The sequence below is a fragment of the Triticum urartu genome, chromosome 3A (assembly GCF_056163025.1).
Source record: "Triticum urartu cultivar PI428250 chromosome 3A, HENAU_Tu73, whole genome shotgun sequence".
NCBI lineage: Eukaryota > Viridiplantae > Streptophyta > Magnoliopsida > Poales > Poaceae > Triticum > Triticum urartu.
Genome location: NC_141875.1, coordinates 140107252 through 140179340, shown reverse-complemented (window position 1 = coordinate 140179340; position 72089 = coordinate 140107252).

The window sequence follows — 72089 nt, the reverse complement described above, 5'->3', positions numbered from 1 at the left end:
TCCCCACAAGACTCGATCGCCTTCGTTGAATTTTCTCGTACTACATGATGTTTGAGAAACGGATGACCGAGACACAGTCTTTCAGAAACATTAACTCTCTACTCCGGGCAGACCATACCAAACCTACAACCCACTACCTGCTGATCCACCTCTTCAAGAGCTTCACGTAACTTACTCAACTATGCTAGAGCCCATAATAGCTTGTGGCTACACACGGAAGTTTCTAGCATGAATCATCTCAGTTCCCTTTGAGCCTGGGTGGCGTTCCATAGGAAGATCACACGAGTACTCCGGGATTTCCAAAAATACAGGAAACACTGGGTACTCCAGGTGCCTCAATCCACCTATGTGTGTATTTAAGTTGCCACCTTAAGTTGAACCATTAATTAAACATCTCACATCTATCATGGATTTCACTCACCCACACCACGTCTACGAGCATAGCATAGCAATATAAGCAACGTGTAGAAGTAACTCCCAAGGGTTTGAATGTAACAGGGCAATAGGTTCTACCTCATCAACTACTTCCCAACCCACATGTTAATGACATCCTAACCATGCAATGTTTGAGGATTGGAACTAATGCATAAAAACTAGGTGATAAAGGGGTATGATCAAAGTGTTACTTGCCTTGCAGACGATCAGCGAAACCTAGAGACTCCAAAGAACATGCTTCGCACTCCGGGAATTCTATCGCAAACAAACAATAGCATGCATAAGCAATCAAGCAAGGAAACACGGGTAAAACTCAAATAAAAGAAGATCTAACCAGAAAGTTCAACTTAAGAACTCCGGTTTGCAAAAGGAATCAAATCGAATGGAGCAACGAAACTCAACGACGAAGAAAACAAGATCTGTTTACTAATCTGGACCTATGTCAAATTTTACAGTAGCAAAAGCTTGTTCAAGTTGGTTAAGCAGAAAGAGGGTCTCGAGACGAAGATATAGGCACTTGAATCGCCTGATTCCGACAAACAAGCGAAAAGATAAACTAGAACGAACATCGGATCAGAAATCGCGATCAGAAATAACCGCGAAAAAATCCGATAAAAGAAAACTGATGAATAGGCTAACGAACGAGCATTCGTTGTCTGTAAATAACGAGCGAAAACCGTTCGTTGAAACGAACGTACGGACGAACGTCCGCTAAAAAGAAAAACCGGGAAAACCGGCAAACTGAAACAAATGAACTAGGTTTTCTTAAAAAAATGGCGGCTACCTCGTCAGTCCGGCCAGACGCGGCGGCGACGGCGGGGCGAGGCGCGGCAGCGGCGAGGTGGCGCAGCAGCGGGCGGCGGGGCGCGCTACGGTGGCTGCGGTTGCGGGCGGCGGTGGCGGGTCGTGGTGGCGGTGGGGGGGGGGGTGGGGCGGTGTATATAAAGGGGAGGCGGTGCCTTGGGGAGGGGGCAAGAGGCGGTGGGGAGGAGTTCTGGCCGGACTCCCGGTCCGAGTCGGGGCGGCGGTGGTCTCCTGGGAGGAGACGGCGTCACGGGGACGTGGGCCGGCGGCTAGGCTTCGGCCCAGTTAGCCCCTGCGCAACTCTTTTTCTTAAAACAATTCCGCCAAAACTAAAAAAAATCCTAGAAAAATAAAATAAAAATCTAAAAATGCCAAAACAAATGTTTACCGTCTAAATGAAATATTTAGAACGAGATGAACATTTTCTTGGCCCTAAAATGCAATTTTGAAAATGTGCATTTTTTCTAATGCAAACAAAATTCCAATAAAATCCAAACAAAACAAATATTTGATCTTAATATTTTTCCTCCAATATTTCAATTATTTTGGAGAATTCATATTATCCCCTCTCATATATTTTAATATGAAATATTTTTCCTCCAATACCAAAAATCCTCGTTTCAAAATTTGATAAATCAAATTTGAAAACCGAGGAAATCCCCAACTCTCTCTGAGGGTCCTTGATTTGCTTAGGATTTCGAGGATTGCGAGGCGAAATGCAATAAAATATGATATGCAAGGGGATCGAAAATGGTAGCAAAATGAGCAAGAACATGGGTTTGAGCTATGGGGTGATTTTTTCTGAAGGAAGGAGTGGACGGGTGCTGGAATAAGTAGAGGGGGCCATGTGGGGCCCACAAGGATAGGGGATGTAACATTTTCAAAGCTCCATTGACAAAACTATTTTGGGGGATTGTTCTTCGGTATGTGACTCCTCCAATGGTCCAATTAGTTTTTTTTCTAGTGCTTTATTTATTGCAAATTTTTGCTGCTTTGGTGACCCTGTTCTTGAGCTTGCATGTCAAATTTATATGGTCCAAAGTAGTTTTTATGCATATTATAGCCTCTAGGCACTTGTAGGAGTAGTTGCTATCAATCTTGTTGAGTTTGGTTCACTTTTATTTTGAGTAACTAAAAATTTCAGAAAATTTCAGACGAAGAAAATGATGAGGAGATTGTTGAGAGGCTCCTTGAGCCGGGGTTCGAAGGAAAAAGAAAATGAGGAGAAGGAAAAACCCAAGTATAATCTTCCTCGCACCACAGAAATTTGGCCGTGTGAATGGCCATGTGATGCTTTCTTAGAAGCAGCCGGAATTTACGATGATTTCTATTATTTGGCTGGGAATTTAGGCATCATCAAATTCCTCCTCGACCAGTGTGATCGGTATCTCCTACTCACAAATACTTTCATGCAAAATTTTCACTTTCATGCTAGGAGATCACCACCCATGGTAGACTTTTACTTACATGATGAGTAAAAGGAAATGACGCTCTATGACTTTTGTGAGGCTTGTAAATTACCTTATGAGGGTAGCATCGAGGAACCACACCCTAGTGATGTGGAAGGTTTTTTTCAAGAAATTACCGTAGGGAGAATTCAATTTCCTGCCATACATTATTTTGCTCTCTTTATCAGTAGGTGTATTAATGGTAAACATGAGCATTGCCACATTTGCGTTCCAGATCTTAGTGTCCTCAAGTGTGCGGTGTTAGGTGATAAACGATATAATCTGGGGGCTAGTATTACTAGGAGGTTACACCATAATGCTAAAGATGGAGATTTATTTGGTGGGATTTATGCAACTCGTTTAGCTAAATATTTGGGTGTACCTGTAAGGGGGTATGATATTGAGTTGCCACCTGCTTTTCTAGATTATGAGGCTATGGTACGCTACCAGTTTTCTTAACACTACTAGGAAAAGGCCTACTAATGGCGCACCTAATTTGGCCATTAATGGCGCATTAGTGGTGCGCCAATAGTGCCACGCCATTAGTATATTTTACTAATGGCGCACCACAGGTGCGCCATTAGTATCTGGTATACTAATGGCGCACCTCAGATGCGCCATTAGTAACTTCGGCATACTAATGGCGCACTGTTTAATGATGCGCCATTAGTATCCTTTGGCATACTAATGGCGCACTATGATGTGATGCGCCATTAGTATGAATATTAGATTTTTTATTTTTTTTATTTTCTGTTTTTTGCAGAGGTTACAAAATGTATAATTGGACAAAATATAGACAGCACACATCAACAACAGATTCATCGAATACAATAGAAGATTAGTCTCCGAATACAATTCATCATATTAGTCTCGGAATACAATTCATCATATTAGTCTCCGAATTGAAAAGACTGAAGAAAGATAGAACATTATATTACAAGTCTCGAGACCGCGAGTGGCGAGTTTGTCTTCACATTACAAGTTGATATCGATCATCTAAACTACCATCACATAGAAGAGAGCTGCGGTCATCACGATGAGCATCATCACGATGAAACTCGTCTTCATCCGGTTCCTCCAGCGCTCCCTCCCCTCTCCCGCTAGATAGCGGGCGTATCTAGATTCGGCCTCGGCCCTAGTGGTGTACCCTTTGTAACTGTTACCGCTGAATCGGTGAACCTGTCTCCGACACTCCTCCCAGTCGTCGTAGACTCCGGGAACCTTACCATTGTACACGACATACGACGGCATCGCTATGCAGTAGCCAAACGAAACGTTAGTACCAATTCACAGACAATACATAAGCAATATATAAGTATGCAACAGAATGATTGGAAGAGAAAAGAAAGACATTAATAGCATCGATTACATCTAAGTTGAACGACTCTCTAAACCAAAGAGACATACTACAAGTTCATTAAAGTTTAATTAAAACATGAGCCAATCGATGTTTTAGAACTAGACACAGCATCACTGCTGTCGACTCGACTCAAGGGACCGGAGCGTGGATGAAGCCGCCGTTTATCGTGGGAGTCATGAAATAACGGTCGTTGTCAGCCTGCATTTGTAGCATTGTGTCAATGTCACTGTTGGACAGTTGATTTCTGAGGTAGAACTGCCCCGAGGTACGAAGGACATCTTGATGGATGATTTCCGCAAACTCCGACTGGATGCGAAAGAATTCTTGTCTGATGTCCACGTCCTGGATTGCCGACACGCTCGCGGCCCAATCTTTGAGTATACTCGGTAGCAGAAGTTGATGATGGTCCTGTACGATCGCCCGCATGTGATGGATGGCGTAGTAGGCACCCTTCTGACCGCCAGGCGGCTTCTTGACGTAGCAGAACGTCGTATTGTGGGAGAACACGTGCTTGCCGTACTTACGAATAGGCCTGGTGAAGGTGCCTCCAGATTTGACGTAGCCGGGGAGAACATCATCAAGAACCTTCTTGACATTTGTGTAGTCTACGTTCGACTGATGGTCCGGGTCAAAATACATGGCCATGGAATATTTGGGGCTTAGGAGGATGAGCGTGCAATGTGTGTCACTGCAGAAAACACGGAATGTTAAAAGAAAAACGATCGAAATATAAGAATTCATATGTTACAGGGCGGTTAAGGGGATGACTTACTCGGGAAAGTAAGGCACGAGGAAGTTATCCTTATCTTGGTTTGCCAGAATGACGCCTTCGAGGTAAGAAGTCGCAACTTGCCGGTCCCCAGCGCTGCCCAAGATCTTGGCACGCATGTAGAAGGGGCCGACTATCACGATGTCTGGGGTCTTGTCGCGAATGATCCGCATCTCCATACTCAGCGAAAATGGCCGAACGAAGGTGTAGTGCAGCGGATGAAAGTTCAACATAGCGTGGATGTCATCAAACCGCAGGACGATCGTACCCCCGATGGAGTTATCCACAAAGCCCTTGCCCTCCGGCACCTTGGCCGCGAAAACCGGGTATGCCACATCCTTCTCTCCGAGACGCCGCTTCTCCAAAGAAACAACACTGTCATGCAGACTCCGCATAGCACCGGTTGCAGCATCGAGCATATTTCTCGGTAGCATCAGCCTACCCGCCACATGCACCCTCCTCGAGATATCCTCAGGTGAAGGTGGCCCGTCCTGAGCACGGATCGTACTCGGTGCCGGCTGGCCCGCACCCTTGTTAGTCTTTCTTTTGCGTGCCTTCTTCTTCTCCTGTAATGGGACCGAGTTCTGCTCACAGACCGCCTTCTTGAGTGTGCTGGGGCTGATAATATTTCGCACCTCGCCTATCTGAGGCTCGGTGAAGTCGGCAGCTGGAGGCGTCTCCTAAGAGCTGAACAGCAGACGACGCCTGTTGCAACTTGGCTTCTCCGCAGTACCAGCTAGATCGCGCACGTCTTTTGTTGGGTTGGGTTCTTGAGAAGGAGGCCCCATGAAGTCTCCACCATACCCATGATCGGCAAAGTACTGATCGACGTTGGCAAATGTATCGTCGTCGTCGTCGTTCTGATCCTGTGCCATATGCATGTTTGGATCCAGTGGCATTGGGATGTCCGGCACCGTTGCGGCGGTCTTGCCATGGGGCCGACTTGGCGCCGGCACGACTGGCGGTGTTGTCTTTGGGGTGGTGTCCCCCGCCCCCAAACGAATCTGTCTCTTTGGCCAAAGCAGGGGCCAGCTCAGGCAGGCGCTGAGGGTCATCACGTCATCATCGTCGGCCCCGACGGGTCGAATCGGAGGTAACAACTCGTCGCAGTCTGGCAGCACCCGAACCAGTTGAACCCTAAATAAGTTGGGTGGCATCTGGGTACCATGGAACAAGGGGTTGACCGGTTGAACCATTTTGCCCTTGGCGACATCGACCAACTCGTTGTTCACGAAGTGCAGGAGAGTGCACAGAACGTCGGCGGCGCCCTGCGAAAACATGTAGGGCGTCAGGGATGCCTAGTCAAAGGCAAGGAGATGAAGTCCTCGGCCGAGAGAGGCTTAATAGTTACCGTGATGATGGCGTCGAGCTCGGCTAATGTCGAGGCACCGCCAACGGTGGGCGTGCAGTTGACGGAGGGGCCGCTTGCTGCAAAGGTGCCGGCCGGCGTACACCTGGGTGCATTAAGCTCTCGTGCCGGCGCCGGGGACACCAATGGCCCCGCCATCGCGTTCTACGAGTTGCTGGCCGTGAAGCTAGGAATCGGGGGCGGCCCCTGTTGGCCGCCCGCAATCCACGCACTAATCCCCTGGATCAAGGTAGGCACAATGGCGGTGATCGTCGCTCCGAGTTGTTGTTGCACTTGCTCTTGGACCTCGCGCGCCTGGCTTTCCGAGCTGGTCTTTTTCTCGTTTCGCCCACCAGTGTTATAGTATGACGACCATTTTGTCGACAAGCCTTTGCAGGCCACACGACCAGCTGACGTCGGCTTACTGAGCTTATCCTTGTTCTTCATTACATTCAACGCCCTATTTAGAGTGGTGTCCCAAGGGTTGCTCTTAGTCGACCCTGCGCTACTGCTTTCAGTCGGCTGCGGAAGGAATGTGAACCATTTAGAAATTTGGCTTCATTAATTAGAATGCGACCATATGGAGCTAATTACGCGGGGGTGTATTCCTTACCAGAACAAGCTCAAGCGCCCTGGTCTTCGGATCCGTGGTAAGCTCCTTTGTTTTCGGGTCCTTCTTGTACCGGGCCCTGACAAAGTTCCTGGTCTGCTTGTCACCGTATTTATCGAAGAGGGGTGGTAGGCCTTGCTCGGCACGGTCCGCCTCCTCCTTGTCCCATATAGGCTCCGCCACTCTGTAACCGCCGGGACCGAGTGTGTGTTCCCCTAAGTTCAGCTCCCGCATTTCTTTCCCCCACTTACTTGATTCGGAGTTTGCGGTGCTCGAGCAATTGATCTTGAAGTCGTTGTAGTCATCTTCGGTGATCGAAGGATTTTTCTCCTTGATCTTCTCATAACTCTCACCTTTCTCGATCATTCTCTTCACATTGCTTTTCCAAGTAGACGGGGCCTTGCTCATCTTCGTGAGGGCAGCATTGTTCACTTTATTCCCTTTGAGGCTTGTGTTTTCAAATTCAGCGGGGAACTTGTATCGTTCGTGCAGCTTCGTGAAGAGGAGGTTGCGCAAATTCCCTCGGTCAGGATGCCTCAGGTTCTCGGTGTTGATCGGGACGGTGCTCCGGAGAATGCACCCGAGCTGAAGCGAGTACCCCTTGACTATTCGTTCGGGCGCCGTTGGATTCCCGTCGGAGTCCACTTCAGTAACTTCCTCCTTGAGGGTGCGGAGCACGGTCGGGCGCCGGTCCTTCCGTTGCCTCTTCGGTTGGCTGACATCTGTGCGTGCGCCGCCATCATCAGTGGTGGCATCCTCGGCGGCACCATCAGTGCTGGCATCAGTGGGTCATCCTCGGCGGTACCATCAGTGGTCTCAGGATCGGTGGGGAAGGCGGCGTCCTCATACAAGTGAGGTTGTTCCTCCATCTCCTCGGACAGCTTCCAGAATGCCTTGCCGCCCGAACCCCCGGCCTCATCGTTGTTGGCCATGTTTCTCTCTAAATAGGAACAAAGTTTGGTCAAAAAGTTGGTTATTGTCAAGGAACAAGATCATGGTCTCATCATTTAGGGTTTGTCGACACTGAGGCATCCTAAAAGCTAAGCTTTTATCATTGAGGGTTTTTCGACGCCGAGGCACCCTAAAAGCCTAAGCTTTCATCATTTCGGTTTTTATCGACACCGAGACACCGAGGCACCCTAAAAGCCATGCATTAGTCACAAGTACCCCATATGTCCTATTTTTAGCAAAGTCATGCTAAAATTCACGGAAAATTTCAGCATGACCTTTGCTGAAAATAGGACATATGGAGTACCCGAATTTGCCGGAACGGAAGTTAATCGACATTTCGGAAACTAAAGGGCCTCTCGGGTGGACAAGGCAAAAAAGGCCTCCATCACAACATGGAAAATACATTGGCATGTGAAGAGGTGAAACAATATATGCATCTCCAAGCAGTATCATTCAACATTTTGGACAAACCACTACAAGCAACATGAGACACTGAAAACAATTGCTACCAATGAATCTACACTTCTATAAGAAAATAAATCAGAAACTTAGTCTGTCATCATTAGGCAGCCACCATTAGTTATTCCGTTATGTTAAAGCAGAAATAGAAAAATAGACTGAAAACACTAAAATCAGAAACAAATCCAACTGTACAGGCCAATGCATATAGGAAAAGTGAGGGGTTGAACTTCATTTTTTTTCAGGTTTTCTTGGGTGTATGAGGTCTGCTCTAATTTGTTTTGAAAAGTGAACCTGCTGTACTGGCCAATGCATATAGGAAAAGTGAACCTGCAGTACAGGCCAATGCATATAGGAAAATTAAGTCATGGAGAGTTGTTCATGATGTTCCTTGCCTTTTTTTGTCGAACAAACTTGATGCTTAAATTTTGGGTCTGAACATCAAGGATTACTTTGTACTAGTTTACAGAGACGGGGCAGAACAGTTACTTGTTGTATATATATTGCAATGTTTCTCCAATTTATTGGCTCTCAGTCATAGTAGTACAATATACTTGGTGTATTTATGGGTCCACTTAGCATGAAGGACCTTGATCAAATTGAGAATCAAACAGAAATATCGTCAAGCATATCAGGTCAAAGAAGGCAAAAAATTTGTTACATAAGGTAAGGTTCAACAGCTTCAGAACTTTTTCTGTGATACAAATACTGCTTCAGTTTAAGAACATGTCTTAGTTTTGAATTCTCTTAGTGAAAACCTACTTCAGAGCATCTAAATGGTGATGTATCCACTGTAGTTAGGATTTAGCTCAACTTTTAAGAAAAAAATTCTATAGAGTTATGTTCACTATATATGACAGTGTTGTTAGTGGTTCTGCCTTGCTTATGTCAAAGCCACATATTTTTGGAGAATAAGGTATTACTTGATGAGCTATTTGACCTCAGAAATAAGGTACTAATGGATCAGGAACTTCGTACAATCCTCACCCTAGATAGTATGCTCCTTCTGTTACTATTGTTTATTTAATGGCTAACAAAATGAGCTGCAAGAGCAAGAATTGGAGGATCAAACCAAAAATCTGAGGAAGAAGAAAGTATCAGTTGGATTTGTTGTCGACGCCAATTCCCTACTGGAGCAGGATGTGCAGCAAGAGATGGAATAAAAGGACTATTCTGCATTGTTTTAACAATCCATCTACTGGCGTGACCATATCCCTCAGTTTTTGGTCATACAACACAAATGCATTTGGTGCATGAATTGAGCCAGTGCACCTGATATGTTCACACTCTACCATAGCCATCCGTCAAAAAATTGACAGTTACACCAAGACAGATAAATGGTTCTCTAAACACTCCATTCCTAACCTGATATGAGCATACAACGATCGGCCAGTATAAAGTGAGGCTTTTTGGCTCCCGGGCTCCATGAAGCCCGAATTTTATTAAAAATTGACCTTCTAAGTTTCAGAAACATCTGAGAATATACACAAGTACTTATAGATGTATACTAGATGTGTGTAAAATTTCATTATGAAGTAAGTTTTCATGTGAGTTGTACAAAAAAAATCATGTACTTCTATAGAGAATAGTACATGTGCTAGAAATATATGATTTTGTTAGTATTGCCTAGCTCGCACATTTGTGTATTTTACAGCCAAATGGTATAAATCCATAGGTATGTGGCATTTTTTAGAAGTTTTTGAAACCTTAAAATTATAACTTTGAAAAATATCAAATTTCAGGCTCCATGTAGCTCGAGCTCCATTAGCAATTTCTATGGATAATATTACATACAAATATGATTTCGTTTGGTGCCTAGTCAACCGTCATGTGGATCTTACATGTCAGCAAGATGTGTCAAGACAATTTAAATTGGGAAGTCTTCCAGAAATGTATATCTACCGGGCAAAAATTGGAGACAGAAATAAGTCTAGGACAACAAAATTTAGCAACTTCAAATTGACCCATATTCTTTGCAACTTAAGCAACAAAGTTAATTCCAATAAAGGAACTTGTCTATGAAACTTGTATTAAACTTCTTACATGGAAGGAAATATATGGAGTTTTCCAGAAAAATAAATGCATCATGGACGGTGGTGTGGGGGAGAGGAGGAGGGGGAGCTCACGGGGGCGGTGGTGTGGACGGGGCGACGAGGTGGGGCGACGAGGTCCGGGTGGTGGTGGTGCGACGAGGTCCGGGAGGCGATGAGGTCCGGGTGGTGGTGGTTCTCCGGCGACGGTGGTGTGGACGGGGAGAGCGGCGCCGAGGAGACGAGGACGACGGGGCGGCGGGGCAGCGGCGTCGGGAGAGGAGAGGGCGGCGTCGCGGTGTCGGGGCGTCGGGGCGGAGACGAGGACGACGGGGCGGCGTCGCGGCGTCGGGGAGGCGTCGAGGCAGCGGGGCAGCGACGTTGGGAGAGGAGAGGGGAAGGGGATCGAGGGCGAGGGCGTGGGAGAGAGAGGGGATAGGTTTGGGCCGGGGATAGGAGAGGGGAAGGGGATCGAGGGCGAGGGCACAATACTAATGGCGCACCACCCCTCGGTGCGCCATAAGTACATCCATACTAATGGCGCACCTCACCCTGGTGCGCCATTAGTATTTTTTTTTGATTTCTGCTCGAGCCAACAGGTTATCTTCCACCTGACCTGATCCACACCAAGTTCCCTCTACTAGCTCGACTGGTTAGCGGCCAGTTCTCACACCAGGAGGTCCTGAGTTCGATTCCTAGGCTCCACAATTTTTTTATGCATTTAAAATGCTGTTTGATACTTATTTGTGTTTAAATATGTTCAAACTTGTTTAAATCATAACAGTAATATTTTTATTATAAGACAATAATAATTTTTTAAAAATATCATCAAACAGTAATGCCGGTGGAGCGGGGGAGGGTGCGCGGGGTGCGGTGGGTCGGCGGCGGCGGTTGAGTAGGGGAGCGGTGCGGGGGGTCGGAGGCGGCGGTTGAGTAGGGGAATCGAGGGTGCGGGGGGTCGGCGGCGGCGGCCGGTGGACCGGGGGGTGCTCGGCGGCGAGGGGGACCGGATCTGGCGAGGTGGGATAGCGATCGAGATGGAGGGGGATCGAGATCGAGTGTCCATGAAATTTAAAAATATTCATGATAGTTCAAAAAGTGCCCATGAAATACAATCGAGAAATGAAGGCTACGATTTAAATACAATCGATCTTAGCTAGCTATGTGTTCACAATCTTCTTGCCCTTCTTTTTCGCAAATGGAGTTCTTCTGTGGAACGGACGTCCTTTAGGTAGGGTGGTCCTGCTTCTTCTTGTGGTGTATGCTGCTACTTCATCATCGTCGTCATGTTCGATCCTCGGGTCGCCGTACTTGTCGAAGTCTTGCTCATTGGCTACTCCATCCATTCCGATGATCTTCCTTTTGCCTCTCCTCACGATAACACGACTGGGCTTTGACGGGTCGGTAATGAAGAAGCATTGGTCCACTTGGGAAGCCAGTACCCATGGCTCATTTTTCGCGGTGACGTTTGCGCCCGCGGTCTTGGATTTGGCTTCGGGTATAACCATGGTGGTGAAATACCGGTCTTCTTTTAGGACGCTCTTCGCCCATCTGACACGGAACATCGGGACCTTCTCTCTAGCGTAGCTCAGCTCCCAGATCTCCTCGATCCTTCCGTAGTATCTGTCCTTGTCGTTACCGGTGTAGGATTCCATCGTTACCCCGAAGTTCTGATAACCATCGCTCTTCATGTCCTTGGCCTCGGTGTAGAATGTGTAGCCGTTGATATCGTACGCCTCATAGGTCATCAGGTTGTGCTCGCCGCCCTGTGACAAGGAGAATATGAGTTGTTCTTCAGCGGAAGAATCCTCATGTAAAGGGTACGATAGAAGCTTCTGCTTGAACCATCGCGTGAAACATGAGTTGTGCTCTTTGAGTATATCTCCTTCCGTCCGCTGTTGGTGTAACACCCTCGATGCGACTATAGCTCCCACGTGTCGAGGCACGACTTAGAGACATAATCGCATTGAAGGCATATGTCGCAAGTTAGGCAATCTTCACAACATCCCATGTAATATGAATAATAAAGGGGGGAACATAGTTGGCTTACACTCGCCACGTCACATCAAACTACATAAATAACATCCATCATTCAAACACTCATGGCCCGACTACGGCGCCAAAATAAAAGAGAACCCAACATGCGACAAGGTCCCAATCACCCCCAACTGGGCACCACTACTGATCATCGGGAAAGGAGAAGTAGTATCGTTGAGAGTCTTCGTCGAACTCCCACTTGAGCTCGTACTCGTCACCTAGAGCGGAATCACCTGGACCCGCATCTGGAGTTATAGTATCTGTGAGCCACAGGGACTCAGCAATCTCGCACCCTCGCGATCAAGACTATTTAAGCTTATAGGAAGGGTAAGGCAATATATGAGTGGAGCTGCAGCAAGCGACTAGCAAGTATGGTGGCTAACTTATTCGCAAAAGAGAGCGAGAAGAGGAGGCAAGGCACGAGCGAGAAGCTAGAGGACAACCTGCGCAAACATTACTCCAACACCGTGTCCACTTCCCGGACTCTGCCGAGAAGAGGCCACCATGGTAACACACTCAGTTGATTCATTTTAACTAATTAAGGTTCAAGTTATATACAACCGGACATTAACAAATTCCCATCTGCCCATAACCGCGGGCACGGCTTTCGAAAGTTCAATCCCTGCAGGGGAGTCCCAACTTAGCCCATTACAAGCTCTCACGGTCAACGAAGGAATAGACCTCCTCCCAAGATGTTCCGATCAGACTCGGTATCTCGGTAACTCAAGACACTTCGACAGGTTAAAACAAGACCAGCAACACCTCCCGAATGTGCCGACAAATCCCGATAGGAGCTGCACATATCTCTTTCTCAGGGCACACTCAGATTGTCCTAGGTACGGGTAGGCCAGCCCAGAGTTGCCCCTGGTGGCCACTGGTAGCTGATAGGTGGACCAACACTCAGAGGAGCACTGGCCCGGGGGGTTAAAATAAGATGACCCTTGAGTCTGCAAAACCCAAGGGAAAGAAAAGGCTAGGTGGCGAATGGTAAAACCAATGTTGGGCATTGCTGGAAAAGCTTTAATCAAGGCGAAATATCAAGGGGTTCCCATTATAACCCAACCGCGTAAGGAATGCAAAATCCGGGAACATAACACCGATATGACGGAAACTAGGGCGGCAAGAGTGGAACAAAACACTAGGCGAGAGGCCGAGCCTTCCACCCTTCACCAAGTATATAGATGCATTAAGATCACATGTAAATATAATGATATCCCAACAAGTAAATAAAAGATGTTCCAACAAGGAACGGCCTCCAATCTTCACCTGCAACTGCTATAAGAGGGGCTGAGCAAAGCGGTAACATAGCCAATCAACGGTTTGCTAGGACAATGGTGGGTTAGAGGTTTGACATGGAAATTTGGGAGGCTGACAAGCAAATAGTAGGCATCGTAGCATTGGCATAGCAAAGAGCGAGCAAACTAGCATTGCAAAGATAGTAGTGATTTCGAGGGTATGATCATCTTGCCTGCACAGTTGTCAGAGTTGACTGGATCCTCAAGAGCAAACTCAACGGGCTCCTCGTTAGCGAACTCGTCTCCTGGCTCTACCCAACAAGACAAACAAGCAACAAGGATACAATCAACCACGTGCAAACTCAATCAACACGATGCAAAGATGATATGCTATGCGGGATGCGATGCGGGGTGCAAAATGCAAGATATGACAGGAAAAGCATGAAGCTGGCCTCAACATGGAAATCCAAGTGTTCTACTGGAAAGATGAGATGAAATCGCTTGAAGCCGATATAAAGAACGCCGGAATCGGAGTTACGGTTTGGAAATGGCAAGCGATTCAAAAATGACACCGGTCTGCGATTTACAGCAAGTAGGCATCTAAATGCAACGAAATGAACACGCCACAGCCACCAAACGTGACAACAAAATACATGGCAGGGATGCACACAAGATGGTTAACAAAATCCTAGCACTGAGCTACGGCCAATTCATCCATTAAGAGGTTCAAACAAGCATGGAAAAAACGCAAATGCAAAACAGATTTCAGACTTAGTGAAATTAACACTTGTCTGAAATTTCAGATCATGAAGCCCTCTTCGGAGCATCAAAACAACATGATACATGACCTGATTATGATAAATAAGAACATGGCATGGAGCTAATCAACAAGCTTAACAAAAGACCCAAAGTGACCTGGGGCCAAAAGGGTTCACAAAATATACTAACGGGCACATGAACATAGATAAAACACAATCAGTTTTCAGACTTTGTGAAAACTGAGACATGCTGAAATATAACTCACGATGGCATGTAAACGAGCTCGATGCACTCACTACAGTGCAAGTAATGGCAAGGCAAGCATACATCCATTAAGAAGGCACAAAATTCTAGCTAGAAATGGCAAGAACAATGGCATAGCATGCACGGATCAACTGCAATAGCATCGACAAAATCGCAAACAAGTTGACGATCTGCCCAGATTCACAACGAAGCAAAAGTAGAGCTCGATTGACTCAAGATAGGGTGCTCCATAATTGCAAGTAAAGACATGGCTGGATAGAGCATAACATGATTAACAAAACTACTTTACCGATCATCCTCAAAAGAGGCACGGATCACTAGGAAACAAGCTGAACATATGGCATCATGAACTAAATAATCCCAGACTTAGTGAAAACTACTAAGTCCCTGAAAACAGATTTACCGGGTGCCTCACTTTGCAAGCTTGCACAAGTCACCACACACATCCTAAAAATGCATGGGTTGCACCTCTGGAAAGAAGACAAAATCCTTAACAAAACATATGAAGGACTCACAGGCATAGCATGCACACAATAATCATGGCAAAAATGACAAAAGTCTAAGATGAACTAGCAGATCTGACAATTAACTCACGAAGCCCTCTTCTAACAGCATTTCGGGCATCAAGATGAACTCAAATGAAAATGATGCAATGGATGAAATGATTTAATCGTCGAGCAGAACATTTTGATATTCTATATGCTCAAATCGGAGCTACGGATGCGGAGATATCACCGGTCAAAGTATGCACAAAAATTAGGGTTCGGGGAAGAAAAGTCAACCGAGGTGATTGTTTTTCCAGATCTGGATCTGGCGCGGTTCCCGAGGTTCACCGATGTTACTGTAGCTGCCGGACTTGGAGAGGAGGAGGCCGGGCGTGGGGAGCTCGCCGGAGTGGAGGAGAGGCCGGGGCGGCGGCCGGCCGGCTCGGGGCGGAGCGGTGGCCCGAGGCGGCGGGCGGCGGCGGCCGCCGGTGTAGAAGACGAGGCCGGCGACGGCCGGAGTTGGCGAGGCGGCGCGGTGGCACCGGAGAGGCGGCACGGTGGCTCCGGCCACCGGGCGCGAGGAAGAGGGCGGAGGAGGCGGGCGCTGGCGGGGGAGACAAGCGCGAGGCGGCGGCCGCGGTGGCGGAGTCGGGGGCCGGGCGTGGGCCTCCCGGGCCGGCGGCGCGGTAGGTGGCGGAGGCCACGTGGCAACGGCGGGTTGGCTGCGGCGATGCGTCCGGTCAGATCAGACGTGTCCGGCCGGCGCGGGGATCCTTTTTTTTGGCTAGGGTTTCGTAGGAGGAGATGATCCGAAAACGGAGGGGGGCTATTTATAGGCATAAGTGGAGGTAGGAGAGTCCAAATGAGGTGCGGTTTTCGGCCACGCGATCGTGATCAAACGCTCTAGGTGATGGAACAGAGTTTGGTGGGTTTTGGGCTAAATTGGAGGGGTGTTGGGCTGCAACACACACGAGGCCTTTTCGGTCCCTCGGTTAACCGTTGGAGTATCAAACGAAGTCCAAATGATACGAAACATGACAGGCGGTCTACCGGTAGTAAACCAAGGCCGCTTGGCAAGTCTCGGTCCAATCCGGAAATGTTTAATCCCCACACATGAAAGAAAGCTAGAAATGACCATCGGAGGAGAACGAAGCGCCGGAATGCAAAACGGACAACGGGGAAAATGCTCGAATGCATGAGATGAACACGTATGCGAATGCAATGCACATGATGAGATGATATGAGATGCATGAAAACGAAAACAACACACGGAGACAAAGACCCGAACCCGAGAAATAAATATAACTTAACGCCGGAAACGGCAAGAGTTGGAGTACAAATAGGGAAAGTTACATCCGCGGTGTTACAACACTCCACCACTATGAGAGGATCTCGTCCCGAGATCTAGAATGGCACCGGAGGGAAAACGGAAGAGAAAGAAAAGAGGTAAAACTAAGTTGCTTCTTGGACAAACGAGTGAAACCACGAACCTTGAGAGGTTGAACAAATTGAAAGAAAGAAAGAACACAACAGAGTTGAACGAATTTGAGAGCACTCCGATAGAAAAGAGAAAGAAGGAACATTACTAGAACCTTGTAGGTTGAAAGACATAAGAAAAGGGATTGCAATGGACAAGAAGTATAAGCAAGCACTCCGGTTGAAACGAGATGTACAAGGAGTGATAAAGATCAAATACGGCAACACTCCGGTTGAGAATGTAAGGTAAGGAAGATGAGCTTTGCAACATGGAAGCACTTGGATGAGACTCCGGTTAGAACAGGAATGATAGACACAACACTCCGGTTAAACAAGATAGTGAAGGAATAAGACTGATATAATTTGGACAGCACTCCGACTGTAAATGGAAGAAATAGAACAAGATCTTGAGGAGATGGGATGATACTTGACGAAAACAATAACACAATGCCTCCGGAACAAAAGAATAGAAGTTGGATCGTTGGAAAGGAAAGAGTTGAGAAGAAAATGACATCTTCTACCACAATAGAATTTGAAAGGCATCCTTAAAAGAAGGATTGAACGAAGTTGTTGGGAAATCAACAACGAAAATAGTAAGCTTGTTATGGACTTATAGAAGACATCTCAAAATTATGAGGTGACAACTTGCCGCTAACGGAAAACAATAGATTGGATTGATATCAACAAGGAGACGAGAAACTTATTTCACCGGGAGGATAAACGAATGACTTGGGTCATTTATAAACACCATAACTAGCAACAATCCTTAGGAAAGGCTTTGGTGAAATATAACCCAAGATAACTCCAAAGAAGAGATTGATGGATTTAAAACATCTCGTTCTTAATAACATGTGAATCATGAACTCAAATTATCAAGAATGATGTAAAACCACCTCCAAAGATACGGTAGAAAGAAATTGTACTCCGAATAGCAAGATGAAGAAAGCTTGAGCTCCTTAGCCAAGAATCTCAATGAACACTTTGAGAAGGGATATAAATCCTTGATTAACCAACACGTAGAACCTTCATGACAAACTCCGGTAACAAAAGAATGATCAAACGGAAAGGAAGATGAGAAGAGTAAGGTTGAAGCCTTGCAATGATGAGATGAAGCTTAGCAACGAGATAAAGAGAAAACTTGGCACTCCGGTAAAGAAAGATGAACAAATGGAAACAAGAATTAGATGATCCTCCGGAATAGGGAATTAACCACTTGGATAAAACAAGAATTAGAATTACATTATGCTTATCCTTCACCAATTAAATTGATGACAATCAATGGATTCGACATATTACTTATTCTCGTAGAAAATATTAAGATAGATATAGCGCCAACTTGAGAAGGTCTTCGAAGAACCACCGGTAGAATTTGGAAAACAACGAATGAGTTGATATGATAACCATGGACTAGAATATTGAGCAAACCACCGTAAGAATTGGAAATGAACGAAGAGAAGATAAAGAAACACTGGGAAGAATTATAAAATGAACGAAGATGCTTGAGAATATTTAGATACATGAGAACGAAGAGATCAAGAACTTATTAGAGGAAATTTTATTGATGCACCGGTAAAATTAGGAGGATGAGAGCTGAAAGCTGAGAATGAATAACTCTGAGATGATGGACTCCAGATAACAAACTGAAAAGGCTCCTGAATTGCTCCGGATGGATAAAAGAATTCTAATGATCAACACAATTATGAGAGGATGGCCTCGAACTAGAACCACGAATCTTGAAGAGAATGGAGCAAGATATGGAGGAAAAATTCTTCTTCGGTCTTCAAATCTCCGAGAATGACGACGAGAAACACCACCAAGAATTGTCGAGATACTCCGGGATGACGAATAGAAAGGTTGAACCAATGATGAAAAGAAATGAAAGATCTTGGAGAAAGACATTTGACTGATGACAATTCATTCTTACGTCAAACTTCGAAAAAGAATTTGAGAGTAACGCCGGGAAAATAAGAAGAGTCAGGTAAGATCCTGGAAAAAGACCTGTGGGTTAGGGCCCACTCAAAAGAAAACATCGTTAGAATGATTTAAAAGATAGATTCCACCGGTTGAATTACATGGCTCAAAAGAGATAACATCCTCGAAAGAGCTTGAATGAAAGCAGAGTGGAAACACGATTCTTCTAGATATTATGAGCACTCTGGAACAATTGAATAGCGAGAAAAGAATGAACATGAGGAGCACCGGTATGAGACGGCATTTGAAACAAGGGAAGGATATGATCAACAAAGCTTGAATTAGTTCCACCGGAGAAGAAAGAGAATGAATAATGATGAACTTGTAGAGCATCTTCATGAGAAACACTGGGTAAAAACATTGACGGAAAAGAATGGAGAGACTTCATATGAACAAAGGATACTTGATAAACACAATGGATTCCTTGAAGAAAAAGGGGTGGGAGGGCGGGAAAAACAAAGGCAACTTGGAGGTGGATGAAACAAATAGCGTTGAGAAGAACTGATACTTGATCTTGCGGATGTTGAAATGATCGGATCTGCTTGAAGAGAAGCACATAGGTTGAACAAGATTGGCATAACAATCTCGATTATTAAGGAGGATTAGTATTCTCATAGGAGTATGAGAACACCATTTAGGAAAGGTATGGAATCAACACTTGACTTCAAAGCAACTCGAATACCACAACTCAAAACAAAACAAATGATTGGCTTGCAGAATAAGCCGGAACAAACATATGATAGAGATATCATCCGAAGTTTTCGTGGTAGGGCCTACACGGGCTCGAGCATACAGCACCATCATGTACAAGGCAGTGCACATGACATACGAAGCGTCCCCGAGTCGGCATAGCCAAGGACTCTTTAAGACACAACGAGACTACTGTAAAACCGACCATGAATAGGCGGACCACTAGACGTCGAACCCCAATTTCATATCATACATCCGTCGGAAAGATATCCTAAGAGCTACTTGATTCCCACCTATGAAACTTCCGAAATTTTCCGATTATGCAATCAGGTGTTGGGGATACAGGGGAAACATAATATCTCACCCAAACTAGCAAATCCTACATCCAGCTGTATCCATCCTTCAACACATAACCAAGAAACCTTCAGAAATCAACTACCTCAACCTTCGAAAAGCATCCGTTATACAAGTTATGGCAATACTCCCGAACTCCCGCCCCAGTACTGGGTGGCGTCGAGGTTATCTCACCAACGAACTTCATAAAAGAGATTTTCGATGTCGGCGTACTAAACTCAGGTATTCCAGAACTGCAACGATAAAATTATGATGACAACACCTCAGAGCTCAACTCCCCGGGACACTTCCACTAAACCCCTGACAGGAGGCACCAAGACAATGTTCTCGTCATAAAACCATCGGAACGATTCCAAGATACCCGCGTGATCCTAAATTTTTTTTAGTGAAATTTGAGAAGAGAATAGTCAAAACTCTATGTCAGGATGCCTTACCAGAGCGATGGGGAGACTGGGAAGTAAAAAGAATTCCTAAACTCTCCGATATATAATTCCTAAATGACTCAAAAGATTTTTTTCTAGACTCAAACTCGGCCGCTAAAAACGATCAAGCAATGGGGCTCCTAAGGTCGGCGAAGGCTCTGATACCAACTTGTAACACCCTCGATGCGACTATAGCTCCCACGTGTCGAGGCACGACTTAGAGACATAATCGCATTGAAGGCATATGTCGCAAGTTAGGCAATCTTCACAACATCACATGTAATATGAATAATAAAGGGGGGAACATAGTTGGCTTACACTCGCCACGTCACATCAAAGTACATAAATAACATCCATCATTCAAACACTCATGGCCCGACTACGGCGCCAAAATAAAAGAGAACCCAACATGCGACAAGGTCCCAATCACCCCCAACTGGGCACCACTACTGATCATCGGGAAAGGAAACGTAGTATTGTTGAGAGTCTTCGTCGAACTCCCACTTGAGCTCATACTCGTCACCTGGAGCGGAATCACCTGGACCCGCATCTGGAGTTATAGTATTTGTGAGCCACAGGGACTCAGCAATCTCGCACCCTCGCGATCAAGACTATTTAAGCTTATAGGAAGGGTAAGGCAATATATGAGTGGAGCTGCAGCAAGCGACTAGCAAGTATGGTGGCTAACTTATTCGCAAAAGAGAGCGAGAAGAGGAGGCAAGGCGCGAGCGAGAAGCTAGAGGACAACCTGCGCAAACATTACTCCAACACCGTGTCCACTTCCCGGACTCCGCCGAGAAGAGGCCACCATGGTAACACACTCAGTTGATTCATTTTAACTACTTAAGGTTCAAGTTATATACAACCGGACATTAACAAATTCCCATCTGCCCATAACCGCGGGCACGGCTTTCAAAAGTTCAATCCCTGCAGGGGAGTCCCAACTTAGCCCATGACAAGCTCTCACGGTCAACGAAGGAATAGACCTCCTCCCAAGACGTTCCGATCAGACTCGGTATCTCGGTAACTCAAGACACTTCGACAGGTTAAAACAAGACCAGCAACACCGCCCGAATGTGCTGACAAATCCCGATAGGAGCTGCACATATCTCTTTCTCAGGGCACACTCAGATTGTCCTAGGTACGGGTAGGCCAGCCCAGAGTTGCCCCTGGTGGCCACCGGTAGCTGATAGGTGGACCAACACTCAGAGGAGCACTGGCCCGGGGGGTTAAAATAAGATGACCCTTGAGTCTGCAAAACCCAAGGGAAAGAAAAGGCTAGGTGGCGAATGGTAAAACCAATGTTGGGCATTGCTGGAAAAGCTTTAAGCAAGGAGAAATATCAAGGGGTTCCCATTATAACCCAATCGCGTAAGGAATGCAAAATCCGGGAACATAACACCGATATGACGGAAACTAGGGTGGCAAGAGTGGAACAAAACACTAGGCGAGAGGCCGAGCCTTCCACCCTTCACCAAGTATATAGATGCATTAAGATCACATGGCAATATAATGATATCCCAACAAGTAAATAAAAGATGTTCCAACAAGGAACGGCCTCCAATCTTCACCTGCAACTAGCAACGCTATAAGAGGGGCTGAGCAAAGCGGTAACATAGCCAATCAACGGTTTGCTAGGACAATGGTGGGTTAGAGGTTTGACATGGCAATTTGGGAGGCTGACAAGCAAATAGTAGGCATCGTAGCATTGGCATAGCAAAGAGCGAGCAAACTAGCATTGCAAAGATAGTAGTGATTTCGGGGGTATGATCATCTTGCCTGCACAGTTGTCAGAGTTGACTGGATCCTCAAGAGCAAACTCAACGGGCTCCTCGTTAGCGAACTCGTCTCCTGGCTCTACCCAACAAGACAAACAAGCAACAAGGATACAATCAACCACGTGCAAACTCAATCAACACGATGCAAAGATGATATGCTATGCGGGATGCGATGCGGGATGCAAAATGCAAGATATGACAGGAAAAGCATGAAGCTGGCCTCAACTTGGAAATCCAAGTGTGCCACTGGAAAGATGAGATGAAATCGCTTGAAGACGATATAAAGAACGCCGAAATCGGAGTTACGGTTTGGAAATGGCAAGCGATTCAAAAATGACACCGGTCTGCGATTTACAGCAAGTAGGCATCTAAATGCAACGAAATGAACACGCCACAGCCACCAAACATGACAACAAAATACATGGCAGGGATGCACACAAGATGGTTAACAAAATCCTAGCACTGAGCTACGGCCAATTCATCAATTATGAGGTTCAAACAAGCATGGCAAAAACGCAAATGCAAAACAGATTTCAGACTTAGTGAAATTAACACTTGTCTGAAATTTCAGATCATGAAGCACTCTTCGGAGCATCAAAACAACATGATACATGACCTTATTATGATAAATAAGAACAGTGCATGGAGATACTCAACAAGCTTAACAAAAGACCCAAAGTGACCTAGGGCCAAAAGGGTTCACAAAATATACTAACGGGCACATGAACATAGCTAAAACACAATCAGTTTTAAGACTTAGTGAAAACTGAGACATGCTGAAATATAACTCACGAAGGCATGTAAACGAGCTCGATGCACTCACTACGGTACAAGTCATGGCAATGCAAGCATACATCCATTAAGAAGGCACAAGATGCTAGCTAGACATGGCAAGAACAATGGCATAGCATGCACGGATCAACTGCAATAGCATCGGCAAAATCGCAAACAAGTTGACGATCTGCCCAGATTCACAACGAAGCAAAAGTAGAGCTCGATTGACTCAAGATAGGTTGCTCCATAATTGCAAGTAAAGACATGGATGGATAGATCATGACATGGTTAACAAAACTACTTTACTGATCATCCTCGAAAGAGGCACGGAACACTAGGAAACAAGCTGAACATATGGCATCATGAACTAAATAATCCCAGACTTAGTGAAAACTACTAAGTCCCTGAAAACAGATTTACCGGATGCCTCACTTTGCAAGCTTGCACAAGTCACCACACACATCCTAAAAATGCATGGGTTGCACCTATGGAAAGAAGACAAAATCCTTAAAAAAACATATGAAGGACTCACAGGCATAGCATGCACACAATAATCATGGCAAAAATGACAAAAGTCTAAGATGAACTAGCAGATCTGACAATTAACTCACGAAGCCCTCTTCTAACAGCATTTCGGGCATCAAGATGAACTCAAATGAAAATGATGCAATGGAATGAAATGATGTACTCATCGAGACGAACATTTTGAAATGCTATATGCTCAAATCGAAGCTATGGATGTGGAGTTATCACCGGTCAAAGTATGCACAAAAATTAGGGTTTGGGGAAGAAAAGTCTACCGAGGTGATTTTTTTTCCAGATCTGGATCTGGCGCGGTTCCCGAGGTTCGCCGCCGTTACTGTAGCTGCCGGACTTGGAGAGGAGGAGGCCGGGCGTGGGGAGCTCGCCGGAGTGGAGGAGAGGCCGGGGCGGCGGCCGGCCGGCTCGGGGCGGAGCGGTGGCCCGAGGCGGCGGGCGGCGGTGGCCGCCGGTGTAGAAGACGAGGCCGGCGACGGCCGGAGTTGGCGAAGCGGCGCGGTGGCGCCGGAGAGGTGGCACGGTGGCTCCGGCAACCGGGCGCAAGGAAGAGGGCGGAGGAGGCGGGCGCTGGCGGCGGAGACGAGCGCGAGGCGGCGGCCCGCGGTGGCGGAGTCGGGGGCCGGGCGTGGGCCTCCCGGGCCGGCGGCGCGGTAGGTGGCGGAGGCCACGTGGCAGCGGCGGGTTGGCTGCGATGATGCGTCCGGTCGGATCGGACGTGTCCGGCCGGCGCGGGGATCCTTTTTTTTGGCTAGGGTTTCGTAGGAGGAGATGATCCGAAAACGGGGGGGGGGCTATTTATAGGCATAAGTGGAGCTAGGAGAGTCCAAATGAGGTGCGGTTTTCGGCCACGCGATCGTGATCGAACGCTCTAGGTGATGGAGCAGAGTTTGGTGGGTTTTGGGCCAAATTGGAGGGGTGTTGGGCTGCAACACACACGAGGCCTTTTCGGTCCCTCGGTTAACCGTTGGAGTATCAAACGAAGTCCAAATGATACGAAACTTGACAGGCGGTCTATCGGTAGTAAACCAAGGCCGCTTGGCAAGTCTCGGTCCAATCTGGAAATGTTTAATCCCCACACACGAAAGAAAGCTAGAAATGAACACCGGAGGAGAATGAAGCGCCGGAATGTAAAACGGACAACGGGGAAAATGCTCGAATGCATGAGATGAACACGTATGCGAATGCAATGCACATGATGAAATGATATGAGATGCATGAAAATGAAAACAACACATGGAGACAAAGACCCGAACCCGAGAAATAAATATAACTTAACGCCGGAAACGGCAAGAGTTGGAGTACAAATAGGGAAAGTTACATCCGGGGTGTTACAGTTGGCCTCGGTCATTGTACGTCTTGTTAATAAAGGTTTTCTGCTCTACCACCCAAGGATCGACCACGTCTATGTGTTGTAGCGCGACTAGGTTTGCTCTTTCAAAGTCGGCGAGTCGACCCTCGAAGTCGACATGCATTTCGCGGCGCCCCTCACGGTGACCCCATCCAGCGAGCCTGTTGAGGTGCCTATTGACGGGCAGACCAACGGGGTTCTCGATGCCTAGATAATTCGTGAAGTAGGAGATGCACTCTTCGGTCAGAAAGCCCCTGGCTATGCTTCCCTCTGGACGTGACATGTTGCGAACGTATCCTTTGATGACACCATTCATCCTTTCGAACGACATCATGTTGTGCAGGAACGTCGGCCCGAGTTGGATGATGTCGTCCACGATATGGACCAGCAGATGCACCATAACGTCGAAGAATGCGGGTGGGAAGTACATCTCAAGCTCGCATAGTATCACCATGATCTCTTCCTGTAGCTTTCTGAGTTGCCTCACGCCAACAGACTTTCGAGAGATGACGTCGAAAAAGTTGCATAGGCGAAATAGCGTCTCACGGACGTGCGCGTCCATGATCCCACGGATTGCAACTGGAAGTATCTGTGTCATCAACACGTGACAGTCATGAGACTTCATCCCGCTGAACTTCTGCTTCGCTGGGTCTAGGTATCTGCTTATCTTCCCCGCGTAACCGTAAGGAAGTTTTACTCCTAGGAGGCAGGTGAAAAACTGCTCGATCTCCTCCTGACTTAGAGTGAAGCACGTGGGAGGGTAGTCATTTCCGGTCTTCTTGGCCTTTTTGACTTTGCGACGACTTTCCGTGTCCTGCTTCGCCTCATCATCATCATCATCATATATAGAGTGAAGCTCCTGCCTGATGCCCATTGATTTCAAGTCTGCCCTTGCTTTCGGCCCATCTTTGGTCCTCTCTGGCATGTTGAGCAGGGTACCAAGCAGACTCTCGCACACGTTCTTCGTGATATGCATTACATCAAGGCTGTGAGGCACACGGTGGATCTTCCAGTACGGCAAGTCCCAGAAAACAGACCTCATTTTCCATACCTTCACCAGTGGCTCTGGCGCCTTTCGCTTCTTTCCCGGCTCTGGCGCCTTTTGCTTCTTTCCCGGTAGTGGGCAATCTTTCCAATTTTTCAACAGCTGGTCTATTTCCTCGCCGCTCCTCGTACGCGGGCGTCCTCGGGGTTCGGTTTCACCATCGAACAGATCCTTGCGTTTTCTCCACGGGTCATCGTCGCGAAGCCACCTTCGATGTCGCATGAACACGGTTTTTGAAGACCCGGGATCTCTATCTAGCTGGCGATACATTGTGTCATCCATGCACCTGACGCATCCAGAAAATCCGTGGACCACCTGCCCCGCGACATATCCGTAACCGAGATAGTCGTGCACCGTCGTGAGCAGCGTGGCTCTCATAGGGAAATATTCTTTCTCTGCGGTGTCCCACGTATTGGCTGGCGTTTTCCATAGCATGTCAAGCTCCTCTTTCAGCAACCCCAGATACAGATTGATGTCATTCCCTGGTTGTTTCGGTCCTTCAATTAGCATACTCATGTGAATGTACTTCCTCTTCATGCACAACCAGGGGGGAAGGTTGTACATCCACACAAACACAGGCCAGGTGCTATGTGTGCTTCTCTGGCTGCCAAACGGATTTACTCCATCGGTGCTCGCGCCCAGCATGATGTTCCTTGGATCGTTCCCAAATTCTAGGTCTTCGAAGTTCAACGCTTGCCACTGGCTTGCATCCTTAGGGTGACTCAGCATCTTGTCTTTTTTATCTATCTCCGGATCATTTGCGTCATCTTCTCGCTTCTTCTCCTCCCTATCCGCGTGCCAACGCAGGAGCTTTGCTACCTTAGGGTCCACGAAATACCGCTGCAGACGAGGAGTGATCGGAAAGTACCACACCACTTTTCGAGGAGATTTCTTCCTCTTCTTGTATCGAGTGACGCCGCACACCGGACATATGGTAGACTCCGCGTGCTCGTCCCGATAAATGATGCAATTTGTTCATGCACACATGGTATTTCACGTGCGGTAAATCCAGAGGACACACGATTTTCTTCGCCTCCTCCAAACTGGTCGGGCACTTGTTCCCCTTGGGAAGACGTTCGTGCCAGAATGACATGTTCTCGTTGAAGCATGCGTCTGTCATTTTGTGTTTTACCTTCATCTCCAGAGCCATGAGCGTTACTTTCAGGCGGGTATCCTCGGGCCTGCATCCTTCATACAATGGAGTAACCGCGTCTAACTCAAGTTGATCCATCTTGGCTTTCTCTCGGGCGGCAGCTCTTGCGTTATCCGTCTGCTTGAGAAGCAGCTCTTGAATATGAGGGTCCTGCACCCAGCCCATCGATGGTCCAGCGTCGTCTTCTCCGCCGGCATCATCATCTTCATGATCATGCCCGTCGTCTGCTCCGGCATCTTCCTCATCATCATGTCCTGCATCTTCTACGTGATGACTGTGTACAGCATCACCGTCGTGATCATCTCCTGGGGATTCTTCGTCTTCTCGCTCGCCCGAGCCGCGGTGGTTGTCTTGCTGCCCTTCCTCATTTCTTGCCCGGCCCCATGGACGACTTCGTAGTCATCTTCATCACCTTGCCACCGATAGCCATCCATGAAACCACGCAAGAGGAGGTGGTCCCGCACCTGCCCGGATTCCGGGTCCGCAATAAGGCTCTTCAGCTTGCATCTTCGACACGGACATCTTATCTCCGTCTCGTTCTTTTGAAGCATCTCGGCCTTCGCAGACCTCAAAAACCTATTCACGATGCCTTCGGTCATCGTGCAGACCATGGTCGCCTGCGGGGTAGAGCAAAACGATATATTAGAACCAAGAAAAATTTTGGCATGACTTTCCCTAAAAATAAGACCAAAAAGAATGCTTAATGACAAAATTCTCGCCGAAATGGAAATGAATCAACATTCCGGCAAAATATTGGCAACTATCGCATTTCAAATACCGGTACACCTCCAAACACAAACACATATGCAACACCACAAACATATGCAACACCACGAACATACATAGATCTAGCTAGGCCATAAAAAGTGCGTGTGCACATTGTTGTAGGGAGAACAACATAAATATAGCTTCCCCCCTTACTTACCTATCAAAACGAGGTAATTTAACCACTTAAATTGAATGAATCTATGGTGGAAATGAGGTGAAAAAGAGGAGGCACCCGAGACAAGGAGGAGGTGGAGAGAATGAAGTGGGGAGAAAGTGAGTGTGGGTAGGAGAGGCTGTCCAAAATATCTTGTTGCTGCCCACTTACTAATGGCGCACCAACTCTAAATGCGCCATTAGTAATCCAGGTTACTAATGGCGCACCTTCTGGTGGTGCGCCATTAGTAGTTTTGCAAAAAAAACTAGTAATGGCGCACGGTCGAACAGTGCGCCATTAGTAGTTTTGCAAAAAAGGAATAAAAAATATAATAAAAAAAACAACATTAGTGGCGCACTTTCCGACAGGTGCGCCATTACTAGTTACAACTAGTAATGGCGCACTGTGTCTGGATGCGCCATTAGTATGTTTGGACAGGCGCACTAGTTAAAATTTTTTTTTGATACTAATGGCGCACCCTGGGCCAGGTGCGCCATTAGTAGTTTCAGCTGTAATGGCGTATCAGAAGGTGGTGCGCCATTAGTATATACTAATGGCGCACCGCTTGTCTGGTGCGCCATTAGTGTCAATCCCATCTATAGCCCTTTTTCTAGTAGTGTAATAGGAACAGACAGTTCCTCCAGTACTGACTAATCTTTGATAGACGGCACGCCGTCCATGTTACTCTTCCTACTCTTGCTTTCTTTAACTTTCAGGCAAATGGACAGTACTTTATAACTAAAGAGGAGGCAAACGACTATGAGAGAACAGCGGAGGTTGCTCGCCTCCATGCTATAGCCCTTCAGGCAGTTGCTGATGCATCTCAGTACAACCCCAACTACAACTTTGGATATTGATGTCTACTACACAACTTTATTTTTGTAGACACGTTTTGGGCCTCGAAGCGCAGTGTTTTGTAGGACAGTAGCAATTTCCCCTCAAGTGGATGACCTAAGGTTTATCAATCCGTGAGAGGTGTAGGATGAAGATGGTCTCTCTCAAATGGCCACTGGAGCTGATTCCCCCCTTCGGAAGGGTGCCGGAACGGGTCTAGATTGGTTTTCGGTGGCTACGGAGCCCTGCGGCAGTGGAACTTCTGATCTAGGTTAACCCCGAGGGGTTTCGGAATATTTGGGAATTTATAGTGCAAAGAAGGGGTACGAGAGGCCACCGAGGTGGGCACAACCCACCTGGGCGCACCAGGGGGGCCTGGCGCGCCCAGGTGGGTTGTGCCCCCCTCGGGGCACCCCCACGTGCTGCTCTGGCCCAACGGGAGTCTTCTGGCCCATAAAAAAATCAACAAAAAGTTTCGCTGTATTTGGACTCTGTTTAATATTGATTTTCTGCCATGTAAAAAACAAGCAAAAAAGAACAACTGGCACTGGGCACTGGGTCAATAGGCTAGTCCCAAAAAATGGTATAAAGTTGCTATAAAATGATTGTAGAACATCCAAGAATGATAATATAACGGCATGAATACTTCATATATTATAGATACGTTGGAGACGTATTAGATATCCTCCAGGCCAGTGGTCGTAGACCAACTTAGGCCAAAAGCCTAAGCTTGGGGGAGTACATATTTCTCACCGACATTATATTCACGTCCACATACTTATTCCAGTTGTCAGTGTTCATACTTTTCATTGTATTATCCATGCTAATTTACTTCTTTTTCTTGTTTTCTTCTTGTGGGTTTGATAAACCTAATGAAAAACCAAAAAAATTACTTGTAGTTAGTTTACTTTCTATGCGTGCTTAGTAGTATTATTAAAAGAAAATCCAAAAAGATTTCTTGTTATTCTTTTGCTTGTTGGGAGCTTTCCCGTGTAAATAGTTTTTCTCATTCTTGTTTTACTTCCTTCAGAAAAACAAAAACTCGAAAAATATTCTAGTGTGTTTCTTTGAAGTTCTTTTCTTTTCTTTGGGGTCGAGAGGAGAAGACCATGATGAAAATGTTGAGTGGCTCTCATATGCATTATTGTTGATCTAACGAAGACCCATATTACCTTGTCTTCTCCTTCGAATAATTGTTGTAGATTCCAGCTTAGTCCAATACACGTGCACTATTATTATTATCCACACCATCTGGTCGTGCAAGTGAAAGGAAATAATGAAAATATATGATGAAATGATTGAGATGAGGAAAATCTTGTATGAACTCGACCTATCTTGTTTTTGTAAATATGATTAGTTCATCGTTCCTGATTCAGCCTATTATGAATGAAACATGTTTGCAATGACAATTAGAGATTATAGTTACTCATGCCATGCTTAATTAGCTAGGAGTTTAGAATGGTTTACCTTGTGTGCCAACATGGATATTAAAATGGTTGTGATGTAGTATGATAGGATGGTATCCTCCTTTGAATGATTCGAGTGGCTTGACTTGGCACATGTTCACACATGTAGTTGAAACAAAATCAACATAGCCTCCACCATATTTATGTTCATGGTGATTTATATCCTACTCATCCTTGCACTAAATATTGGTTAGTCTCAATGCATGTTTATGACTATTGTCGCTCTCTAGTTGGTCGCTTCCCAGTCTCTTTCTAGCCTTCACATGTACTAAGCGGGAATAGTTCTTGTGCATCCACTTCCATAAACCCCAAAGTTGTTCCATATGAGTCCACCATACCTACCTATATACGGTATTTACCTGTCGTTCCAAGTAAATTTGCATGTGCCAAACTCTAAACCTTCAAATAATAATCTATTTTGTATGCTCGAATAGCTCATGTATCAACTAGGGTTGTCAATATCTTCCATGCTAGGTGGGTTATTCTCACGATGAGTGGACTCTGCTCATCATTCATGAGAAAATGGCCGGTAACCAGGATGCCCAGTCCCTGGCTCAAAGCAAATCAAATCAAAATAATTGCAAACAAAACTCCCCCAGGATTGTTGTTAGTTGGACGGTACTCATTGTTTTGGACCATCCATGGAGTGTGCTTGTTGGTGGTGGGGGAGTATAAACTTTACCATTCTGTTTGGGAACCGCCTATAATGTATGTAGCATGGAAGATACCGAGATCTCTTGGTTGCTATGTTGACAATGAAAGCATACCGCTCAAAATATTATTCCTCTCTATTTCAAAACTCGAGCTCTGGCACCTCTGCAAATCCTTGCTTCCCTCTGCGAAGGGCCTATATATTTACTTTTATTGCTGAGTCATCTTCATCTTATAAAAAGCACCAGTTAGAGAGCACCACTGTCATTTGTATGCATTCTTAGATTATGACTATGACTGGATCTCTTTTACCATGAATTACAATGTCTAGTCAGTCCTTGATTTTCAGGAGTGCTCTGCATTTATGTTTTGCGGTCTCAAAAAGGGCTAGCGAGATACCATCTTTTTATATCATACTAGCAAAAAGGCCCGTGCGCAATGGGAGAAAAAATACCGCACGCTCTTAATTTACAAAAAATGATCTATAATCTAAGAATTTGTAGTGTCGGTGTCAAAACCGGCGGATCTCGGGTAGGGGGTCCCAAACTGTGCGTCTAGGATCGATGGTAACAGGAGACAAGGGACATGATGTTTTTACCCAGGTTCGGGCCCTCTCGATGGAGGTAAAACCCTACTCCTGCTTGATTAATATTGACGATATGGGTAGTACAAGAGTAGATCTACCACGAGATCAGAGAGGCTAAACCCTAGAAGCTAGCCTATGGTATGATTGTTTGATGTATATACTCTATCGACTAGGCTGGCCTCGGTTTATATAACGCACCAGAGGCCTAGGATAACAAGAGTCCTAGCCGAATACGCCGGTGGGGAGGAGTCCTTGTCTTGATCACCAAGTCTTGTGGAATCTTCCATGTATGCGGCAACTGTCCGAACTGGCCCATGAGTATACGGCCATGGGGGTCCTCGGCCCAATCTAACAGATCGGAAGACGACGTGGTGAGTACCCCCTAGTCCAGGACACCGTCAGTAGCCCCCTGAACCAGTCTTCAAATTAGGGACGCTCCTCGATTCTTCCAAACTGTTCTTCATCTTCGGTTGTCGGTCTTGAAAACTGGTTCAACAAATCTTCTCATCTTCGATCTTGAGGATCGCCGAAATGCATTCGACGAGTTTACACGTCGGGTATCCGAGGAGCCCCTTTAAGTTTCCGGCCTTTATCAATGCCTTGTTATTTTTATGCCACACCTCGGGTTTGAAGTTGTTCCCGGGAGGCAGTGTCCTCTTGCATCCGAGCTCTAACGCCAGACTGCATTCGAGGTATCTTTTGAAGCGAAGCACCAATGCCGGACTGCTTCCGAGCTCCAACGCCGAAATGCATCTGAGCTCCAACACCGAAATATATCCAAGCTCCAACGCCGGACTGTGTCCAAGCTCCAACGCCGAAATATATCCGAGCTCCAACACCGGACTGTGTCCAAGCTCCAACGCCGGACTATATCCGAGGTGTCATATCACCTTGGTTCAAAAAAGTTGAAGGAGTTTAGCAGAGCTTAATGCCGGAAATGCCCTCTATGGAACCAGCCACTAGCTCCCGAGCTTTATGCCGGACTGCTTCCGAGGTGGTGCACCACCCCGACTGTGGGCCGATTTTTTGTCAACATTTTTTATTGGAGCAATTTATTCTCTGCGCAGATATATAGCCAGTAGCCCTCAAGGTGTGTATTGGTCTATAACCCGAGATGCACCTGAAGGAGGACGTAAGACCGCTGATCCCAGTAGCCGCTGAGACTCAGGTTGATTTGCAAAATCGGCTTGAGGATCAAGTCCTAGCTCGGCAGAATACTTCAGGATACAAAAGGCGGCGTGCTCAGTCCTCGAGACTCATGTTGAGTGCGGCGGACCAACCTGAGGATCAAAATCTCCTCGGCAACTGTGTTGCACTTAAAATTTTCTGCATTGAACAGGCAATGCAGTAGCCCCCGAGACACTGGTTGGGTGGCAACACCAGATCAGGGGATCGATGTGCCCCTTTAATATTTTTAAATAATAAGCCCGAAGCCCAGTAGCCCCCGAGCCTTAATGCGGGCACGGGTGGCCGAATTAAGGATCAGTATCCATAGTAAAATCACAAATTATGTGTAATGACTCTATGTATCCAAGTACTTTATGTCATTAATGCTCAGATCCGCATTGTACAAAACTTTGTCGACCGACCATCGGCTTCCACCTCCTCGACTAGTAGCCTAGGAGTGTTTGTCCTACTTTATAAAGCCTTTATGAGGGCAAAGATTTACGATAAACAAGGCAATCTGGCCATAGGGTTTTATAAACAAAGGTACGCAGAGAGATATGTTATATTATTGTTTAACATAAGAAATGTCTTCCAAAGAAAATAGTCCCGCTATCGGTTCCTTTCTTTGGGTTGTCATGCTAAGCATGATCATGAAACCTCAGCTCTAATGTAAGAGCAAAATATTGAGGATTTATTTTGGGAGGCCAGTTACTAGCCCCCGGTAGTGTTCGGCGACAGTCGAGGTCAAGCCGTAAACACTTCGGCCAATGTTATGAATGGCCTTCATTTAACACAGTCATCGGATCGCTGACCAGTTTACGCTTATTGTGACAGACAGTTTTCGGCTTTCTCCACTCAGGTGCTTAACCAAGTGAGCTGGAAGCACAACCGAAGTGGTTCTCCCTTTGCACACCTAGCTGAACAGAGCGGAATGTAGGAGGCAAGCGCAGGAGCCGGGCAACCCAACTATTGACCGAAGACACAATTCGAAACCAATGCATATATAGTGAGACCCGAGAATGTTTTTGCCGAATCTATAAAGTTGTCCGGCATTGCACTATGATACTTGTGCTGCAAACACACAAATAGTTTGAAAGTGCCATAAGCTTGGAAAACCAAAAAAAGTCAGTAAAAACATGATATCCGAACAAGATCAAGTGTTCGGTGCCAATCCAAAAATTGGAAGAGAGAAAAAAAGGTGCTTCTGTCGTGTTTTGACAATGACCAAGAAGAAAACACATTTATAGCTCATATATAACTTTTAAGAGCCCCCAAGTGACTTGGGTAAAATAATTTTATGTATAATGATTGTATGTACTGAAGTACTTATATCATATATGTGTTCACCCGAACTTTAAACGCGTCTTAACCGGCCGTCGGCTTCTCCCTCTTCGGCCAAGGGCGAAAAGTGTCATGTACTCCGCCTGTCGAGAGTATCGACGGTGTTTCCAATGACCAGGCAATCAGGCCATAAGGTTGTAACAGACAAAGCGCGCTCAGTGAACTTATGCTATATTACTAACGAAGTGTAAGAAGCATCTTCGAATAAAATAGTACCCCCACCGATACCTTTCTTCGGTGCTCATTATTACTATGAGACTTGTGCAATAGTTTTTTTGTACTCATGAGTTCTGTTGTGTGCCGACCATGATTGAAAACAATAAGAGCGCTAACTTTCAGCTTCACCCAGTCTGAGGTCAGAGCTCGGAGGACCCGGCCGTGACAATCGCAGAGGTGCTCCCTTTACTCCCTAGCCGAACAATCGGGAATGTAGGGGTAAGCACAGGAGCCAGGCAACCCAGCTTGCAAATTGCTTAGGTCAATATGGTGCATATTGTGGCGTAATACACGAATAAGGAACGAAGCCGTACAAGTATAATCATATGCAAGAGAAAAGGCTCCATCAAGGGAGCCCCCAAGTAAACAGGGTATTTGAATTTGTGCGTCACAAACAAAGTTTGGACAAGGAAATTTTTTACAAGCAACTTTTTTTTCCAAAAAGGTATAATGCTTGGTCGAACCGAACACAAGTTAAAAATTTAAAACTTGGAGCATAAAGGCAACTTAGCTGGTTAATGTGTTTGGTATTGACGACGCGGTCCGAGCTTGATGCGGGACAAGGTTCCTTTCCCCAAGCCGGTCCCGAGGTGGCTGAGCAAAGAGGTCGGCACTCCAAAGTGGTGACATAGCACGGTCAATGGAGGCCGGCAGAGTGATGCCGAAGTCCTCGGCATGGGGTGATGAAGTGTTGACGAAGCCCCCCGTCCAGCCGAGGTGACGCTAAAGGATATAGTCCGACTGGATCATTTTCATGTGCACAAAAAATAGTGCAAACCGGAGATAATAGTAATAATAATAATTAAAAAAATCGTTGCATAATAAATAATTTATGCAAAGTGAGTAATAAAAGAAATATGGCCTGGCGCCGAAGTCAAGGCTGGGGCATCGGCGTGATGCGGTAAAGGTGTGGCAAAGCCTAAATTCACAGGTCGGTCCGAGTTCTGGATGCTGCGTTCGCCGGACTATGTACGGAAACTGAATGAAGGACCATGCGACCGTCGTTAATGCGACCATCATTTGATAGACCTGTGTACATATGATGAACAAACCAGAGTAATAATTCCTTGGAAAAATGAACCCAAACAAGCAAAAAAAATACTTGGATTAATAGCACCTGGTTTATTTGTTGTAGCAATCTGAAGAAAGGTGAATCCGAAAATTGTGACTCGATCCGCACACCCATTGCCTGATGGGCGATAAAGCGTCGGTATGGCGATGCTGGCAAAGGTTGGCTCGCCGAGGCAAAGCCCTCGGTCCAGCTAACGTGACGGAGCTGGTCGGCTAGTGGCGCCGAAGTCTTCGGAGTAGGTTGATGAAGAGACGGTGAAGCCCCTGATCCAGCCGAGATGTCGAAGCCTTGATGTCAGCTGATGAGTCGAAGTAGGTCGGCTTGATGGACAACAGCTTGAAGAAGCAACAACGTGGCCCTGCCGATGCAGGTCGTGACGTGGTCGATGCCGGCTTGATGAAGTGACCGTGCGGCGATGCCGGTATGCCCTCTCCGTGTAATCCGTGGGGCGGCGATGTTGGTGATGATTTATCCTTCACGAGGCTGGACTCTTGTTCGGCTTGCCGAGATGATGATCCAAATAAGTTGAGCTCGGCTCAACAAAGTGACGACGTGTCTAGCGCAGGTCGGCAGCCTTGGAGCAATATTGCCGGACTGGTTTGACACCAACATGATGATGAAGATGACCTCAGGGAAGGCTTAAAAATTTACGGGCACGTGTTTAAAAACAACGCACAATACCCTAGCAGAGAATTCCTCTAAAAATGTTGTCCGATATCACGTTCATAAAGAAACATGAATTCGGGTCAGATCCGTATTCGCGTAGAAAACGGATCCAAAAATTGGTCCACTCATCGGAAGGTTCCCGGAGTATGAATCATCGGATCGAGCTGAAATTTGCAGTGGTGGTAGATATGGGAATTCTGCAGTAGACGAACGGTTGGATCTTCCAAAGGACCTCCGAGCTGGGCTCTGGAGACCACGCCCTAAACTGGTCTAGATTCTCGTCCAGATTTGATAGGGCTCCGGTATATCATAGATTGTTAGAGATTCCTTCATCGGAACTCGACGAAAATTTCCAGGGTTGTTGTAGACTCGATTCCGCACAATTCCACTGAAGCGATTGTTAAAACGACACTCGAGGAGGCGGTGGCGGCAGATACGCGTTCGCTGTCCAAAAAAACAGCACGGTCACGGAAGGGCAATGTTGGCGTTGAGCCCTCGAGCTCCATGGATGATTCCTCCCTGATCTTGATAGAGATCGGAGTTGATGTTTGATGAAGGCCCTCGTCCGAACATGGTCATCCGAACATGGGGCACAGTTCTTGGTCGAACCAAGGTGACCAGTCGAGCTGGTGGCGAAGAAGCCGAAGTCGCAGTTGATCTGCAGGCGAGCCATCGATCTTTTTGCCGATCACACAGCGAAACTCTCAATGTCGGTGTCAAAACCGGCGGATCTCGGGTAGGGGGTCCCGAACTGTTCGTCTAGGATCGATTGTAGCAGGAGACAAGGGACATGATGTTTTTACCAAGGTTCGGGCCCTCTCGATGGAGGTAAAACCCTACTCCTGCTTGATTAATATTGATGATATGGGTAGTTCAAGAGTAGATCTACCACAAGATCAGAGAGGCGAAAACCTAGAAGCTAGCCTATGGTATGATTGTTTGATGTATATACTCTATCGACTAGCCTGGCCTCGGTTTATATAATGCACCAGAGGCCTAAGATAACAAGAGTCCTAGCGGAATACGCCGGTGGAGAGGAGTCCTTGTCTTGATCACCAAGTCTTGTGGAATCTACCATGTATGCGGCAACTGTCTGAACTGGGCCATGAGTATACGGCCATGGGGGTCCTCGGCCCAACCTAACAGATCGGGAGACGACGTGGTGAGTACCCCTAGTCTAGGACACCGTCATGTAGCTACAGCCCAAACAAAGATGGTCTCCGTACAAAGAAATGGGCAAGTGATCATGCATTTATTCATGTCATGTTCGGAATGGGGTGTTGTTATGGGCGAGTAAAGAAAAACGACAAAAATAAATGATGACACGTTAGCACACTACGAAGACATGTGTGCATCAATGAAAGTTTTTAGTTTAAGAATCACCAACTTATGATAACTCCTGAACACTTTTTTTCACATGCATATTTCTTAAATACATGAAGAGTTGTTAAAAAGGTTTCTAAAAAGATACATTATTTTTTAATCATAAAAAGAAAAAAAATCTCGAAAAGAACATTTTGTATGGTCTCCAGTGGACGCAGGTACTTGTGCCCCAATTTCATCACTATTTCTTGCCATACATGTCATAGGTATTGGTCCCTGTTTCATCACTATTTATATCTTATCAAATTTGTCTTTTATTTTATTCTTTGTCATGCATGCCTCCTTTTTAATTTTTTTTCATGCAACATCTCATCTTTATCGGCCCTTCTCTACATTTTCTCTTTTATTTCTTTTAGAATGGACATCCCATCTTTATTGTGTCATTCTTTTATTTCTTATCATGCATGACCTTATTTATTGGGTGTCTCTAGAAAATTTTTCTTCAATTTCATGTCCAATCTTGATTTTGCTGAGGTGTTCACCCCCAATCTGACTCAGTACCGGTATGAAAAAAAGACAGATAATGCATTGCTGATTAACATTGCATAGATAGTATTTTCTAAATTGTTAACATGTAAAAATAACATCATATTCAGATTCTACATACTTTGTAATGTCAAAAACATTAGGGGGTTTCTATATAACATGTTAAATTTGGAGTTACGGCTTAGAAGATATGAGTATTTTTTAAAACATTTGATATGTATTGCGGGTTTAATGTCAGAAACATTAGAGGATTTCCATAAAATAGCAAAACGGACTAAGAATACATATTTTTTATTAATAGGTATAGATCATGATTGTTGAAAAGGTGTTGTTATTCGAGATTTATTATTATTTCTCACTAGTTGATTATGAGTAAATGTGAGACCTAAATGTTATTGTGAATATGGTTAGTTCATAATCTATGCTGAAAACTTGAATGTTGGCTTTACATATTTGCAACAACAATATCAAATAGAGTTTGTAAAATTTATTCTTTATCACTTTTAGTTTGTAAACTGAATTGCTTGAGGACAAGCAATTTGTTAAGCTTGGGGGAGTTGATACGTCTCTGTCGTATCTACTTTTCCAAACTCTTTTGCCCTTGTTTTGGATGCGAACGGAACTAACCCGGACTAACGTTGTTTTTAGCAAAATTGCCATGGTGTTATTTTTGTGCAGAATAAAAAGTTCTCAGAACGACCTAAAACTTCACGGAGATAAGTTTTGGAATAAATAAAAAATATTGGCGAAAGAATCAATTGAAGGGGGCCCATAACCTGTCCACGAGGTTGGGGGGCGCGCCCACCCCACTAGGGCGCGCTATCCGACCTTATGGGCCCCTCGACCTCCTCCAACCTCAACTCCAACTCCATATATTCTCTTTCGGGGAGAAAAAAATCAGAGAGAAGGATTTATCACGTTTTATGATATGGAACCGCCGCCAATCCATGTTCTTCCTCGGGAGGGTAGATATGGAGTCCGTTTGGGGCTCCGGAGAGGGGAACCCGTCACCATCTCATCGTCATCAACCATCCTCCATCACCAATTTCATGATTCTCAGAACCGCGCTTGAGTAATTCCATCGTAGGCTTGCTGGACCGTGATGGGTTGGATGATATTTACCATGTAATCGAGTTAGTTTTGTTAGGGTTTGATCCCTAGTTCCACTATGTTCTAAGATTGATGTTGCTATGACTTTGCTATGCCTAATGCTTGTCACTAGTGCCCGAGTGCCATGATTTCAGATCTGAACCTATTAAGTTTTCATGAATTTATTTGTGTTCTTGATCCGATATTGCAAGTTATAGTCACCTACTATATGTTATGATCTGGCAACCCCGGAGTGACAATAGTCGGGACCACTCCCGGTGATGACCGCAGTTTGAGGAGTTCATGTATTCACTAAGTGCTAATGCTTTGGTCCGGTACTCTATTAAAAGGAGGCCTTAATATCCCTTAGTTTCCAATAGGACCCCACTGCCACGGGAGGGTAGGACAAAAGATGTCATGCAAGTTCTTTTCCATAAGCATGTATGACTATATTCGGAATACATGCCTACATTATATTGATGAATTGGAGCTAGTTCTGTGTCACCCTATGTTAAAACCGTTGCATGATGAATGCCATCTAACATAATTATCCATCATTGATCCATTGTCTATGAGCCTTTCACATATTGATCTCTGTTTTGTTACTTTTCCTTTCCCATTGTCACGATTGCTACAAAACTGCTATTCTTTCTTTTGCCACCGTTACCGCTACTTCCATACTACTTTTCTACTAATTAAATACTTTGCTGTAGATATTAAATCTTTCAGGTGTGGTTGAATTGACAACTCAGCTGCTAATACTCAATAATACTCTTTGGCTCCCCTTGTGTCGAGTCAATAAATTTGGGTTGAATACTCTACCATCGAAAACTATTGCGATCCCCTATAATTGTGGGTTATCACTCATGATGCCACTGTTGGGAATCGTTGAATGGGAAACAAAAAACTTTCTACGCACACGCAATGATCTATCCATGGATATGCAAAGCAATGAGAGGGGGAGAGTGTGTCTACATACCCTCGTAGACCGTAAGCGGGAGTGTTTATTCAACGTGGTTGATGTAGTCGTACACCTTCGCGATCCGCCCGATCAAGTACCGAATGCACGGCACCTCCGTGTTCTGCACACATTCAGCTCGGTGTCGTCCTCGCCATCTTGATCCAGCAAGCGGGGCGAGGTAGTAGATGAGTTCCGTCAGCATAACAGCATGGTGATGGTGGTGGTGCAGCAATCCTGCATGGCTTCCCCTAAGCACTACGACAATCTAGAGCGGAGGAATAAACTAGAGGCGGAGGTGTGCCGACACGCGGCGTGGAACAAGCTGTGTATTGTGTGGAACCCCTCCCCATATATATATATATATATATATATATATATATATATATATATATATATATATAGGCGTGGGAGGGGAGGAGGCAGCCCTATGGCGCCTCCAATAGGGCCACCCTAGGGTTTTCCTAGTGGAGCGCCACCACCCCCCTTTCATATAATGCACAATGGAGAGGGAAAGGGTGGAGGCGGCCCTTCTCTTTCCTTTCTCCCTTCCGGAGATATGGTAGAAGGAGGTGGCACCTCCCCCTTCCATCTAATTGGGCATGGCCGCCTTAAGGAGGCACACCAGCCCATGTGGGTTGGTGTGTTCCCTCTACATGGCCCAATAAGGCCCAATACTCTCCCGGTGCCTCCGGAACCCCTTCCGGTATTCCGGTAAATTTCCGGTGCATTCCGAAACCATTCTGGAGACCAAATAGCATCATCCTATGTATCAATCTTTACCTCCGGACCATTCTGGACGTCCTCATCATGTTCGTGATGTCATCTGGGTCTCCAAACAACATTCGGTCACTGTTGGGAATATAGCTACCAGGTAAGACCCGCCCAGGAGGGGCCGGGTCAGCCCCAACGGCGGGTTACAAAAGAAGCACAGTAACATTCAAGGCGGTAGTTTATTAAGACTTATAGAAGGCCTAAGCCCAGAGGCGGCTTAAGGCCCAATATTGTAAACCGCCGTATGTAAGGAAAGACATGTAAAGAAAGGCATGTAAAAGAAGTCACCGAGCCTGACACGTTTTATGGGCCGGCCGGGACTCTGTAGGCCGCCAGGCGTCAACCTGTGTATATAAGGGGACGACCCGACGGCGGCTTAAGGACAAGAAAACAACAACACAAAGCCAGGCAGAGCGTATTCGCTCCCTGGTCATCGAAACCCCAACAATTCCAACACAACTAGACGTAGGCTTTACCTTCACCGTAAGGGGCCGAACTAGTATAAAACCTCTCGTGTCCTTTGTCCCGATTAACCCCTTTAAGCTTCCTATTTTCGATGGCCCTACGACTAAGTCCTTTTGCTAGGACATCTGCCGTGACAATTCCACGACAGTTGGCGCCCACCGTGGGGCCAGCGCACGATGGATTTGAGTTCTTGAAGGGCAGCTTCGAAGGGCTCAAGTAATACGTGATGACCCACAAGTATAGGGGATCTATCGTAGTCTTCCGATAAGTAAGAGTGTCGAACCCAACGAGGAGCAGAAGGAAATGATAATCGGTTTTCATCAAGGTATTCTCTGCAAGTACTGAAATAAGTGGTAACAGATAATTTTGTGACAGGATAAATTGTAACGAGCAACAAGTAACAAAAGTAAATAAAGTGCAGCAAGATGGCCCAATCCTTTTGTAGCAAAGGACAAGCCGAAACAAACTCTTATAATAGGAAAAGCGCTCCCGAGGACACATGGGAATATCGTGAAGCTAGTTTTCATCACGTTCATATGATTCACATTCGATACTTTGATAATTTGATATGTGGGTGGACCGATGCTTGGGTGTTGTTCTTACTTGAAAAAGCATCCCACTTATGATTCACCTCTATTGCAAGCATCCGCAACTACAACAAAAGTATTAAGGTAAACCTAACCATAGCATGAAACATATGGATCCAAATCAGCCCCTTACGAAGCAACACATAAACTAGGGTTTAAGCTTCTATCACTCTAGCAACCCATCATCCACTTATTACTTCCCAATGCCTTCCTCTAGGCCCAAATAGTGGTGAAGAGTTATGTAGTCGACGTTCACATAACACCACTAGAGGCTAGACAACATACATCTTATCAAAATATCAAACTAATACCAAATTCACATGACTACTAATAGCAAGACTTCTCCCTTGTCGTCAGGAACGGACGTAATTACTCACAAAGCATATTCATGTTCATAATCAGAGTGGTAATAATATGCATATAGGATCTGAACATATGATCTTCCACCAAATAAACCAACTAGCATCAACTACAAGGAGTAATCAACACTACTAGCAACCTACTAGCACCAATCCCGGACTTCGAGACAAGAATTGGATACAAGAGATGAACTAGGGTTTGGAGATGAGATGGTGCTGGTGAAGATGTTGATGTAGATTGCCCTCTCCTGGTGAGAGGAGCGTTGGTGATGACGATGGTGATGATTTCCCCCTCCCGGAGGGAAGTATCCCCGGCAGAACAGCTCTGCCAGAGCTCTAGATTGGATCCGCCAAGGTTCCGCCTCGTGGCGGCGGAGTCTCGTCCCGAAAAGTTCCTTCCTATTTTTTTTCTCATCGAAATACCTCATATAGGAGAAGATGGACGTGGGAGAGCCACCAGGGGGCCCACGAGGTAGGGGGCACGCCCCAGGGGGGGTGCCCCCCACCCTTGTGAGCAGGGTGTGGGCCCCCTGGCCTTTATCTTTGACGAGGATTTTTCTTTATTTATTTGAAGATGTTCCGTGGAGTTTCAGGAATTTCTTTATTTGAACTACAGGTGAACAAAGGGTAGGTTCACACATAATGCTTTCTTAAGTATTTCAAATGCTTCTACACGATCATCATCAAAGACAAATGGTATATCTTTTTGCAATAAATTAGTCAGAGGCCGAGAAATTTTTGAGAAGTCCTTAATGAACCTCCTGTAAAATCCGGCGTGACCAAGGAAACTTCTTATACCTTTGATGTCCTTGGGACATGGCATCTTTTCGATAGCATCAACCTTGGCTTTATCAACTTCAATACCTCTTTCAGAAACTTTGAGCCCCAAGACAATACCTTCATTAACCGTAAAGTGGCACTTTTCCCAATTCAAGACAAGATTAGTTTCTTCACATCTCTGCAAAACTCGATCAAGATTGCTCAAGCAATCATCAAAAGAGGAACCATAGATGGAAAAGTCGTCCATGAAAACCTCACAAATCTTTTCACAAAAGTCAAAGAATATAGCCATCATGCATCTTTGGAAGGTAGCAGGTACATTACGTAAACCAAAAGGCATACGTCTATAAGCAAAAGTACCAAAAGGGCATGTAAAAGTAGTCTTTGATTGATCTCTAGCCGACACAGGTATTTGAGAGAAACCAGAATAACCATCTAGAAAGCAATAGTGTGTATGTTTGCATAATCTTTCTAGCATTTGATCAATAAAAGGTAAGGGGTAATGATCTTTCTTAGTAGCTTTATTTAATTTGCGGAAATCAATTACCATCCTATAACCTGTGATAATTCTTTGTGGAATCAATTCATCTTTATCATTAGGAACAATAGTAATACCTCCCTTCTTAGGGACACAATGGACAGGACTTACCCACTCACTATCAGCAACGGGGTAGATTATACCTGCCTCCAGAAGCTTGAGTATTTCTTTTCTTACCACCTCTTCCATTTTAGGATTCAGACATCGTTGAGGATCACGAACTGGTTTGGCATCTGCTTCCAAATTTATTTTATGTTCACATAGAGTGGGACTAATGCCCTTAAGATCATCAGCAGTATATCCAATAGCAGCACGATGCTTCTTCAGAGTTTTTAATAATCTTTCTTCTTCATGCTCTGAAAGGTTAGCACTAATAATAATAGGATATATCTTGTTTTCATCAAGATAAGAATATTTAAGATTATCAGGCAACGGTTTAAGCTCAAACATGGGATCACCCTTGGGTGGAGGAGGATCCCCTAAAATTTCAACAGGTAAATTATGTTGCAGAATAGGTTCCTGTTTAAAGAATACTTCATCTATTTCCCTTCTTTCATTCATGAACATATCATTTTCATGGTCTAGAAAATAGTGTTCTAAAGGATCATTAGGAGGTATGGCAATAGAAGCAAGACCAACAATTTCGTCCTTACTAGGTAATTCTTCCTCACGATGTTGTTTACTAAATTTAGAGAAATTAAACTCATGAACCATATCATCCAAGCCAATAGTAACAACATTCTTTGTGCAGTCTATGGTAGCATTGACAGTATTTAAGAAGGGTCTACCAAATATAATGGGACAAAAACTATCTTGTGGGGAACCAAGAACAAGAAAATCAGCAGGATATTTAGTTTTCCCACACAAGACTTCAACATTTCTAACAATTCCCATCGGTGCAATAGTATCTCTATTAGCAAGTTTAATAGTAACATCAATATCTTCTAACTCAACAGGTGCAATGTCATGCATAATTTCTTTGTATAAGTCAATAGGTATTGTATTAGCACTAGCACCCATATCACATAAGCCATGATAACAATGATCTCCTATTTTAACAAAAATAACAGGCACGCCTACCACAGGTCTATGTTTATCTTTATCACAAGGCTTAGCAATTCTAGCAGTTTCACCTTCGAACTGAATAACATGCCCATCAATATTATCAGACAAGAGATCTTTAACAATAGCAATATTAGGTTCTACTTTAACTTTCTCAGGAGGTGTATAAGTTCTAATATTGCTTTTACGAACAACAGTTGAAGCTTTAGCATGATCCTTTATTCTAATAGGGAAAGGTGGTTTCTCAACATAAGAAGTAGGAACAATAGGATCATTATAAGTGAAGTCTTTTCTTCAACTTTAATAGGTGCAGCTACTTTTACATCTATGGGAGGATGATATTTAAACCACTTCTCCTTAGGGAGATCAACATAAGTAGCAAAAGATTCACAGAAAGAAGCTACTATCTCAGAGTCAAGTCCATATTTAGTGCTAAACTTACGAAAAATATCGGTATCCATAAAAGATTTAACACAATCAAACATAGGTGTCATACCTGACTCTTTACCTTCGTCGAGGTCCAAATCTTCAGAGTTGCGTTTAATTCTATCCAATAAATTCCATCTGAATTCAATAGTCTTCATCATAAAAGAGCCAGCACAAGAAGTATCGAGCATGGTGCGATTGTTTTCAGAAAGCCGAGCATATAAATTTTGAATAATCATTTCTCTTGAGAGTTCATGATTGGGGCATGAATATAACATTGAATTACGACTCCCCCAAGCTTGAGAGATGCTTTCTCCTTCGCGAGGCTAGAAATTATATATATAATTGCGATCACGATGAATAAGATGCATAGGGTAATACTTTTGATGAAATTCCAACTTCAATCTTTTATAGTCCGATGATCTCATATCATCACATAGCCTATAGCATATCAATGCGTCTCCCTTCAAAGATAAAGGGTAGACCTTCTTCTTAGCAACATCATCGGGTATACCTGCAAGCTTAAATAATCCACAAACTTCATCCACATATATTAAGTGCTCATCAGGATGCTTTGTTCCATCTCCTGTAAAGGGTTAGCTAGCAGTTTTTCCATCATACCCGAAGGAAATTCAAAAGGAGTTTCATTTTCAATAGGTTCAGTAGGTTGAGGAGCAACTCTTTGCTCTACTGGACGGGGTGAAGATACCCCGAACACGCCCCTCAGAGAATTACTTTCCGTAGTAACAAGTGACAGTAAATTTCAGCACACTATATAAATATTTTCCTTACCAAATTCCACCTACCAAAGGCGCTACACTCCCCGGCAACGGCGCCAAAAAAGAGTCTTGATGACCCACAAGTATAGGGGATCTATCGTAGTCCTTTTGATAAGTAAGAGTGTCGAACCCAACGAGGAGCAGAAGGAAATGATAAGCGGTTTTCAGCAAGGTATTCTCTGCAAGTACTGAAATAAGTGGTAACAGATAGTTTTGTGATAGGATAAATTGTAACGAGCAACAAGTAACAAAAGTAAATAAAGTGCAGCAAGATGGCCCAATCCTTTTGTAGAAAAGGACAAGCCAGAACAAACTCTTATAATAGGAAAAGCGCTCCCGAGGACACATGGGAATATCGTCAAGCTAGTTTTCATCACGTTCATATGATCCGTGTTTGATACTTTGATAATTTCATATGTGGGTGGACCAGTGCTTGGGTGATGTTCTTACTTGAACAAGCATCCCACTTATGATTAACCTCTATTGCAAGCATCTGCAACTACAACAAAAGTATTAAGGTAAACCTAACCATAACATGAAACATATGGATCCAAATCAGCCCCTTACGAAGCAACGCATAAACTAGGGTTTAAGCTTCTGTCACTCTAGCAACCCATCATCTACTTATTACTTCCCAATGCCTTCCTCTAGGCCCAAATAATGGTGAAGTGTTATGTAGTCGACGTTCACATAACACCACTAGAGGCTAGATAACATACATCTTATCAAAATATCAAACGAATACCAAATTCACATGACTACTAATAGCAAGACTTCTCCCTTGTCCTCAGGAACGAACATAATTACTCACAAAGCATATTCATGTTCATAATCAGAGGGGTAATAATATGCATATAGGATCTAAACATATGATCTTCCACCAAATAAACCAACTAGCATCAACTACAAGGAGTAATCAACAATACTAGCAACCTACTAGCACCAATCCTGGAATTTGAGACAAGAATTGGATACAAGAGATGAACTAGGGTTTGGAGATGAGATGGTGCTGGTGAAGATGTTGATGGAGATTGCCCTCTCCCGATGAGAGGATCGTTGGTGATGACGATGGTGATGATTTCCCCCTCCCGGAGGGAAGTATCCCCGGCAGAACAGTTCTACTGGAGCTCTAGATTGGATCCGCCAAGGTTCCGCTTCGTGGTGGCAGAGTCTCGTCCCGAAAAGTTCCTTCCTATTTTTTATCATCGAAAGACCTCATATAGGAGAAGATGGACGTCGGAGAGCCACTAGGGGGCCCATGAGGTAGGGGGCGCGCCCTAGGGGGGCTTCCCCACCCTCGTGAGCAGGGTGTGGGCCCCCTGGGCAGTCAAGGCTCCGGCTCTAGCACGGGATCGTTTGACTTCTTGAAACCTGGCGGGTAAGATTGACATTTTTTCAAGACATCACTGAGCCGGTTGGGTCCTTGGTTGGCAGGAGAGATAGCAGCAAGTTCTCGTTGAGCGCCAGTGTACAACTGCTCCACTAAGGTATAGACCGCCTTCAGTTTAGTCACATTATCTTGGCTCAGATTTTTGCTTTGCGGGCCTGCACATATTTTTTTAACAAGGAGTCAGCAGGCGGTTTATATTCCGGGTCAAAAGAAGGTATAAAATATTAGTACAGATGGCTTACCAAAGATGGTGGAAACCATTTCAGAAACCCGGTTCTTTAAGCCGGTCAGCTCCGTGGTAACCTCCTCAAGAGCCGCTTTAGATTTTTCGGCGCGTTGTGTCAGCATCGTCTTTTCTTCAGCCCAGGATTTCTTTTTGGCAGTCAAGCTGGTTTTCAATTTTTTCGTCTCAGCAAGACTTAATTGAAGTTTAGAATCAGCAGACTTGATTTCTGCCTCTTGATCCGCCAGCCGGGTCTTGGCATCAGTTAATTGGGAGCCCAGTTCAGATAGGTCGTTCTACAAAACATACACATGTGTGTCAAGGCTTCAACTAAAAGTTATAAAGATTCAAGCTTCAAGTACTTTGCACTGCAACACTACTTCACACTTGGGGGTTAATGTCTGCCAAAGCAATCTTTTATGACTCTTATATGTTTCAAAGTCCCAAGTGTTTTACAAAGTAATAACACTTGGCACTTGGGGGCTAATGTCCGCCAAAACAATTTCTTATGACTCTTATATATTTCAAGTCCCAAGTACCTTACAAAGTAATAACACTTGGCACTTGGGGGCTAATGCATGATATTCAAAAAGTTTCTCAAGATTAAGCCGGATTACAGTATTTGTTGGGATTAGTAAAAGATAGCTATGAAGTTAAGTACCGGTTTTTTATGATAAATTGAGCCGGCCCTTGGGGACTACAGGTGAAGTTTGCACTATTCTGTTGGACTTTTGAAAGACTTAAAGAGAAAGTATTCATCTATAGCATAAAGTCTCCAGATCATTCAGTATCATCATCTGAAGACTTGGGGGCTGGCAGAGTATAAGTAAACCGGAGAACATACCTCATATTTCAGCTGAAGTTGCTTGACCATCTAAAACTCTGACTCGCGGCTAGAATGAACATGGCTGAGATAGCCGGGCAAAATGTCATTACCGTTTAGATGGCTGTAGTGAGAAATATCAAAACGCACTTTCTGTCTCTCCAGGGCTTCTTGTTTAGCGGTGTGTCGAGCTAACACAGTGGGAGTCCCACTCAACAAAACGGCTTCCAGTGATCAGAATGTCATGGTCATACGATGATGGCAGGTTGGCTGAGCTGGATGGTCCGGCAGTAGAGGGGTTAACAACAGTGTCATCAGCTGACGGCTCAGGAGGATCCGATTGAGCATTGACAGCCGGGTCTTCTGGTGCTTCAGTTCGAGGGGGAGAAGTTGGCATGGCCGGTTCAGGTGCAAGAACTGACGGGTCTTCTCTCGGTTTAGTCACCTTGGCCATCTTGGACTTGGCTTGACCACTAAGAAAGAGGTTATGAGACAGTTAGTACAAAGATGCAGTTGAAAAGACACGGAGGAAAGATGAATTTTTTATAACCCATGGGTAGTCTTGAAGGCCGGAAATTGAGTCTGAGATGAGTCGCCAGAAGAGCGAGACACCTCCTACAGAAGAGAAAATAAATTTAGTAATGCAAGGGAGAAGATCCATTAATGAAAAGTAAAAGATCAAGATAAAAGAGACCTCATTCTAGCGTTTTTGAGGAGTTTGTTGAAGAACGGAAGGCGGTTCATCGTCGTTCCGGGCCTGACGGTGGCTCTCATGTTGCTGCTTTTTCAAAAGAAAATGAGGGTCCAAATAAGCCAAAGGGTGTGAAAACCTTACTTTCCGGATTACCAGTCGAAGTTTCTGTCTTGGAAAATGGGCTGAGTCGGAGGAAATAGTTACCTCTTCTTCTACGGCCTGACTGGCCCCCGTGTCGTCCTGGCAATGGTCAATGTCAATAAGGTTATTAAAAAACTGGCCAAGGGAGTCAAGGGCTACCTCCGAATCAGAAGTATCATCATCAAGCTTTAACAGGTCTTCAATGGTGCTCCTTTTCTTCTTCTTAGACCTCCAGGTCGTCTTCTTGGCTGTTATGGTGGCGGCTCTAGCCTTCTTGGCGGCTTCATGGTCATACTTGGCTTTCCAGAAGTCAGATTTGGCATGTAAACAAGTAAACAAGATAAAAGGTCATGCATGTATTTAAAACTGCTGAGAGAACTACAAAGATAAAAAGGTCAGGGTTTTTTTACCTCACGCGTCGGGTTAAGTTTGCAGAAGGGGTTTAACCCGACTTTACTGGAGTCTTCATATTTGCCGTTCACCAGGAGAGTTGACATTGAAACAATATCTTCTTCAGTTAGTTAAACGGAGTTGTGACGAAGAGAGTCATTTGTGCCTCCACCATATTCATACATCAATTTGGATCGACGACGTAGAGGGATGACCCGCCATGAGACCCAACAACAGGTCAAGTTAACTCCAGTTAAGTCATTCCCCAAAAAGGCGTTAATCCTTCTAATTGATGGAATAAGCTTCTTGCGTTCGGCGGCATTGAGCTTGTGAGGGAGCGCAAACTTGGAATCTAGATGCTCCGCGCGGTAACCCGGCAGTTTTTTCTCGTTGGCTGGTGAAGTGTCTTGACAATAGAACCAGGTCTGATTCTAGTCTTTGGGATGACTCGGCAAGACTATGAGGGGGAAGACGGCGCCCTGTCGGCGCTGAATCGACATGCCTCCAAGTTCCAAGATAGGGCCATTGGTACACTCGTTCTAGCGGTTCAGATAAAAATACTCTCTAAAGAGTTCCACAGTCGGTTCTTCTTGAAGGTACACCTCACAGAGAACTTGGAAATTGCAGATATTGGATATGGAATTGGGCCAGATATCTTGAGGGTGGAGTTTGAAAAAATGGAGAACAACCCTTAAGAAGTTTGAGCCGGGTGGTGAAAAGCCACGATTCATGTGGTCAGAAAAGACAATGACTTCACCATCTTTGGGATTGGGCTGTTCCTCGTCCGGTTCAGGTGCACGGTAAGACATAACATTCTTCCCTGGCAAAAAACCTATGGTGAAGAATTCCTTCAGATTGTCCTCAGTTACTATGGAAGGGACCCAGTTGCAAACGGTCGGTGCTTTTGATGGCATGATGATCAAAGGACGAACTGAAAAGAAAGTAACGTGCCAGTTTAATTCAACGGTGAAATTAATAGTTAAATGATGATGGTGCAAATAGGTAGTGGCAGCTTAAGTAAGGGCTAATGTCATATAAGGGAAAAGTAAGCTGACGTCATAAGCCGCCATGACTACAGACATTTGGAGGAAAACAGAAACATAATTGGCTAAGTGTTGAGGCAAACAGGTTTCCTAAATTCTTGATATTATTCTGGATCGAGTGGTCGTTCAAAAGGGAAAAAATTCTAGACCTAAAAGTCTGGCACAGAAGAGTTCGTGAGCTCTAATGAAACCCTTTTTACCAGAAGAAGGAATCTTCTAGTATCAAGGATGGGCGCAAAACAACTACTGTATGATTATATGTTTCTTTTTGTATTAAGAAGAAGCTACAGTGGAAGAACTACAACGAACCCGTGACGAACTGTGAAGAACACGCAGGAAACTTAGAAACCCTAATGCGGATTTGAGGAGCAGGAAGATGAAAACTTACAACCACGGATCTTCTGTGGAGGTCGCCGCCGTTCTCTGAACCGATTCAGGTTGATGCAGCGGCCAAGGTCGACGGAGACGAGGAGCTCTGCGACGGAGGCGGAGCTCGAGTGACGGTAGGGTTGCAAGAGGAAGAAGACGGGGAAAGAGAAGAATGAGAAAGACTGGGGCATGCCTATTTATAAGGAGATAAGCGAACAGGCGGGTGCGAAAATCAAGGAAGACCCAAATAATGACTATCCAACTAAACGAACGCCTCAATTCTCGAAAGACATTAAAATATAAAAATCTATTGAGGGTGACGTCATAACAGTTTTTTGTGTTTTCAGAAGATGACATCACGGTGGGTTACATAATATTTACAGAGAGAGGAAGATGGATTTCATCTAAGTATTGAAGATTGACAAAGAATAAAGTTCAAAGTCAACCCGGGGCCTAATGTTGGGAATATAGCTACCAGGTAAGACCCGCCCAGGAGGAGTCGGGTCAGCCCCAACGGCGGGTTACAAAAGAAGCCTAGTAATATTCAAGGTGGTAGTTTATTAAGACTTATAGAAGGCCTAAGCCCAGAGGCGGCTTAAGGCCCAATATTGTAAACCGCCGTATGTAAGGAAAGACTTGTAAAGAAAGGCATGTAAACAAATCACCGAGCCAGACACGTTTTATGAGCCGGCCAGGACTCTGTAGGCCGCCAGGCGTCAACCCGTGTATATAAGGGGACGACCCGGCGGCGGCTTAAGGACAAGAAAACAACAACTCGAAGCCAGGCAAAGCGTATGCGCTCCCTCGTCATCGAAACCCCGGCAATTCCAACACAACTAAACATAGGCTTTACCTTCACCATAAGGGGCCGAACTATTATAAAACCTCTCGTGTCCTTTGTCCCGATTAACCCCTTTAAGCTTCCTAGTTGCGATGGCCCTACGACTAAGTCCTTTTGCTAGGACATCTGCCGTGACAATTCCATGACAGTCACCAAACCACATAACTCATATAATACCAAATCGACATCGAACGTTAAGCGTGCGGACCCTATGGGTTCAGAACTATGTAAACATGAACGAGACACTTCTCCAGTCAATAACCAATAGCGGAACCTAGATACCCATATTGGCTGCTACATATTCTATGAAGATCTTTATCGGTTGAACCGTTATGACAATATACGTAATTCCCTTTGTCCATCGGTATGTTACTTGCCTGAGATTTGATCATCAGTATCTTCATACCTAGTTCAATCTCGTTACCGACAAATCTCTTTACTCGTTCCGTAATACATCACCTTGTGACTAACTCCTTAGTCATTTGCTTGCAAGCTTATGATGTGTATTACCGAGAGGGCCCAGAGATACCTCTCTGATACTCAGAGTGACAAATCCTAATCTCAATTTATGCCAACTCAACAAACACCTTCGAAGATACCTGTAGAGCATCTTTATGATCACCCAGTTATGTTGTGACGTATGCTAGCACACAAGGTTTTCCTCCGGTATCCGGGAGTTGCATAATCTCATAGTCGAAGGAATAAGCATTTGACATGCAGAAAGCAATAGCAACAAACTGAACGATCAATATGCTAAGCTAATGGTTGGGTCTTGTCCATCACATCATTCTCCTAATTATGTGATCCCATTATCAAATGACAACACATGTCTATGGTTAGGAAACCTTAACCATCTTTGATCAACGAGCTAGTCTAGTAGAGGCTTACTAGGGGCCCAGTATTTGTTTATGTATTCACACATGTATTTAAGTTTCTGGTCAATACAATTCTAGCATGAATAGTAAACCTTTATCATGAATAAGGAAATATAATATAAAATAAAAACTTTATTATTGCCTCTAGGGCATATTTCCTTCAGTATCCCACTTGCACTAGAGTCAATAATCTAGTTCACATCACCATGTGATTTAACACCCATAGTTCACATTGCCATGTGGCCAACACCCAAAGAGTTTACTAGAGTCAATAACCTAGTTCACATCGCCATGTGATTAACACCCAAAGAGCACTAAGGTGTGATCATGTTTTTCTTGTGAGAGAAGTTTAGTCAATGGGTCTGACACATTTAGTTTTGTATGTATTTTGCAAATTTCTATGTCTACAATGCTCTGCATGAAGCTATTCTTAGCTAATTGCTCCTACTTTCAATATGTATCCAGATTGATACTCATAGTCATCTGAATCTGTGTCAAAGCTTGCATCGATGTAACTCTTTACGACGAACTCTTTATCACCTCCATAACCGAGAAAATATTTCCTTTGTTCAAAAAGCATTAGAATTACTCCATAAAGCATTACTATGAGAGAAGAAGCATTATAATTACTCCATAAAGCATTATTATGCATAAAAACAATGTAAATAACAGTAGGAAAACATGATGCAAAATGGACGTATGAATACACGTAAGTTCAAAAAGGACAAGTAAAAGTAATTTTTTTCTTGATCTTCTTTTGACACGGGTATTTGAGAAAAACCAGAATATCCATCAAGGAAACAAAAGTGTGTATGCTTAGATAATCTTTGTAACATTTGATCAATAAATGGCGAGGGGTAATGATTTTGTAGTAGCTTTGTTGAATTTCCTGAAATCAATTACCATCCTATATCTAGTTACAATTCTTTGTGGGATGAGCTCATTTTTATCATTAGGAACAACAGTAATGCCTCCTTTCTTAGGAACACAATGTACATGAGTTACCCATCTATGATCAGGTATGGGATAAATTATACCTGCTACCAAAAGCTTTAATATTCTAGTTCTTACCACATCCTTCATTGTAGGATTCAATCATCATTGACGATGAACAACTGGCTCCATATTGATTTTGTGCTGGCATAGAGTGGGACTAATGCCCTTAAGATCATCAAGAGTATATCCAACAGCAGCACGGTGCTTCCTAGGAGTTTTAAATAATCTCTTTTCTTTATGATCTGAAAGGTTAGCATTAATAAATAACATGATATATCTTCTTTTCATCAAGATAAGCATATTTCAATGTATCAGGTAATTTCTTAAGTTCACACACAAGATCACCCTTTGGTGGAGGAGAACCTCCAAGAGTTTCAACTGGCAAATTATGTTTAAGGATAGGTGCTTGGTTAAAGAATATCTTATTGCTACCTCTTGAGCACTGTGTTGGTTTTCCCTTGAAGAGGAAAGGGTGATGCAGTAAAGTAGTGTAAGTATTTCCCTAAATTTTTGAGAACCAAGGTATCAATCCAGTAGAGATCACACTCAAGTCCCACGCACATACACAAAGAAAGAAGAACCTCGCTACCAACGCGATAAAGGGGTTGTCAAGCCCTTCACGGTCACTTACGAGAGTGAGATCTAATAGATATGATAAGATAATATTTTTGGTATTTTTATGATAAAGATGCAAAGTAAAATAAATGGCAAAGGAAATAAATAAGTGTTGGAAGATTAATATGATGGAAGATAGACACAGGGCCATAGGTTTCACTAGTGGCTTCTCTCAAGAACATAAGTATTATGGTGGGTAAACGAATTACTGTCGAGCAATTGATAGAATTTAGCATAGTTATGAGAATATCTAGGTATGATCATGTATATAGGAATCACGTCCGAGACAAGTAGACCGAAATGATTCTGCATCTACTACTACTCCACACATCGACCGCTATCCAGCATGCATCTAGAGTATTAAGTTCATAAGAACATAGTAATGCTTTAAGGAAGATGACATGATGTAGAGGGATAAACTCATGCAATATGATATAAACCCCATATTTTTATCCTCGATGGCAACATTACAATACGTGACTTGCTGCCCCTGCTGTCACTGGGAAAGGACACTGCAAGATTGAACCCAAAGCTAAGAACTTCTCCCATTGCAAGAAAGATCAATCTAGTAGGCCAAACCAAACTGATAAATCAAAGGGACTTGCAAAGATAAACCAATCATATATAAAACAATTCAGAGGAGAATCAAATATTGTTCATAGATAATCTGGATCATAAACCCACAATTCATCGGATCTCGACAAACACACCGCAAAAGAAGATTACATCGAATAGATCTCCAAGAGAATCGAGGAGAACTTTGTATTAAGATCCAAAGGGAGAGAAGAAGCCATCTAGCCAATAACTATGGACCCGTAGGTCTGAAGTAAACTACTCACACATCAATGGAGAGGCCATGGAGTTGATGTAGAGGCCATCCATGATCAATGCCCCCTCCGGTGGAGCTCCGGAAAAGGCCCCAAGATGGGATCTCTCGGGTATAGAAGGTTGCGGCGGTGGAATTAGGTTTTCGTGGTGCTCCTGGATGTTTGGGGGTACGTGGATATATATAGGAGGAAGAAGTACGTCCGTGGAGAAACAGAGGGCCCACGAGGGTGGAGGGCACGCTGGGGGGGGGGTTAGGCGCGCCCCCTGCCTCGTGCCTTCCTCCCTTCTTTCTTGACAGCCACTCCAAGTCTCCTGGATCACATTTGTTGAGAAAATCACGTTCCCGAAGGTTTCATTCCGTTTGGACTCCGTTTGATATTTCTTTTCTCGAAACCCTAAAATAGGCAAAAAAACAGCAATTTGGGCTGGGCCTCCGGTTAGTAGGTTAGTCCCAAAAATGATATAAAAGTGTAAAATAAAGCCAGTAACATCCAAAATAGATAATATAATAGCATGGAGCAATTAAAAATTATAGATACATAGGAGACGTATCAAGCATCCCCAAGCATAATTCCTGCTCGTCCTCAAGTAGGTAAATGATAAAAGAAGAATTTTTGATGTGGAATGCTTTGTAACATATTTCTCAATGTACTTTTTCTTTATTGTGGCATGAATGTTTAGATCCGAAAGATTCAGGATAAAAGTTTAATATTGACATAGAAATAATAATACTTCAAGCATACTAACTAAGCAATTATGTCTTCTCAAAATAACATGGCCAAAGAAAGTTATCCCTACAAAATCATATAGTCTGGCTATGCTCTATATGCACCACACAAAATATTTAAATCATGGACAACCCCGATGACAAGCCAAGCAATTGTTTCATACTTTTGATGTTCTCAAAATTTTTCAATCTTCACACAATATATGAGTGTGAGCCATGGATATAGCACTATGGTGGAATAGAATGGTGGTTGTGGAGAAGAGAAAAAGGGAGAAGATAGTCTCACATTAGCTACGCATATCAACGGGCTATGGAGATGCCCATCAATAGATATCAATGTGAGTGAGTAGGGATTGCCATGCAATGGATGCACTAGAGCTATAAGTGTATGAAAGCTCAACAAAAGAAACTAAGTGGGTGTCCATCCAACTTGCTTCCTCACGAAGACCTAGGGCATTTTGAGGAAGCCGATCATTGGAATATACAAGTCAAGTTCTATAATGAAAAATTCCCACTAGTATATGAAAGTGATATCATAGGAGACTCTATCATGAAGATCATGGTGCTACTTTGAAGCACAAGTGTGGAAAAAGGATAGTAACATTGTCCCTTCTCTCTTTTTCTCTCATTTTATTTTTTTATTTTTTTAGGCCTTCTTTTTTTAGGCCTTTTTTTCATCTGGAGTCTCATCCCGACTTGTGGGGGAATCATAGTCTCCATCATCCTTTCCTCACCAGGATAATGCTCTAATAATGATGATCATCACACTTTATTTACTTACATCTCAAAAATTACAACTCAATACTGAGAACGAGATATGACTCTATGTGAATGCCTCGAGCGGTGTACCGGGATGTGCAATGATGCATGAGTGACATGTGTGAAAATTACGAACTTGGCTTTGCCACAAATACGATGTCAACTACATGATCATGCAAGCAATATGACAATGATGAAGTGTGTCATAATAACGGAACAATGGAAAGTTGCATGGCAATATATCTCAGAATGGCTATGGAAATGCCATAATAGGTAGGTATGGTGGCTGTTTTGAGGAAGGTATATGGTGGGTTTATGGTACCGGCGAAAGTTGCACGATACTAGAGAGGCTAGCAATGTTGGAAGGGTGAGAGTGCGTATAATCCATGGTCTCAACATTAGTTATGAAGAACTCACATACTTATTGCAAAAATCTATAAGTTATCAAAGCAAAGTATTACGCGCATGCTCCTAGGGGGATAGATTGGTAGGAAAAGACCATCGCTCGTCCCCGACCGCCACTCATAAGGAAGACAATCAATAAATAAATAATGCTCTGACTTCATCACATAACAGTTCACCATACATGCATGCTAAGGGAATCACAAACTTCAACACAAGTATTTCTCAAATTCACAACTACTCAACTAGCATGACTCTAATATCACCATCTCCATATCTCAAAACAATTATCAAGTATAAAACATCTCATACTATTGAATGCACTTGTATGAAAGTTTTTATTATTGCCATGTTGTTATAAAGGACTCTCAAAATAATATAAGTGAAGCATGAGAGAGCAATAGTTTCTATAAAACAAAACCACCACCGTGCTCTAAAAGATATAAGTGAAGCACTAGAGCAAAAACTATATAGCTCAAAAGATATAAGTGAAGCACATAGAGTATTCTAATAAATTTCAAATCATGTGAGTCTCTCTCAAAAGGTGTGTACAGCAAGGATGATTGTGGTAAACTAAAAAGAAAAGACTCAAATCATACAAGACGCTCCAAGCAAAACACATATCATGTGGTGAATAAAAATATAGCTCCAAGTAAAGTTACTGATAGACGAAGACGAAAGAGGGGATGCCTTCTAGGGAATCCCCAAGCTTAGGCTTTTTGGTGTCCCTGAATTTTACCTTGGGGTGCCATGGGCATCCCCAATCTTAGGCTCTTGCCACTCTTTGTTCCATAATCCATCAAATCTTTACCCAAAACTTGAAAACTTCACAACACAAAACTCAAAATAGAAAATCTCGTGAGCTCCGTTAGCGAAAGAAAACAAAACACCACTTCAAGGTACTGTAATGAACTCATTCTTGATTTATATTGGTGTTAAACCTACTGTATTCCAACTTCTCTATGGTTTATAAACTCTTTTACTAGCCATAGATTCATCAAAATAAGCAAACAACACAAGAAGAACATAATCTGTCAAAAACAGAATAGTCTGTAGTAATCTGTTGCTAACGCAAACTTCTGGAACCCAAAAAATTCTAAAACAAATTTCTGGACGTGAGTAATTTATATATTAATCATCTTAAAAAATAATTAACTAAATATCACCTTCCAAATAAAAATGGCAGAGATTCTCGTGAGCTCTAAAGTTTCTGTTTTTTACAGCAAGATCAGAAAGACTTTCCCCAAGTCTTCCCAACGGTTCTACTTGGCACAAACACTAATTAAACACAAAAAACACAACCAAAACAGAGGCTAGATAAATTTGTTATTACTAAACAGGAGCAAAAATCAAGGAATAAAAATAAAATTGGGTTGCCTCCCAACAAGCGCTATCGTTTAACGCCCCTAGCTAGGCATAAAAGCGAAGACAGATCTAGGTATTGCCATCTTTGGTTGGAAATCCATAAGTGGCTGTCATAATAGATCCATATGGTAATTTAATTTAATTTATAGGGAAGTGTTCCATTCCTTTCCTTAACGGAAATTGGAATCTAATATTCCCTTCCATCATATCAATAATTGCACCAATCGTTCTAAGGAAAGGTCTACCAAGAATAATAGGACATGAAGGATTGCAATCTATATCAAGAATAATGAAATCTATGGGCACATAATTTCTATTTGCAACAATAAGAACATCATTAATTATTCCCATAGGTTTATTAATAGTGGAATCCGCAAGGTGCAAGTTTAAAGAACAATCATCAAAATCACGGAAACCTAGAAAATCACACAAAGTTTTTGGAATCGTGGAAACACTAGCACCCAAATTACACAAAGAATAACACTCATGATATTTAATTTTAATTTTTATTGTAGGTTCCCACTAATCATAAAGTTTTCTAGGGATAGAAACTTCGAACTCAAGCTTTTCTTCATAAGATTGCATCAAAGCATCAACGATATGTTTAGTAAAAGCTTTATTTTGACTATAAGCATGAGGAGAATTTAGCACGGATTGCAACAAGGAAATACAATATATCAAATAGAAATTATCATAATTAAATTCCTTGAAATCCAAAATAGTGGGTTCATTACTATTTAAAGTTCTGACCTCTTCAATCCCACTTTTAACAATTTTAGCATCAAGATCTAAAGACTCCAAATTTTTGGAACGCCTTCTAGGTAAAGGTGGCTCATCTTCAATCTCATAATTATCAAGATTCATATTGCAAAACAAAGATTTAATACGAGAAACATCAATAAATTTTAGATCTTCATCTTTATTATCATGAAAACTAGAAGAACTCGCTTTCACAAAGCAATCTTTCTTAGCATGCATCCTAGCGGTTCTTTCTTTGCACTCATCAATGGAAATTCTCATGGCTTTGAGAGACTCATTGATATCATGCTTAGGTGGAATAGATCTAAGTTTCAAAGAATCAACATCAAGAGAAATCCTATCAACGTTCCTAGCCAACTCATCAATCTTAAGCAATTTTTCTTCAATCAAAGCATTGAAACTCTTTTGCGAACTAATAAATTCTTTAATATTAGATTCAAAATCAGAGGGCATATTATTAAAATTTCCATAAGAATTGTTGTAGGAATTACCATATTATTAGAGGAATTACTAGGAAATGGCCAAGAATTAAAATTACCTCTATACGCGTTGTTACCAAAATTGTTCCTACCAACAAAATTCACACCCACAGATTCATAATTATTCTCAATCAAAGTAGACAAAGGCATATCATTAGGATCAGTAGGAGCACTCTTATTAGCAAACAATTTCACAAGTTCATGCATCTTTCACTCAAAACATTAATTTCTTCTATCGCATGCACTTTTTTGATAGTAGATCTTTCAGTGTGCCATTGAGAATAATTAACCATAATATTATCTAGGAGTTCGGTAGCTTCTCCTAAAGTGATTTCCATAAAAGTGCCTCCCGCGACCAAATCTAAAAGATTTCTAGAAGCAAAACTCAATCTAGCATAAAAATGATAGTTTGTGATGGGTACTTGGTATGTCTTGACTTGTGCTTGACTTCACTTGGCACGAATCTCCCCGGCAACGGCGCCCGAAATCCTTCTTGCTACCTCTTGAGCACTGCGTTGGTTTTCCCTTGAAGAGAAAAGGGTGATGCAGTAAAGTAGCGTAAGTATTTCCCTCAGTTTTTGAGAACCAAGGTATTAATCCAGTAGGAGATCACGCTCAAGTCCCACGCACCTACACAAACAAATAAGAACCTCGCAACCAACGCGATAAAGGGGTTCTCAAGCCCTTCACGGTCACTTACGAGAGTGAGATCTGATAGATATGATAAGATAATATTTTTGGTATTTTTATGATAAAGATGCAAAGTAAAATAAATGGCAAAGGAAATAACTAACTGTTGGAAGATTAATATGATGGAAGATAGACTCGGGGCCATAGGTTTCACTAGTGGCTTCTCTCAAGAGCATAAGTATTACGGTGGGTAAACGAATTACTATCGAGCAATTGATAGAATGAGCATAGTTATAAGAATATCCAGGTATGATCATGTATATAGGAATCACGTCCGAGACAAGTAGACCAAAACGATTCTGCATCTACTACTACTACTCCACACATCGACCGCTATCCAGCATGCATCTAGAGTATTAAGTTCATAAGAACATAGTAATGCTTTAAGGAAGATGACATGATGTAGAGGGATAAACTCATGAAATATGATATAAACCCCATATTTTTATCCTCGATGGCAACATTACAATACGTGCCTTCCTGCCCCTGCTATCACTGGAAAGGACACTGCAAGATTGAACCCAAAGCTAAGCACTTCTCCCATTGCAAGAAAGATAAATCTAGTAGGCCAAACCAAACTGATAAATCGAAGAGACTTGCAAAGATAAACCAATCATACATAAAAGAATTTAGAGGAGAATCAAATATTGTTCATAGATAATCTGGATCATAAAACCACAATTCATCGGATCTCGACAAACACACCGCAAAAGAAGATTACATCGAATAGATCTCCAAGAGAATTGAGGAGAACTTTGTATTGAGATCCGAAGAGAGAGAAGAAGCCATCTAGCTAATAACTATGGACCCGTAGGTGTGAAGTAAACTACTCACACATCACCGGAGAGGCCATGGAGTTGACGAGAGGCCCTCCGTGATCAATGCCCCCTCTGGTGGAGCTCCGGAAAAGGCCCCAAGATGGGATCTCTCGGGTACAAAAGGTTGCGGTGGTGGAATTAGCTTTTCATGGTGCTCCTGGATGTTTTGGGGTACGTGGATGTACATAGGAGGAAGAAGTACGTCGGTGGAGCAACGGAGGGCCCACGAGGGTGGAGGGCGTGCCTAAGGGTGGTAGGCGCGCCCCCCTGCCTCGTGCCTTCCTCCCTTGTTTCTTGAAGGCCACTCCAAGTCTCCTCGATCACGTTTGTTGAGAAAATCACGTTCCCGAAGGTTTCATTCCATTTGGACTTCGTTTGATATTCCTTTTCTTCGAAACCCTAAAATAGGCAAAAAATAACAGCAATTTGGGCTGGGCCTCCGGTTAGTAGGTTAGTCCCAAAAATGAAATAAAAGTGTAAAATAAAGCCCATTAACATCCAAATTAGATAATATAATAGCATGGAGAAATAACAAATTATAGATATAGATACGTTGGAGACGTATCACTCATCTATTTCATTTATTTCATTCATATGCATATTGTTTTCATGGTCTAGCAATATTGTTCTAACGGATCAGTAGGACCTACGACAATAGAAGCAAGAGTGATAATTTCATCCTTACTAGGCAATTCTTTATCATGAGATTTTCTATCAAATTTAGATAAATTAAACTCATGAGATACATCACAAAAATTAACACTGGTTGTTTCCTTATTGCAATCAATCTTAGCATTGACTATATCCAGGAAAGGTCTACCAAATATAATGGGACCAAATCATCTTGTGGAGAACCAAGAACTATAAAATTAGTCGGGAATTTGATCTTTCCACACAAGACTTCAACATCTGTAATAATCCCAAGCGGTGAAATAGTATCTCTGTTTGCAAGTTTAATAGTAACATCAATGTCCTCTATCTTAGTGGGCGCAATTTCATTCATAATCTCTTGATATAAGGTAAAAGGAATAGCACTCACACTACCACCCAAATCACATAAACCATGATAACAATGATCTCCTATTTTAACTGAAACAATAGGCATGCCAACCACAAGTCAATTCTTATCTTTAGTATCAGGCTTAGCAATTCTAGTGGCTTCATCGCAGAAGTAAATAACATGCCCATCGATACTATTGACCAAGAGATCTTTAACCATAGCAATATTAGGTTCAACTTTGATTTGTTCAAAGGGTCTAGGTGTTCTATTATAATTTTTGTTAACCATAATTGAAACTTTAGCATGTTCCTATGTCCTAACAGGAAAAGGAGGTTTCTTAATATAAGAAGTAGGCACAACTAGATCAACACTATAAATGATAGTTTCATCTTTAGCTATAACAGGTTCCTCTATCTTTTCTTTAATAGGGGGATGATATTTGAACCAATTCTCCTTAGGGAGATCAACATGAGTAGCAAATGATTCACAAAAGGGAGCTACTATCTAAGAGTCAAGTCCATATTTAGCACTAAACTTATGAAAAACATCGGTTTCCATAATAGATTTAACGCAATCAAACTCAAGTTTTTTACCTGACTCTTTACCTTTGTTGATTTCCCAATCTTCAGAGATGAGTTTAATTATTTCCAAGAGACCCCATTTGAATTCAATAGTTTTCTTCATAAAGGAACCAATAGAAGAAGAATCAAGCATGGATTCATCATTATGAGAAAGCTGAGCATAAAAAATTTGTATAATAATTTCTCTTGAGAGGTCATGATTGGGGCATGTGTACATCATGTACTTAAGCCTCCTCCAAGCTTGAGCCATACTTTCTCCTTCACGAGGCCAAAAAGTATATATATAATTCCGATCACGATGAACTACATGCATAGGATAAAACTTCTGATAAGATTCGAATTTCAATCGGTTCTGATCCCACGTTCCAATATCATCACATAGCCTATAGCATGTTAATGCCTTTTTCCTCCAAATATAAAGAGAATACCTTCTTCTTAACTCCACCCTCGGATAAACCTGCAAGCTTAAACAATCCACAAATTTCATCCACATAGATTAAGTGCATATCAGGATGTACTGTTCCATCTCTTGCATAAGGATTAGCTAGCAGTTTCAGCATACCCGAAGCAATCTCATAATAAATATTTTTAGTTGGTTCTGTAGGTTGAGTGGCAACTCTTATTGCTTCCGGTCGAGGTGAAGATACCCCGAACAAACCCCTCAAAGGATTACTTTTCATAGTGACAAGTGACAGTAAATTTTAACATGTAATATAAATGGTTCCTTACCAAAGACGCTTCACTCCCCGACAATGGTGCTAGAAAAGAGTCTTGATGACCCACAAGTATAGGGGACCAACCTTAGTCCTTTTGATAAGTAAGAGTGTCAAACCCGACGAGGAGCAGAAGGAAATGACAAGAGATTTTTAGCAAGGTATTCTCTGCAAGCACTGAAATTATCGATAACATATAGTTTGATAGCAAGGTAATTTGAAACGAGCAACAAGTAGCAATTGTAACCAAGTTGTAGCAAGGTGGCCCAATCCTTTTTATAGCAAAGGACAAGCCGGAGCGGTCTCTTATAGTAAGCAAAGCATTCTCGAGGACACATGAGAATTCATCTAGTCACTTTCATCATGTTTGTTTGATTCACGTTCGCTACTTTGATAATTTGATATGTGGGTGGACTGGTGCTTGGGTGTTGTTCTTACTTGAACAAGCCTCCCACTTATGATTACCCCCTCTCGCAAGCATCTGCAACTACGAAAGAAGAATTAAGATAAATCTAACCATAACATGAAACATATGGATCCACATCAGCCCCTTATGGAATAACGCATAAACTAGGGTTTAAGCTTCTGTAACTCTAGCAACCATCATCTACTTATTTATCCATAGTGCCTTCCCTTAGACCGAAGTATGGTGAAGTGTCATGTAGTCAAGGTTCACATGACACCACCAAAGGAAGCAACAACATACATATCATCAAAATATCGAATGAATACCAAATTCACATGATTACTTATAACAAGACTTTTCCCATGTCCTCAAGAACAAAAGTAACTACTCACAAATCATATTTATGTTCAAGATAAGAGGGGTATTGAATATCATTAAGGATCTGAACATATAATCTTCCACCAAATAAACCAAGTAGCATCAACTAGAAGATGTAATCAACACTACTAGAAACCCAGAGGTATCAATCCGGGGTTTTGAGACAAAGATTGGATACAAGAGATGAACTAGGGTTTGAGATGAGATGGTGTTGGTGAAGATGTTGATGAAGATTAGTTGTAGGATCTAAAGTATGTCTAGAGGAGGTGATTAGACTACTTGACCAAATAAAAATCTATCTTTTTCCCAATTTTAATTATTGGCAGATTTTAACAACTTAGCACAAGTCAAGCAATCAACCTACACATGCAAGTCTAAGAGTATAGGAGCGGAATGTAAAACATTGCACATGAAGGTAAAGGGAGGAGTTTGGAGGGAGCAAACACAATGTAGACACGGAGATTTTTGGCGTGGTTACGATAGGTGGTACTATCGTACATCCACTTTGATGGAACCTTAAAGCACGAAGGGTAACGGTTGAACGAGTCCACGGAGGGCTCCACCCACGAAGGGTCCATGAAGAAGCAATCTTGTATATCCCACCATGGCCAGCGCCCACGAAGGACTTGCCTCACTGGGGTAGATCTTCATGAAGTAGGCGATCTCCTTGCCCGTACAATCTCCTTGGTTCAACTCCACAACCTTGTTGGAGGCTCCCATGTGACACCTAACCAATCTAGGAGACACCACTCTCCAAAAGGTAATGGATGGTCTGTTGATGATGAACTCCTTGCTCTTGTGCTTCAAATGATAGTGTGACGCCCCAAGACCGATGCTCCAAAAGACTTCCATATTTTTGTGACCTCCATGTGTTTCATTTGTGCTTGCTCTATTTATTTTGCATTGCATTATGTCATCATGCCAGCATGTCATTTAATTTTTTAAACTCAACCAAATAATTTGCATGGAACTCTGATCCATTTATATCGAGGGAATTCACATGGTGGTTTCTCTTTATAACATATCCTCCTAATAATTATGGAGCTATTATAAATATTCCATTTGTTTGGAATTAACCGGAACACACTTGCAAAATAATTCCCATGCCTATCCCACTTTAAGTTTCACCTCCAAACCTTGGCAACAATTCTTTATCTCTTTTATCGAGGCTCCTCTAAAAATATGAACATTTGGACACTTCTCAAACCCGTCCTAGTTCAAACCATTTGGAGTAAATTCAAAGGAATTTGAATTTAATCTTTCATCCATGCCCACACCTATTTTTCTTGGATCAAGCTCCTTTTTACGAGTCCAATAAAATTGGTGTCCTGCTCAAATTCTTCTCCTATCTCTCTCTACTTTTCCTTACTCACTGTTTATTTGTTAAACACAGAGATTAGTCTAGGGGAGAGAGAGTGTGTGTGTGTGCAGGGCCTCAGCCCAATCGCAGCCCACCACCTGAGGCCATCCTTCTTCAGGCAGCAAGACCGGCCCATTTGCACCTAGGCCATCTACAGCCCAGCCCGCACCCATCTAACCTCTAACCCTAACCTACCCGATCCTCTCCCCTCGATCCCTCACCTCGTTCCAGCACGCCGCCGCTTCCACACACAGGGCCGTGCCCGACACCCTCGCGCCTCCTGACGTCCTCCAGGCCAGGGCTCCCTCGCCACCGGACCTCGACCTCGCCGGAGCAAAGCGCCTCCGCATGCCAGCGCAACCCCGTGCGCCGTCGTCGAACCTCGCCGTCCTTCTACACATCGTCGCCGGCCCCGCTTCACCTCGCTGCGCCTACTGCCCTGCCGGCAAGCCCCTGCTCCTGCTCGACCCTGCTGAAGGAAATATGCCCTAGAGGCAATAATAAAGTTATTATTTATTTCCTTATATCATGATAAATGTTTATTATTCATTCTAGAATTGTATTAACCGGAAACATGATACATGTGTGAATACATAGACAAACAGAGCGTCACTAGTATGCCTCTACTTAACTAGCTCGTTAATCAAAGATGGTTATGTTTCCTAGCCATAGACAAAGAGTTGTCATTTGGTTAACGGGATCACATCATTAGGAGAATGATGTGATTGACTTGACCCATTCCGTTAGCTTAGCACTTGATCATTTAGTTTGTTGCTATTGCTTTCTCCATGACTTATACATGCTCCTATGACTATGAGATTATGCAACTCCCGTTTACCGGAGGAACACTTTGTGTGCTACCAAATGTCACAACGTAACTGGGTGATTATGAAGGTGCTCTACAGGTGTCTCCGAAGGTACTTGTTGCGTTGGCATATTTCGAGATTAGGATTTGTCACTGATTGTCGGAGAGGTATCTCTGGGCCCACTCGGTAATACACATCACTTAAGCCTTGCAAGCATTGCAACTAATTAGTTAGTTGCGGGATGATGTGTGATGACCCACAAGTATAGGGGATCTATCGTACTCCTTTCGATAAGTAAGAGTGTCGAACCCAACGAGGAGCAGAAGGAAATGATAAACGGTTTTCAACAAGGTATTCTCTGCAAGTACTAAAATAAGTGGTAACAGATAGTTTTGTGATAAGATAATTTGTAACGAGCAACAAGTAACAAAAGTAAATAAAGTGCAGCAAGGTGGCCCAATCCTTTTTGTAGCAAAGGACAAGCCAGGAAAAACTCTTATATAAGGAAAAGCGCTCCCGAGGACACATGGGAATATCGTCAAGCTAGTTTTCATCACGTTCATATGATTCGCGTTCGGTACTTTGATAATTTGTCATGTGGGTGGACTGGTGCTTGGGTGCTGTTCTTACTTGAACAAACATCCCTCTTATGATTAACCTCTATTGAAAGCATCCGCAACTACAACATAAGTATTAAGGTAAACCTAACCATAACATGAAACATATGGATCCAAATCATCCCCTTACGAAGAACGCATAACCTAGGGTTTAAGCTTCTGTCACTCTAGCAACCCATCATCTACTTATTACTTCCCAATGACTTCCTCTAGGCCCAAATAATGGTGAAGTGTTATGTAGTCGATGTTCACATAACACCACAAGAGGCTAGACAACATGCATCTCATAAAAATATCGAACGAATACCAAATTCACATGACTACTAATAGCAAGACTTCTCCTTTGTCCTCAGGAACAAACATAACTACTCACAAAGCATAAACATGTTCATAATCAGAGGGGTATTAATATGCATATAGGATCTGAACATATGATCTTCCACCAATTAAACCAACTAGCATCAACTACAAGGAGTAATTAACACTACTAGCAACCAACAAGCACCAATCCCGGACTTGGAGACAAGAATTGGATACAAGAGATGAACTAGGGTTTTGAGATGAGATGGTGCTGATGAAGATGTTGATGGAGATTGCCCTCTCCCGATGAGAGGAGCGTTGGTGATGATGATGGCGATGATTTCCCCCTCCGGGAGGGAAGTTTCCCCACCAGAATAACTCTGCCGGAGCTCTAGATTGGATCCGCCAAGGTTCCGCCTCATGGCGGCGGAGTTTCATCCCGAAAGGTTGCTTCTTATTTTTTTTCTCGACGAAAGACTTCATATAGGAGAATATGGTCATCGGAGAGCCACCAGGGGGCCCATGAGGTAGGGGGCGCGCCCTAGGGGGGGGGGCGCCCCCACCCTCGTGAGCAGGGTGTGGGCCCCCTGGTCTTCATCTTTGGCGAGGATTTTTCATTATTTATTATAAGGTGTTCCGTGGAGTTTCAGGACTTTTGGAGTTGTGCAGAATAGGTCTCTAATATTTGCTCCTTTTTCAGCCCAGAATTCCAGCTGCCGGCATTCTCCCCCCTTATGTAAACCTTGTAAAATAAGAGAGAATAGCCATAAGTATTGTGACATAATGTGAAATAACAACCCATAATGCAATAAATATCAATATAAAAGCATGATGCAAAATGGACGTATCAACTCCCTAAAGCTTAGACCTCGCTTGTCCTCAAGCGAAAAGCCGAAATCGAAAAATATGTCCACATGTTTAGAGATGAAGGTGTCGATAAAAATAAAATACAGACATGAGGGCATCATGATCATTCGTAGAACATCAACTTATATAATTCTTGTCATATGATATCTCATGCTAGAGTAATAATTCAATCACAATATCAAGTATGAATCGTAAACTTCATTGAAAACTAACAAACTATAATCTCAGTCATTGAGGCAATTGCAATTTATCATAACATAGGAAAGAGTCAGTGTATAAGAGCTTTTCAGCAAGTCCACATACTCAACTATCATATAATCTTTCACAATTGCGGACACTCACGTAATACTTATGGGTATGGAGTTTTAATCGGACACAGAGAAAGATATGGGCTTATAATTTTGCCTCCCGATGTTTTACCTCAAGGGTAATGTCAACAGTAATAGTTCATGAAAACTCACATCCAATTAGCCATATATACCAGGATCTTTCCAACATACTGTGCTTGCCAAAGGATAAAATGTAAAAAGGAAAGGTGAAGATCACCATGACACTTGCATAAGGTAGAAGACAATAATAAAAGATAGGGCCTTCGCAGAGGGAAGCAGAGGTTTTCATGCGCTTTTATGGATGGATGCACAAAATTTTAACGCGAAAGAACATCACTTTAGATTGCCACTTGTGATATGGACCTTTATTATGCAGTGTGTCGCTTTTATTATTTCCATATCACACGATCGTATAAAACTTATTTCCTCCACACCAATCAATCATACATATTTAGAGAGCAATATTTTTATTGCTTGCACCGATGACAACTTACTTAAAGGATCTTACTCAATCCATAGGTAGATATGGTGGACTCTGTCGGTGTACAAAAAGAGGGGTACACTTTTTTGTACCCCTATAACTATGCATGGACAGTCTGAGCCACGGGCACCACCACACCAAGCAAGGCAAGGGAGGTGAGCCAGGGTAAGACCGAAGCTCAAGGGAACTAGGACGACGCCAAGGCCAAGACCATGAAGAGAAAAAGGGACGAAGCGGACTCCCCCGGCAAGATCCTTGCCGGGAGACAGCTTTGGCAACCCCGGCAAGACCCTTGCCGCGGCGACTCGCCCCACGCCTATGGAGAAAATCACCCTTGAGTCCACTGCCCCCATGGGGCATGGATTCGGGAGACATCCCTGTGGTGGCATGCAGATCTTTGTGAAGACGTTCAAGATCAGATACGTACAATAGAAGATGACGACCCTTGGCGGGATCCCAGCCGAGGAAGACCACAAGGCCCCCGACAAGCACCTTGCCGGGGATGACAGCAGGCGCCCCGGCAAGACCCTTGCCGGGGCCCCGGCAAGGCCCTTGCCAAGAACATCCGCAGGGCCACCAGCAGGCCCACGCCGACTAAACCTCCACCACCGTACGCATGCAGCTGCCGACCCACCCAGCAGGGCAGGCACCTGCGTGGCGGCATGCAGATCTTCGTGAAGACACTCCGCTACGCCACCTCAGCTGCCTGCCTACCTACATGACATCACAGGCATCGCTGGCCAGGGCGCGTGTTTACACAAGAAGGAGCGGCGACGGACGAGACATGTTTCTCCCCCATCCCCGATAAGGCAAGGACACCTAAGCAAGACGCATTAAATGCGCCTTGTCATGTAATGTGAGGGTTAACCTCGCATCACTGTACCCTTTCCACCTCCTGCGTGCCACTTTGGCAACCCCTTTTTCTATAAAAGGAGGCCCGAGGTGACCAGGAGGAGGATTCGGCTTTTTGGAGCTCCTAATGTCCCAGAGATAGCTCAAGAATAGGAATATGCATCCAACAAAGCAGGAGTAGGGTTTTACGCATCCTCGCGGCCCGAACCTGGATAAACAACCTGTGTACTATCTGTTTGATTCGCTCTTCTCACGACCCCGCGCCCCGCTAACCGTAGTAGGGATTCTTGTGATCCCATAGGTGTCGTTCCCACTGACATCTTTGGCGTGCCAGGTAGGGGGCGCAGTTGTGAGAATTGGCTCTAGCAGTTAGCCCAGCACTCCTTCGTCTTCGTGGCCCTTGGAGAAGAAAGGAGGCCCGAAGACCGGCACTCGAGCGACTGCAAACAGAAGCTAAGTTGCACTGAACCCTTATTTGTTCTATCCTTCTTATATGAGATTATTCCCCCCCGGAGATGTCACACCTTTGTATGAGAAACCTGCACGCCAGGGGGCTCTCCCATGATCGGCAACGCCCTTGCCCTGTTTCGAGTCCGCTCAACAGCTCAAGCGGCTGCGTCGAGAATGGCAGAGTAGCCTTCCGCGATCAACAACGCTCTCGATTCTGACTCGAGTCAAGCTCGACAGTTCGAGCGGCCGTGTTCAGAACGGTAAGGTGGCTCGTCCGGCAGCATGCATACCCGGCAGGCCCATGGGGATCCGTCCCCAAAACGCCGCTAGGGGCTTCTGCACCGGCGAACCTACCCAATCGACGTAGGGCACGCATACAAAGAGAAATTGAACAGGGAAATTACGTGCATGAAAAATTAAGAGTACTGCAAAAGTTATGTTACGTCACATCATTGCTGCGGTTCTAACTAAAGATAAAATTTGTTTTGGTCGGGAACCTGCAGCGGCGAAGAAGAATGAGATGCCTAATCCCGGCGCTGGCCTTCCACCCTCTTGTTTTCGTCGATACTGCTGATGATGGGCTTGATGCGCTCCTTGAGCACCATGAGGTCAGTACCATCCGGCAAGCTATCCATCGCGGCTTCGAAGTCGAGGTCGGGATTCCAGTACGCTATCTTGGTGAGGACCTTGGTCATGACCCCCCGGCAAAGTCGTCGGGCCTCCCCGGCCAACGTGGTCGCTCTGTTGGAGTGAAGATAAGCCAAGGCTCCAAGGACGCCCTCGAAGAACTGGGTCAGCTTGGCGTTGGCATCAACGTGGTCGCATGACAAGGGCCTCGAGCTCCTCATCCTTGCCGCGGAGCATTGCGGCAAGCTTTGCCTCACGCACGGAGAGGTCCTCTTCCTGGGAATCCAATGCGGCTTGATGCTGGTTCCGGGCGGCCTCGGCCGCGGCTGCCAAGTTCGCCGCCTTTTCCTGGGCCTTCTCGATGTCAACCATCTTCATGGTGAGCTCTACATCGAGCTCGACCAATTCCCCCTGAAAGGCCCACTGCTCCTCGCGAGTCTGGTGAAACTAGGTCTGCGTCTCAGCAACGCGCGCCTTGAAGTCCACCTCCGCCTTGTCCACCGTTGCCATCCTGGACTTGACCTTGTCCAGGTGAGCACGGTAGAGCACTTGTAGCTTTCGGAAATTGGCCCCCATGGCACGGAAAAGCTGCTCTTCTGGAGAACCATCACCGCCAATGCCCGGTTCATCGACCACCTCGAGCCCGGTGGCAGCAAGCACCTCGCCGTCAAAGACTTCCCCTTCGGCGGGCGCTCGGGACCTTGATGCCCCTGGAAGATGGACGAAAAGATCGTCGCCCACCTTCAGATATCTGCCGGGGCCCGAGGTTGAGGAGGAGGGAGGCTGATCATCAACCACCTCTTCCTCGGCGGTGGCCTTGCCGGCTTCCCCGGCAGGCCCAACGCTGGCACCCTCGGCAGAAGCCTCGCCGGTCGCCTTGGCGGCCCCCGCAGTGGTGTCCTCAGCAGCATCCTTGGCGGCCTCATCGGCGGCGACCTCGTCAGCATCTCTGGCGGCCTCCTCAGCGGCAATCCTGTCGGCCTCCGCCGCGGCCTCTCAGCAATATTCCCAACAACAGTATCCACGTCCTCCATATCTATTGAAGGAGGGCCTAGGCAGTAATGGGAGCAATGAAGCCAAGAAAAAGAATAAGGGAAAAACAGAGACGGAGGACAGGCGACTCACCAGTGCCAGGCTCTGAAGCAGAAGTCCCCTCCCTGCAAGCATTTGGCGCCGTGGCAGAGTCACCAGCGCCCAAGTTCCCCTCTTCCTCCATGGGTGTGGGCTCCGTGCTTGATGCCCTTGCCGGGACGCCCCTCGCGGCGGCGTAGTCGATGGGGGTGGTGTGTTGGGGGTAGCCATCTATGGCTCCTCCTGCTGCCGCTCCCTTCCTGCAAACCCGACAAGGTCAACACCATAGCATCGAACGCCTACCACATGTCGAATAAGAGGAGGGTGACGAACTTACACTGGGGGCTGTGCTGGGGGCTGCTGTCCGGGCTGCTCAACACCACCAGTGGCGTCGTTGAAGCCCCTGCCGGGGGCTGACTGCTCGCCGAGGCCTTCGCCCTCTTCACCCTCTGGGCCAACGTCTCTGCATCCCTGCAAAAGAAAAAACGGATCAGGAGAGGTGACTTAATTTGGGGGAATGGAAATGGCAGTAAGGAACGGAGTACTTACTCATCATCCATCTCCTCCTCTTCCACCACTTTCCTTTTCCTCTTCGGGTTGAGAGGCCCAAGATCAAAAGCGACCTCCGCGTCGACATCCGAGTCGACATCTGCCGGAGGAGACGAAGAAGGCGGGGTTTGTGTGCGCCCAGATGAGGAAGGGACTGTTGTCTTCTTCTTCTCAGCGGCCTTCGTCAGCCTCTTCGCTGCCGTGTCCCTCGTGTGACGCCCAGACCCCTCCAGGGTCAACTGAGGCCGCGTAGCCCTGCCGGGCCGGACCGGCTCGCCGGGGCCAGACCGCCGCAGGACTCGCCCTCTTCCCCTGGCTGGCGT